This window comes from Cupressus sempervirens, chromosome 7 (assembly GCF_028749045.1).
Source record: "Cupressus sempervirens isolate cs-2001-9-10 chromosome 7, ASM2874904v1, whole genome shotgun sequence".
In the NCBI taxonomy this organism is placed as follows: Eukaryota; Viridiplantae; Streptophyta; class Pinopsida; order Cupressales; family Cupressaceae; genus Cupressus; species Cupressus sempervirens.
The window spans coordinates 358,984,293-359,056,381 of NC_143124.1; the positions used below are offsets into that span (position 1 = coordinate 358,984,293).

Here is a 72,089-nt window from a genome sequence, read left to right on the forward strand (position 1 = left end):
AACTTGGAAGACTACACCCAAAATAGGAACAAAAAGAAAGATGTCCATATGGTATGTGTTCTATCTCACCAAAATGCATAGGTACCTAGCCACTACATCCACCTAGATAGGTACCTAGCCACTACATCCACCTAGTATATAGGAACAACAACTAAATACATGGTTCACTCCAACAAACCAAGGAATCATAAGAAATCAACAATGAAATTCCCCCCAATGCTAACAAGGATGAGGTGACAAGCAACAGAGAAAGTGGGCCAATATCTCTTGCAAAAAAAGAGATAATCAAGAACATCAAGAGTGAGGAAGGAGTACATAAACCTATAAAGGCATGTGTCATTCATTGATAGATCATGCACCTATAAAGGTATGTGTCATTGACACATCATGGGGCTAATGCAAGGAATACTCTCTTGACAAAGGAATGTGGATACATGCCCACATTAAAACCCCTCCAAGGCACTTTATAAATTAGTGTGAGTACAATAAGTCACAATGATGAGAAAGACCCCAAAAAGAAAGAGTGGCACTTTATCTTAGTGTGATGTGCAAAAAAGCTTATAAAAGATGTCATCAAAGATCATGATATGCCTACTAGAGTAGAAAATAGAAATCTAGTCTTTGACTACCAAAACTAGCAATCAAACTACAGAAAAATCCCAAGATTCATACACCAATGGATAGCTCTCAGAACCATCTTTTTGATGATATTTTATTTTCCAAAAAAGGAGTTTATATGCTCAAGTTATGGTGAAAAAACTAATAGTAGGTTGAAAATAGACCTGAAGGCTTGCAAGGGGTGATTCATTGGGTGATGTCATGATGATACTAGTATGCCATGATGAGAAATTTGATGGTCATATGGTTGTCATGGAAAAGAAAGGTTGCTACGTGACATCTCATGTTGTAGTGATTTGTCAGCTAATTTGATGTTGATTGGATGTTGACGATGCATCCATGCAGTAGTGGGCCCCACTGTGATCATGTCATGGTGACATCAACAAATAATAAGAAAAATATCCATCCTCTAGAAACGAATCCGATCAACTAGAAAGTAACCACTCCACAAAAACAAATCTGGTTGCATACACAAACTTCAATACCCCTTGCCAAAAACAAATTTGGTTGCTGAAAAACAAAATTTTGGTGGACAAGAAGCACACCTTGGTGGCTCGGGGGAAGTTAAGGGTGGATGGGCCTCTTGGGTGACAGAAATGTAGAGGGCCACAAGAGAACCACTCCAGTGGTGGGTGTTGTTGGCACTAAGGCCACGTGGAGGCAGGCGCGACAAAGAGAGGGTCAGATGGGTGTCTCTGTAAAGGGCCATGGGGGAAGCTCTGAAGGAGGCTATAATAGGTGGTGACAAAGGGCTACAGTGGATGGAAGGCCATGTGGGTAGTACTAGAAATGATTGCAGTCATTGCTGTGTCCATGAGCAGTGCTATGGTGGCAGCTATGCAAAAAAACAAAATATTTTCGAGGCCATAATCCATGTAGGTAATTTTTACATTTTTTGATTTTTTTGCTTAAAACATGTGTGTGTGTGTGTGTACAAAATTTACATTAAAAAAGTGTCAATAAAATGCATTTTTTTAGTCTAAAAAATATTAAATATATATATTTTTAAATGAATAAAAAACTTACACATGCATATGGTGCAATAAAAAAATTCAACAAAACAATGGTGAAATATATGTTTTTTTATATATTAAAAAAAATAATTTCAGCTCCTCAACTTGTGTGCCAAGGTTTTTGACATGCCAGGAATTGAATTATGAGGTTTGTTTGGGCCTGAGGTCCTCCGAACAGAATCTCCTCTGCATATCCAACTGAAACCCTCTAAATCATTTTAAGTAGTCAAATGCTCCAAAGATCTTCAAATACAAGCAAGTAGCTTTCAGATACGAGGCTCCAATACCATGTTAGGATTTGTATAACAAATCCTGCATGAGCTAGGATTATAATTCGAAAGCAAAATACAAGCTACAAGAAAAATTGAAGCATGAACACAGAATAAGAATAGAATTACAATATGTGTTGGTCTAAATCTTGGTCATCTATTACATGTGAGATAGCCTATTTATATAGGCAAGAGTCAAAGTTAAGCACCTACCAAAGTTAGGCACCTACTAAAGTTGGGCAACTACCAATGTTAGGCACCTACCAAAGGTAAGTGGCATCTAAGAAATGAAGACATGTGTTTAATTCCTATGTGGAATTAAATAAATGTCTCATAATATATCTCAATAATGCCTGAATAAATGAACTAAACTCACCTAAGTAAACTTAAGTAAATAGGGAAATTGGAAAATCAAGTTTACTCTAACACTTAGTATTAGATGTCATATATTTTTTCCCTTATTAAATCTATGCACACAGAAGAATTCCTTTTCAATCACATGTCACTTTTCTCAACCCACAAACTGCTACATAGAACGTTCAATCATACCTCGTAACGCTATGTAAGTTTCATCTACTAATAGTTTGGCTCATCTTATTTTTAGTGTCCACATGGCATGTGAAATATTTCATTATTCACATCTTTATCTTTATTTCCATGTGCTATGTTGAGGGGTTTCAATTATATTATGAATCGTTGTTCAATTCAAATAAGAATAAAAATAATTAAGTTTTCCAAGTCCTTTTGATGTTCAGTGGATTTTCCTTATAGTACATAGATAACTTGTTCGATGCACTTGAAGATTGGTAGATTAATAATTCCATGATCCTCTATTACTCTTTCCTCTGTATCTTATTCTTTCCTTATTGCAAGTGTTATCTTGCAATTAGATATTACAATCCACATGTTTATCCCTTCATCATGATTATGTCACCTTTTTTATTGATTTGTGTCCATTTACTCATATTTTCCATGATACCAAAATTCAAAGGGTGGTATATTAATCCCCTCACTCCCTTCTAAGTCAATCAATTCCCCTTCTAAATAAATCACCAATGTATCAGTTCACCCAAAATCAAATAACACAAGGTCTAAAATGAGTTATGTCCATCTAAAAATTAATAATAAAATATCATATCATTATCATGCTCAAACTATGAATGAATTTTCTTATCTTTCTAAGAAATATTATTATCTTTTGGGAGCCAATAATTATTCTTATGTTTCTGGAGTAACTCCCAACACTCAATATGAGTGATCCTAAACTAAGATGGTGGATGTTGGAGGAGGAAATTTGAATTTGAGCATGGGAAAGAATTTTGTAGGGCAGGGAGAGGGTGTTTTGGGGAATTTTAGAGATCGTACTAATGGAGATTCAAGCCAGGAAAGGGAATTTTTGGTGAATGGGGACCCATAGGATTTTTTGAAAGACTTAAGGAAGGATAATTTCTAGAAGAAATATGTCATTTAGAAGATTCTCCAGAAGGCAGTTGAGACTTTCATATAAGAGGGTAATTCTCGGGACCCTCTTAGATCTTGAGATGAATGGGTCTTCTCAAAATCTTGTTCAACACTTTTCAAGGTTAAACCAATAGGTAAATCAAGCTTTCCAAAAATTAAAGATATCTCAGACAAGGAGAAACGAAAATTTTCTATAGTTGTTCTAGACTAGTCCATCATAACATTGGTCTGATGTTGACTACCCTAGTGGGTAAGTTTGTTGGCCCTAATCCTAATATTTATGTTGTTAGAATTTTCACTAAGAAGAAATGGGATCTTCAAGGCAGTGTCAAAATCATAGCAATGAAGAAAGGCTTCATGTCTTTCTCATGTGTCTGTCAAGAGGATTTCACAAAGATTTTATGTGGATGCCCCTAGGTTTTTGGTAAGGCCACCTTGGCTCTCTAGAAATGGTCTACCAACCTAGACTTGAACGACTCCTTTTTTGTTCAAGCCCCTGTCTAGGTTAGACTATCAAAAATTCCCTTGGAATTATGGTATGAAGATATTTTTAAGGCATAGCTAGCTCTTTTGGAGAATTTTTGTCTATTGATTTGGTCATAGTGTCTCGTAGAATGCTTACCTATGACAAAATCTATGTGGGAGTGGAAAAAGATAAATATATGGTGAAGGCCATTGAAATACAATTGAAATACATTCAAAGCTAGTAAAATGCATTCAAAAGCATGATTTTGAAAGTATCTCTTTGCCTTTTTTCATTGCAAGAAAGTAGGTTGTTGCAAAAGAAAAAGATAGAAAATCCCTAAAAAGGGAATGGAGAAAGAAGGAAAAGGCTTTAGGAAATTAATTTAAGAAGGAGAAACAAGTAATTTCTTCCCATGATTTTGGGGAGAGGGAGAACAAAAATATTGATCACCCCATGTAGGATGCACCTGAGCACAAAGAGGACGAAAATCAAAATTTGACCTACACCAAGGTCAATCTTGAAAAGGAAATCCATGAGTATTTAAGGAAAATAGAAAATTTGGAAGAGAGAAGTTTCTCTAATTCTTTTAAATAAGATCCATAGAACATCTTGGTTGTCCCTAACTTGGTTGGGGCCTCTCTCAGGAAGTTGGGAAGTTTTAAAATAATAGGGATTCTATGGAAAGTATCACCCCTAACGAGCCTTTTCAAGATGTTCAACCTTGAAATTTTATGGGTGGGTTAGAGAGCCAAGGTACAGGAGACAAGGACTCCATAGTCAAGAACATGGTGCCTCTATTTTCTCAATGTGCAAGAGGAGAAATGTCTAATGAAGAGATTTGGAATATGGTCTCTAAGAGAAAACCAAGAAAGAAGAACAACAGAGACATGTCTCTAGTTTCCCTGGTGACAACTAGAAGTAAAAGTAAGCCATATATAGGAGCTAAGTTGAAGACACCATGAAGAAAAGGGCTAGAATGGTCCAAGAGGAAGAATTGTCTAAGAACATTGTGGATGTGACCTAGTTGACTATCTAGGAGGCATGCTTTCACAAAAAGAAATGAAAATGATACCATGGAACATTCATGGTCTGAATGGGTCACATAAGCAGGATATTTTGAGGAATCTAATGAGAAATCATAGGCCAGACATTGTTTTGATGCAAGAAACAAAAATACTCAAGTATAGATTGGAGTCTATAAAATTTGGTGGTAGTGGGTTCTAGCTCTAAGGGGGCTTCTGGTGGTCTTGCTATATTATGGAATTCCTTCAAATTTAGAGGTGAGGTTTTTTTTGAGACAATCTTCTAGTTATCAAGTTTGTTAATTTTAGAGATGATGATATTTGGTATGTCCTTAATGTTTAAGCTCCCAATACAAAAAGAGGGAGATCTAGATATTAGGAAAAAAATTAGGAACCTTTTAGGTGGAGTCTTGAATGGAAAGTGGATCATCATAGGAGATTTTAATACTCCCTTGAAAAGATAGGGAAAAAAGGGAGAGTTGGAGATAGATCTGGATAATAAGATGGATCTCATGAATCTTATCAATGATTTGGCTCTCTTTGATGTGGACCTTTAAGGGGTTGAGTTTACATAGTCAAATAGGAGACTCAAGGAAGATTGTATGCATGTTAGATTGGATAGAGATTTGATCTCATTTGATTACATGTCTATCTTTTCCTGCAACCTATCATCTCTGGCTAGAATTGGCTTGAACCATTCTACTATATCCCTGAATCTGAACCTTATGGACAAAAAAAGAAGTTATACTTTAGATTTGAAAAATTATGGCTTGGTCATCCAAGATTTTGGGAAAAGCTACAGGAGTGGTGGTCTATTAATATTGATGGTAATTCCATGTTTAGGGTAGCCAAGATACTAAGTAATGTCAAAGAGAAAATAAAGTCTTCGAAAAAATCGGCATCCTTATAGTGATTTCTCATATTTAGGATACTACTCATAATCAAGGATATAACCAAGAGTATATCACTAAATAAAAAACCTTGATTACTTCTTATCATGATATTATTTCCAAAGAGGAAGTCTATTAGAGGAAAATATCCAAGTCTATCTAGATGCATGAGGGGGATAGAAATTCCAGGTTATTTGACCTTACAGCTCCTAAGCGTAGGGCAGAAAAAAAATCTCTAGATTGATCAAAGACAACAAAGTTATTAGGGAGTATTATTTTAGAAGTGAAGAAATTTTTTGTGGATCTTCTCTCTGTTGATCCATTCCTCTCTAAGGAGAATCAAGGTAGAATCTACGTTGTATTCCTTCATTCATTGGTGTAGATATGAACAAGACATTGAGTGTTATCCCTACTGAGAAAGAGGTGGAACAAGCTACTTTTTCCTTTCAAGTTGATAAGGCCCTAGGCCAAGATGGTTTTGCCTATTCTTCTTCTAGAACTTTTAGAAAATTGTGAAAAATGATGTGGTGAAGGTTGTTCAAGAATTGTTTGGTTCTAAGAATATCATGAAGGAGATCAATGATACATTTTAGGTTTTGATTCCAAAGGTGATTGAAGTAGAAATGATTGACTAATCTTGCCTCATTAGCCTTTGCAATTCTTTTTATAAAATTATTTCAAATGTCCTTACTCCAAGGATGTTAGAGGTTCTACCATGGATTATATGTCCTCAAAAATTGAGATTTACTCCAAGTAGGAAAATTCTTGATTCAATCATCCTAGTGCATAAGTCATTCATTCTCTTTAAGAAGATAATAAGAAAGGTTTCCTTCTTAAAATTGATCTTTCCAAAGCATATGATAGAGTGGCTTGGGATCTCCTAAATATTCTTAAAACTTTTGGATTTTAAAAGAAGGTTTTTAAACTAATCTCTCAATTGGTTTCTACTGCTTCTATCACAATTATGGTTAATGTTGCACTGTCCTCATTCTTCAAGCCATGTAAGGGCTTGAGACAAGAAGATCTCCTATATCTCCAATCCTTTTTGTATTGTTATTGAATGTTTAAGCAGACTAATTTCAGCTAGCATTATTGTAAATAAAGTGTAAGGTATCAACCTAACTTCAAGTGATGAAACTTCCCCTCATCATAAATTTGTGGATGATACAATCTATGGGGGAGTGGATACTCTTAAGGAGGTGAGAAATGAAGGAAATATTAAACTGTTATTGTCAAGCCATTGGCCAACTTATTGATTGGAATAAGAATTCTTTTTTTTTTATCAATACCCCTAAGTAGAGGCAAAGAATGATTGCGGGCATTTTGGGTTGTGATATGTGGAGTTTTCTTCCATCTATTTGGGTCTTCCTCTTGGGCTTTAACCCTCTAATTCCTTCTAGAATGGACTTGTGGATGAATTTAATAGAAAGTTGGCAGATTGGAAAGGGGTTATTCTTATTCAAGTGGGTAAGGTTCAACTACTTGAGTCTACTCCTCATAATCTCCCCATGTATGGCCTCATTTCTTTTCAGATCCTTGCCGAATTTGTTGAGGCTATTGAAATAATTCAAATAAGATTCTAATGGTCAACAATGGAAGATCACAATAGGCTTCATCTTATCTCCTAGGATAAGAGGTTCCTTCCTAAGAGATTAGGGGTTTAGGGGGGAGGAAGATCAGAGTGTTTAACCAGGATTGGCTGGAAAAATAGGTTTGGAGAGTGTTCCAAAGTAAAGGAGATTGGAGAAAAGTTTTATTCTCTAAATATTTTTATAATCACCTAGCCTTTCAAGATTTTCTGGTGTCTAGGGATATTCCTAAAGGCTCAATAATTTGGGATGGTCTTTTAAAGGCCAGACAGGTTGTTTCCATGAGAATCAAATGGAAGTTGGGAAATGGTGAATCTATTGGTTTTTTGGAAGATAATTGGTTGCAATTTGAAATCTTGGAGAGCATAGATGTGTATAGAGTTTGCAAGGATAGGTGTGTTGCTATATTTGGGACTAGAGTAGCTAACTATTGGAGGGATAAGGGATGACTTAATTTATGAGATGTCTCCCATCTCTTTGGCCCCTCATGACCTTGTTGTCTATTGTCCTCTTAAATAATAAGAGGGATTATTTGGTTTGGCAAGCCATGCATTTTAGAAATTTCTATGTTGCATCAACGTATCAGGTCATGTCAGGAGCCCAAGGTGATCCTCTGTGTTGGGAAAAGGCTTGAAACTCAATCATCATTCCCAAAGTGAATATTTTTTTTGGATTCTTCTTCAAAATGGGATTCTAACTATTGATAACTTGCATAAAAGAGGTTTCCAAATTCATAACATGTGTATTCTTTATTTCTCAGAGGCCGAGTCTGTGAATCACCTCTTTATCCATTACCCCTTTTTGAGAGATTTTTGGTCTTTTTTCTTTTGTATAATCTCAATATCTTATAGTTATTTCCTATAGACATCTCTAATTGCTTCTCCCAATGGTCCTACCCCTCCTAGTCTTCTATGGAATTTAAACTACTTTGTTCTCTTTCTTTACCTCATATCTTTTGTGGAATTTGGAAAGATATATATAATAAAAGAATTTAGGGATGAGGTGGTTCCTTCTTAGGTGGTCATTTCTAAGATTGAGTGTGTCATTGTGGAGAATCTCAATATCAAAGTTTCAAGAAGTAGTATGAAGAATATTATTGAGAATTGTATTCTAGAAATTCCATTGATAAGAGGAGACTAGAAATCAAATGGTCTTTCCCTTTAGAATTTGATAAAAAGTTAATTTTTGATGGGGAAAATAAGGGTAACCCTAGGATAGTTGGGTGTGGGGGAGTCATAAGAAATCATTATGGTCATTGTTTGGCAGCAGTGACACTCCCCTTGGGATTCTAGACTAACCACTTCCCTGAGGTCATGGTCGCTCTCCAAATGACCAAGTTGGCTACGACTCAAGGGGTTTCTAATCTTTTATTGGAGGGAGACTCAATGAATATTATTAACTACCTAAATGGTGTCTTTAGCCCTTTTGGAATATTGAAAATATTACCAAGGATACAATTAACATAGTAATTTCAATGGAGAATTACTTTATTTTTCATGTATATCGTGAATCAAACATGGTGGAAAATTCTATTGCCAATGTGGCAATGAGGCATGATGAGAGGATGACATAGTAAGGTAATAATTGCTTATCAATGGCTTTTAGATCAAGCATTGATTATAACATCATTACAAGGAAAGAGGGAGTAATTATTAACAAGTATGGATGCATTTAGAGGTGACGGATTACCGATTTTGATGCAAGAAAGAGATAAAGAAGGACAATTATATTTATAAGTTTATTATTTCGCATGCTTTCTAAGTCATCTTGAGAGATTTATTTTGTAAATTTTGTATCTGCAAATTCTTGTGAAACCTTTTTGCAATTTCTATTTGTCTACTAAGCACCATTACAAAGTTATGGGGGGGCAGCACAGATTTCATGAACCTTCTAGCTACAAAAAATGAAAATTCATGGAGAGGCTCCATGGTGGAAATTTTCATGTCACTTAGCTTTTTTTAAGAAGGTGGAATAGGGGTGCTCTGCAGGTTGGTGGCAGGAGCATTACTATTACAGAGGAGCTTATTTCAAGGGTGGCAGGAATTCTGATTGTTGACAAGAAATTCTACAGAGACCCTAAATTTTTAGATGCCACCATCAAGGATTTTCCTGACCCTATTGAGAGTGATGCTCTTGTCAAGCAGGATGGTAAGACCTGCTTTCAACATGATTGTAATAAAAAACTTTGGCACTTTGTGTTGTGTGTGATTATTTACTATATAACTTTGGATAGGAGATTTTCTAGGGTTTGTTTGCATCATTTTGTTTTATTGAATCATTTTAGGCATGGAATTAAGATCTCCATCCCAATTTACATTTACTCTTTCATGGATGCTAGCATCAATGGGATGAGGTTGAAATTTCTCACTAATCCTCCTCTTCACTATGATTTAAGGGTTTTGTTTCTACAACCCCTGTGAAAGCATCTTTGAAGACCCCAAAGAAAAACGTTAGTGCTCCTAGTAGGAAGAAAACTAAGAAAATGGTGGATTTGGATGAGGACTTCTTTGAGGAGGATTTTATGGCTGCTAACACTGAGGATGCAGGCTATAGTAAGAGAAAACAAGCAAAGTGGGTAGACAAGGGGAAGAGGAAAATGTTATTATTGAAGCTCAAAAAATCCCTTGTGTCCAAAAAATAGGCCAAAGTTTTTATCTCTTCTAATCACTATGAAGACATTGGAGATGAAATTGGAACTAGCAAAGAAGAAGAAGCTACCAATAAGACCACCAAGTCTTCTAGGAGGAACTAGAAAGAAAATAAAGGTGATGAAAAAGGAAGTAGGGACTTAGACTCCCCATTGGATCTTATCAAGGACTAGAATGGGCATGATTCTCTTATGGTGGAACTAGACCCAGATGGCTCCCTTCCAAACCATTGCTTAGACTACGGTCTCTATTGATACCCCTACCCCTTTCAAGGGGACAAAATTGGCATGGAAGAATATGAGCATGAATATGGTGAGACTGGGGATAGCTAGGAAAAATATTGACCTTGAGGTTGGTGAGTTGGAACCAAGAAAAGTTGAATTGTAGGAGTTAATCGATCCTTCTATGATTATTCTTAGTTATTACAAAAAGGACAAGAATTTGGACTTACTTCACAATGCCAAAAATAGTCTCAACTTTAGGTCCATTAAGTGGTTGCTTCGCCAAGTTATGGATTTTGAAGGAAAATGGGATCAATGGAAAATGGGATTGATGGATGGTTGATCAACTAAATACCTCAGTAACAAAGGATTGGACATCCTTTCACATTGACTCCATCATTAGACAAAATCATGTGTTTTCCTAAGAATAACATACTGACTTCATTTTATTTTGTCAACCTGGGAGCATAATCTTGAGAGGGTGGCTACAAAGTATATCATTACAACTAAAATAGAAAAGGAATGTTGAAGGAAACTAAGCTAGGAACTAAAACGACATCTTATCTTAAATAGTAAATCTATCTATGCACCTATGCTACAAGAACAATTCAATGATTCTATTATCAATGGTTGTAGGAATGGAAGAATTCTACAAAGAAACAAACAAGAAATTGAAATCTATTTTAACAAAGTAGTTTAGTCACCAAGTGGGCCCCCTTGGATGAGTCAACAGAAAAGATGATCAAGACAGAAGATGAAAACTTGAACTTTGTATTCTATTCATTCATGGTAAGGGACTACATCTGATTAAAAAAAAGATTACACACTATTGTTATGAACAAACAATATATTATATCTTTCTTCTAGCAAAAACTTCTTTCAAAGCTACAGTGGGCATTATTTAGAGGAAAATGACAACAACTTCCTACTTCTATGATCACTCCATCAACGAGGATCAATTATAGATTCATAAAGTTTACAAAAAAAATGTCATTAACTACAATTTAACTAATCCAATAATATAGCAGGTTGAGGGAGCTATATTTGTGCACTGCCATAACAAAAATCACACAATAATCTGCTTGTTGCGGTGATTCATCAATCTAGTTAGTTTTGACTTAGTGTTGAAATGTTTACTTTGAATATGTGTAGTAAGTACCTACAAAACATTAAATGCAACAACTTTCACATACATATATTTATTTATTTCATCATCAATGTTAAAAAAGGTATAGTGTTCACAATATCACTCTTCGCAAATCCTATGGCTATAGGAAGGAATCTACCCAAACATAGCATGGATGAGGAAACATTTATCAGCATGTAATATTCCTTTATTATATCATAGAAGTCCATATATTCAAGAAAATACAACATATATGAACTATCTATATTTCAATCTTCATGTATTAACATATAGATAATATATTCATAAAAACATAAGTTCCTTTGCTTAAACCATAGAGTCATAAAATGTTTCTGCAAGATAATTGTCTAAAAACAAGATAAAAGATTCTCAAACTAATGGCCTTTTAAAGGCTCATCATTCCCCCCAACTAATCTACTACTGGTCCTCAATAATCATGAAGTTCTTGATCTAGGCCCGCACTCTCCAGTCACTAGGTGTCCTTTCTCAGGGCTCATTCTTCACATAATCAAAGTAACCATAATTTTTCTTGAGCCTCTTCTAGTGCCAAACTTCAGCATTCATGTCATGATCCTTTACATTGTCATTTGTTGCTAGTAGTGGTTGCAAGAGAACTAAGGTTTGATACCTTAATGGTAACCAACATTTGTATTGATTTCTCCCCAAGTCAATATACCAAGGAATCCTAATTGTAGCAAGAATCAAGTTTTGTGGAGAGTGGAGTTCTCTTATTTTTAGATCATGTGGCATTCTAACCCATCATTACCTTGAGGAAACAATTATTGTCTCAACATTTTGAGATAAGTGTTGTTCCCAGTCTATAAAGGTCCATTCTCTAACTTTACTCACCTTACCAAGTCCTACAAGATTGCCCAAAATAGGAATCCAATCCAGATATGTTCACCTAGAATGTTGAAAATCTAGTCTCATGAACAAGGGCATTGTCATTTCATTCTCCTTGTAGGGTGCAGATTGGTGTTCCCTTCTTATTTCATTCTATATCCATGACATTACAGATCTTAACTACACATCCCCTACATATAGGACTGGGTTCCATTCAGTGTCATTAGGCACTGCCGAATTGTGAAGATACAATTCACACTCTAATTTTTTCAAAGCCATAGGAATAGATCAAAATGCATCATAAAACTCATGTGGGTTAGAGATAGAGGGATTAAGACCTTCCATAATTCTAGTCAATTTATAATTTGTAAATTTTTCTTTAAGAAATAAAGCACATACTAGCGATGACGACCTACATTCCATTAACTCAGGAATCAATCTTGTGATCTGCTCAATACTTCTCTTCAGGGCTTCATTCTAGTCTGAACTTTGTTTCAACTGGTAACTCTGCTCATTAATAACATGCTTTAATTTTTCTTTCTCCAATTTCCATTGAGCTCTCTCCCATAACAGCTTTTGAAACAAATAAATTCCTACAGACAAAAGGTGTAGACAAATTAGGTGGTGGCAATGGCTCTTGATTAAAGAGGTATATCCATTCAGGTGCCAAATGGAGAGTTTTTTTGACACTCCATGTTGTAGAGCACTCTCCTTTCTTATGACAACTTTTGTCTCCACATTTTATTTCCTACTGGATTTAGTGGTTTTTGTAGCTAGTGTGTTTAAACCTTCTTGATCCAATTTTTCTAGTACTTTCATAACAATTTTAGGTCTAAATTCTGGATAGTTCTCCAAAGGGAGTTCTGTAGAATTTTCACTAATATCTTGAATGTCAGGGTTTTCTTCAAACTCCTTAGATATTTCAAGCTCACCAAACTCCTTATCACTATCAATAAGAAAATAATCAATACTACAATCAGCTTCCAGTTGTAGATTATGGGTTTTGCTCTCACTTTCATTGGCTTCAATTTGTTGCAATTTTTCCTCTAAAGAGGACTCATTTTCACATTCAAAAACTTTAGGGGTAACTATGGGAACAGAGGCTTCAAGAACCCTACTCTCAAAGAGTCTCGCACTTTGCCTCATGGGTGGTGTTGACAAGCATGGAGGATTCTTTCGTTTCCTCTTGCTTATAGGTATTTCCACCATAGGCACTTTAGGAGGTTTTTCTAGATCTTCCTCCTCTTGAGAGTGTAGGGTTTCATTAACGTTACTCTCCTCATTTGGTTATTGTTCTAACCTTTTTTCTTTAGGTTCCAAAATTTTAATTTTGTCTTTCTCAGTGGGAGATGTATTCTTAGAAGATGATGGGGCCTCATGAGCGCTAGCAACTTCTACATTTTTGCTTCTCTTTTTGTTAACAATGGAGGGTTAAACTTTGTAAATCCTCTTCTTAGTTAGTCTTGGACAAGAGGGAGAGGTTTCAGGAGCATTTTTAGCTCTGGGAATAATTTTAAAGAAACCAGTGGATGTTCTTTCCCTTCATCCAACACCTTGGCCTCTAGGGCCAACCAACCTAGGCTCTACCTCTTTTAACTACAAGAACTCTTCCCATGACCCAATTGCTTGCTTATTCAATTACCTTTCTACAATTAATTTTATTAAGAAATGGTAAGAGATAGACTAATCTTTTCCTAATTGCACTACAGAAGCTTGCTTCTTAACAATGTTAAATAGGAAATTTGGAAAGTTTACCTATTTGTAATCATCTTGTAGGTGAGCCAACATATTGAAATGTAGGGCATGAAGGTATGTGTAATGTCCTTCACACATGAAGTACTGGATGATAAACACAACTGGTTGAATAAACTCCATTGGCAAGGATAAACTCCATTGGCAAGAATAACCTAGAAGTACCTTGTTTCTTATCAATGTCTAATGGAGGATCTTGGTGTATACTGAATTGTACCCTAGTTGTCTTTAGGTCAAACTGTTTCTCCCAATTTTTTCCTTCCTAGCGCAACCCAATGAACTCGGCTACCAACTCCTCTGAGAACTCAATTCTCAGGGCTTTATCTACTACAACTCCATCCTTTAAGGTGCTCATGAATTGAAGAGCAACCTCTTCATCAAATCCCTTTAAACCAAGACAATAATCCAACCATCCCCTTCTTCTAAACATTTCACAACTAACTGCATCACCCAAAAGAACTCGGTGATCAACTAGCTCGTTCCTCTATAGACCTCCACCCATGGTTAATTCTAGCTGAATTGTGGAAAAAATTTGATGTTTCAGAGCTTGGTGAATCAAATTTTACAATATTATGGCACTAGCCCTAGTTACTTCAGAAAAATGGTGTGTACTTGGAGAGTTTAATGCACAATATCTCATAATATCCTTCTTGCATCAAATTTCATAATTTTTGCTCATGTACAAGTTCATCACCCAAACACGTTGCAAATCATCATTAAAAGTTAACTACTTTTAATGTCTTTAATCTCATAATGACGCAATCATAGAAGGACAAGTCATCAACATGTGACATTAAGCATACAATTATTTCCAATCATCTCAATGAACTTTTGAAGTTACATTCAATTTGAAATTGATTTGAAAGCAAATATTAAATATTCCCCTCCCCCCAACTAAATAAAGGCATGGGTCCCACCAGGCTAGGATATGCAAGATTTAATAATTATAAACAATGCCAAATCCTAACAAAGCATGAATAAGATAAAATAAAATGCATGCAAAAAGTTATACGATAGGTACCTGGAAACTACTACAGGAAAGATGTTCTAGAAAAGGTCATTGAAATTGACAAAGTGATGGGATGAAATGGTGAGATGGAAGAGAGAGAAGGTGAAATGGAATGGATGTAAAGAAAGTACTTTCAAGAAGAAAGTGTTTATTATGAATTCCTTGAACAGAGTCAAGAAGTATCAGGAGTTAGGGTAGGAGACCTAGACTCTTTAGCTACAAGAACGAAAAATATCCTCATTATGCTAGAATTACTGCAGGAACTCTTCACATCTAACTGGTTTATTGTAAAGCTTGAGACAATACCCATTGACAAGTAACTTGAAGTGAACAAGATCAATGGTAGATAGTTGAACTACACCATTTGGTAATACAACAACAATCTCATACGGTTCTAACTAGCATGTTTGGAACTTCCCCTAGGTTATGTTGATACTTTAAGTCATAAAGGAGTGCACAGTCTCCTATAGCAAACATTTTTTGTTTAATAAACCTGTCATGCCACTATTTTTTCTAGTGTTGAATGAGCTCAATATTTTCCAATGCAGATTTCCTTCATTCATCAAGATTGTTTAAACTCAGGATTCGGTCTTGTTGGGCAACAGTGAGTTCTATCCCAAGCTCCAAGGCAATCCACAATGTTTCAATGTTTCATATTCAAATTCTACATGCATTACTACTAACTTGCCATAAACAAGCTCAAAGGGAGTAAAACTAGTTGTGGACTTCCACGTGGTTCTATAAGCCCATAGCGCTTCAAGAAGGCGTGTGGCCCAATCCTTCCTATGGAGTGCTACAGTTTTGGTGAGAATGGATTCCAGATCCCTATTAGTTACTTCTACTTGACCATTAGCTTGGGGATGATAAGATGATGATTTACCATGTCTGATATTATACTCCTTCATAAGAGCAGTTATCAAATTTGATGTAAATTGAGTTCCCTAATCAGATGTCTATTTCCTAGAAATGCCAAACCCTGTAAAGATGGATTCATACAAAAACTTTGCCACATTAATATCCCTTGGGTGCTTCATGGGTTTAGCCTCTACTCATTTGGTTACATAGTTTAGTGCACACTATAATGTAGGATTTACCTTGTGAAGTAGGTTTTTTGGGTTCTACAAAGTCAATCCCCCATTTGTCAAAGGGTGTGACAACTGCTTGAGGCTATAGGGGCATTTCATCTGATTTAGTGGGTCTTCTCATTCATTGACATTTGTCACATTTCATTGTATACCTAGTTGCATCCTTGATTAAGCTTGGCCAATAATACCTAGTTGTCAAGATTTTGAAGGTTGTTATTTTGGTTGTGAAGTAACATCCATAGGGCTCATCATGACATGTCTTTAAGACATCATATATTTTATCCTCTCTTAGACACCTATGCATGACTTGATTAGTTCTAGTATAGAACATAAATCTAGCAATTTGTGAATAATTAAAGCTCTTCTCTACTAGTAACTTCCTTTCTTGGGAAGAGAAATGAACTGGCACTTTACCTGTGGCGAGGAAGTTAGCAATATCTACATACCATGGGTTTTGTGTAAACAACAAAAAAAGGTGCTCATCTAGAAAGCTATCATCAATAGTTGTAGGATAATTAGGGATGTGTAACTAAGAGAGAAAGTTAGCTACCGCATTGGCCTTACTAGGTTTATCAACTATGGTGATGTCAAATTCTTGCATGAGAAATAGCCAATGAGCCAATCTTCCTAAAATTTCAGGTTTTTTCACCAAATATTTTGTAGTAGAATGGTCAATGTGAACAAATATTTTATATCACTAATGTAGTGCTTGAACTTATTGAGGGCATAGATGATTGCAAGTAATTCCTTTGTAGTGACTGTGTAATTAAATTTTGCACCTTACACATTCTTACTGATGAAATAAATGGCATGTTCAACTGAGTTTACTTTCTATCCTAGCACAGCACCAATGGCATAGCCTGAGGCATTTGTATGAATGTGAAAAGGCAGGCCCCAATTGGGTCCTCTTAAAATATGCATTATGGTAAGAATTTCCCTAAGTTGCAAGAAGGATGTTGCACAATCAGAGTCCCAAGCAAATTCATAATCCTTTTTGAGCAGGTTGTAGAGAGGTGTTGCAAGTTGACTAAAGTTCTTAATAAATCTTCTATAATATTTAGCATGTCCCAAAAAAACCCATATATCATTTTTCTTCTTTGGCATAGGAAAGGTACTAATGACTTCAATCTTTGTTGGATCTACTTGGATGCCCTTAGATTTATCACTATTTAGGGAAAGTTTATAGTCCTGACATCTTTTGAGCACCATTTCTAAATTTGATTTTGCTTGTTCAAAAGTAACACCATAAACAATAAAATCATCCATGTAAATCTCCATACAATCAACAGAAATGTCTAAAAAGATATTGATGACAGCTCATTGAAATGTGGTTGGGGCATTGCACAAGCCAAAAAGAAAGACTAAGTAGGAAAATGTTCCCCATGGGCAGGTGGAAGTTTTTTTTTCTTGATCTTCTAGGGCTATTTGAATCTAATTGGAACCACTGCAACCATCTAGAAAAGAAAAATATTGTTTGGTAGCTAGGTTGTCAAGGAATTGGTCTATAGATGGCAAGGGAAAATGGTTCTTCTTAGTGGCTGAATTGAGCTCCCTATAATCTACACAAACTCATCATTTTCCTTCCTTCTTGGGTACTATAATCAGGAGTGAGACTCATTGGCTATCAGAGATGGGATATATAAAACCAATACTTAATAGTTTATGCAATTCATTCTTAACTATATCTTTTAAGAGAGGGTTAACTCTTCTCTAAGGTTTTCGAACAGGTTTGAAGTCAAGGCTGATGCAAATCTGATGAGTGCAAAGCATAGGGTCTAGTCCTTTCATGTCCATGTAATCCCAAGAAAATGTATTTTGATTCTCCTACAGTAACTGCAACATAGCTTTATGTTGAGAGGGTGATAAGGCATTGTTTACATTCAGTTATTTTCTTGGACCAAGTTCCATCATAATAACCTTGTATGTCATGAATAATTGGGCAACAAGAGAAGAATCCATCTCATGAGTGAATAATGAATGGATAAACTGTGAAGCTTCTAAATGATGTGGTGAATTCAAGGATGGTAAAATGGTTTCTTAGATACATTCATCTTCAGGACACATTGGAGATTTTGTTCCATATTCATTCAGAATAATGGATGAAATTATTTCATCTTCTTCTTGGACAACTATAAATGATTCTCTACCTATCATCATCAACTGATGGATGGAAATGACTTATGGATCATCATCGCCCAAGTCTAGCCAGATTACTTGATCATCTAGTAACAATGGTTGAGTAGGGGAGTATAAAGTTAGGTTCTTGGTATGAATACCATTAGATATTGTCATCTTCCCATATTGACATGCTATATAGGCATCTAGAGTGGCCAATTATGGTCTTCCTAAAATTAAAGAATATCCTCCCATATTAGTCTTTGGGGAGAGAACAAAAAAATCAACTGGATACTCCTAGGAATTTAAGGTGACTATAACATCTTCTATCATCCCATCTGGTTTAATGCTAGAGCTATCAGCAAGTTGAAGTATGGTGGGTGTCTCTCTAAGGCCAATGATATGCAACTGAGACAATACCTCCTTTGTCATGAAATTAATAGATGCTCCTAGGTCAACCAAAGCATTTTGAACTTGGATCCCATGAATAGTGACTATAACTACAAAACTCTCAAGGTCAGAGTATTTAGGTATAGTTAATTTCTCCAACATTAAGTTAGATAACTTTACTAGGACATAAATGGTTTTTGAATCTTTCTTCTTCCTTCTTGGCTGCTTGATGCATGCTTTCCTAATAGCTTTAGTATAGGCAAGAACCTCCTTAATAGCATCTAGCAATGTTGTTTTTATTGTCATTTGCTTCAGCTGATTAAGTTCTCTGCAGGCTGGCTTTGTTCTATCAAACTATGGGGAAATGGAGGTTCTTTGGCTACAAGAGAGGTTTGCTAATTTGACTCATCTGTATGCTCAGTCGGAGGATCTTCAACTTTAGTTATTATAGGCTTTTGGGGTACAGGAAGAGTGATGTCTGACCTTAAGTGAATATCATTTGATGAGATGGCATAGATTTGTTGTTGAGCTTGTTGTTTAATATTGTTTGGATTATGATTAGGTTGAACTAGTAGTTGAGTTTGCATGGGAGGAGTATTAGTGGCTATAGGAGGAGGCATTAAAGCTTATTGCAATAGGGTATTCCAATTCTAAGGTTGCTGCCAACCCTACTGAGGTTGCTTCCAACCTTGCTGAGATTGTTGCCAACTATTATTTCCACTAAAAATAGTATTTTGAAATTTTTCCATTGATTATTGTTATTATTACTTTGAAGATAAGATAAGATAAGATGATTTTATTAATGTCCAACAAAAGACCACAATGTGGGTCTAGGGGACTGGAAACTTACACCAAGAAGAAAGCAGACAAACGGAGCACCAAACGGTGTCCAAAAATGAACAAGTACAACAAAAGAAGAAGAAAATAGGAGACATCATGGAAAAAAATATTTATCTTTCCTCACAGGGAAAAATTCCAAAAATGACTGATCTGTGCGGCTACCAAAGGCCTTGTGATGAAGCTGAGTGTTGCGAGAGGAGTGTCACCGATGAGGAGATCCCCTGTGGAGTCTCACAGATCTAGAATGGCTCATGTTAGGGAAATTGTATGGTTGCTTCACACCCTGAGCCAGAGCTAAGGGCGAGAAGAAGGTCATAATAAGATGTGCCTGGGTATGACTCTTGGGAAATGATAGTTGTAAAGTATGGCCACGAAGCTATAAGGACTCACGGAGATAGAGCAATGCAACACTTATCTGTATACCTAAAAAAATCCAAGAGGGATCTACAATCTCTAAAAAAACAATAAAATATCCCTCTAATCTCGTAGTATATGGGGTATCTAAAAAGGAAATGGATCTCAGATTCTGCCTCTACTAAGGTACAAAGTCTACATACCCGATCCTCTCTAGCAATATGGTGATCGACCTAGATCTAGAGTCTGTGAGAGCCCACCCTGAAGGAACCAAGGGAGACACACATGGTGTGTGTCCACTATCTGTGTAGGCACGTAGGGTGTACAATAATCCTATCTCGAATATATACGAAGAGGATCTCGTGAAAAACCTTGTCTTTGAGCCCATCACCTTCTTTGAGTGAGATAAAGTACCTCTCCATTTTCATCAATGGCTTTCAACTCGGTTGGCATTGGTTGTGTCTCCACACTTGCAACAAACTTACATCTACAGTGCCTTTTCTTTTCTCTACAATGTGGATAGTATTCAATCAACATGGCATCAGCTTCATCTTCTTTCTTTTGACTTGCATGGTGCCTAGCTAAGTGGCTACATCATTAATGATGTCTTGCTTTAAGTCTAATAGAAAATTAGATAATTCCATCTTGGATACTAATGAACTGTCATTGGAATTATGTGGTAGATCTCCAAGTCCCCTACCTTTCTTCATAGTTGCTCTAGAATAATTCAGGCATATACTTTGTATATTAGTCCAAGTCTTTTTAGTGATATCTCCTCCTTCCACAAGGTCCAGAGCTTCAATGCTTCCATCATTTACACCTATCAGAAAAAAAAAATTTCTTTGACTTCTCATTCAATTGATATTGTGTATTATGGTGTAGGTTGAACATGAACCCAAAAACATAATCTTCCAAGGTTTCATCATCCTTTTGGGACATTTTGAAAATGTCATCCCCTTTCAAATCTTGTCCCCTGCAGTATTCCTTATACTTTGTGAGAAACAAATTGCTCATTGCAGGCCAATCTACTACAGCATTAGCACCCAGCCCCATTAACCATCTCAGAGCAACTTCTTTGAGGGTAGAAGGAAACAACTTCAGTTTGTGGGCATCAGTTTTATAGTCATAACTTCTACATAGTATGTCAAACTCAAAGAGAAAGGTTTCATCAATTGACTAGAAGTTTAAACCCAAACATAATTATATCTGCCAAAGTAAAATGGCATTTTGATGTCATATTAATCAATTGGTAAATATAATTCAAGCTTCCTTATACTAGTGTTGCAATATAATGACCATGTGATATATTGTGGGGTGTGAGGGTATTATATTATCATATCCTAGTTGAATATATCATTGTAATACCACCAAGCTAAGCAAATATATAAATCTGATAGTCTATTGTTTTTTATTAAGGAAAACAGGTTTTAAAGGGTGCCTGAAACCCTTTACAAATCTAAATATTTTCAATGAACTCTGCACAAAAAATACAACAACCCAAGCATGAAACAGGTCATCAACCAAAATAAAGTGACCAAGGTGGCCTCACAGATAACACAGTACACTTCTACCACCAAAACAGGTTTTGAACGGGTGCTTGAAACCCCATGGTTAGAAAATAAATAGACAATTAGTTCTAAACCATGTCAAACTACAAAGAGAAATAGGCCAAAAAGGCCAAGAGAACCAAACAAAAAGGGGCAGCCTCAAAAAGAATAGGTGAGCAGTAGGTAAAGAAAACCAAGCCTCAAGATTTACATTTTGGCCCCATCTTTTGAGAACGTAAAGACATATCAAAAGGAGTGAAGGACTTGACCTTTTTTTCCTTTTATCGTTGTCCATCCATCCTCCACCTTCCCAGTAGCCTTTTTCCATGCAAGGTTAGCAACACTACAACCAACCTCGCAATAGGAGAAGAAACACCACCATCACTCGGTAATGATACCATAGCTGTAGAACGGACACTAACACTATCCTGAGACAGAGCTGCAAGAGGAGGAACAATCTGATCAACAGCAATAGCAACCAAAGGAGGGACAACTATATTGGTCACAGTCGTAGGGGCATCATTTGAATCATTAGAGACAGCAACAAAATCTGCCACCAAAGAATCCTGAGAGGAACCAACCAACCCATCCCCATCAGAGGATACTTTCTGAACCATGTAATGATCATCTGAAACCCCCTTCCACCAAGAAGGTGACTTCTTTGATCTAACCTTTTTAGAGGAGCATCGCGTTGCGAGGTGGCCAGTCTTATGACATTTCCTGCATCTGAAGGGAATACCCTCATAGTCAAGAAGTTGAATCCAAGAGCCATTAGAAGAGACCAACTTAATCATTTTAGGGAGCCCCGGAGACATCAATCTCCACAAGAATACAAGCATATATCATCCAATAAACATTGGAAGACGTAGAATCAACTAGCAAGAAATCCTCGAGGGCCTCCCCCACAGCCTCTAGGACAAAATCCAGCCATAAGTGAAGGGGAAGATTTGGCAACCTAACCCAAAAAGGAATCCTATTGAAGGATTTAGTCGACGGGTCAAAATCCTTACACCAAACTTTAGCCATTAGGGGGAACCTCTCCTCCCAAGAGAAACCACGTCGCAGGATGGCATTTCTATCTTCAATAGTAGCAAATTTTATAATAAAATCATAAAATTGTGTCATTCATCCACTTAACTACCCTTTATAAAATCATAAAATTGTGTCATTCGTCCACTTTACTACCCTTTATAAAATCATAAAATTCTGTCATTCATAAATATTCATAGTCCATGCATCCATTATGTATCATACATCTAATAAGCTTGAAATTCAATATCAAAGTTCAAGATAAATTCTTAAAAGCATATAAAGTATCTCGTAAAAGATTGTATAGAATACGTAAAAGAGTATTAACTCTTGAGAAACCATTCCCCCAACAACATAGTTCTTGTATTAAAGAAAAATAAAGGCATGAGATAATATTTTAATGCAATAATCCTATAGTCTAGTGATGCACTAACACCTATACCCTGCTTCAAAATAAAATCCCTCGTGATTTGCTATCTTGGTCCACCATTTTTTTGTAGTTGTGTCCATCAACATTTAACTACAACATTGAGGTATTGGAAATGCAAGGAATGTTGATGAGATGCTAGTTGGAAAGTGATGTTGGTCTCTCTTGAGGCTATGTTGCACCTATTTTTCTATGAGATTAATGCAATGTAGTTATAAATTGGATGGGGTTCCTTTCTTTTTATTTCAAGGTTGATCTCATTCTATCTATTCTAATAGAATTTTGATACATTTTTTCTTGGTCTTCTTACTAGTGCTTTGAATCTTCTATAGTCATCTTCCCTAGATTTAAGAGATTTTTCAATCAATCATGGTTTATTAATTCTACCCATTCATCAAAAATCTTGTTAGGCTATGTTATTTTTGCTCTTCTTTGAAGAGGAATTAATATTTTCTCTTTCTTGGCAACGTTGTGTTTTGTTCTTCTTGTCTTTAAAATTGAAGGATATGTAAAATTGCATTCTATTGCTCTTGACCATGTAAATTATTGCATTTTCCTTTTACCATTTGATTTTAATAGAGTCTCATGTATATCTCTTTATAGTAAATATTTTGTTGTGTAATCAATTTTTGTTGCTTCTTCATAAAATACAATATATTAGCCTATAATTCCAACTACTCTCAATTTTGGTGTTTTAAGAGCAACCTTCAAAATTGGTCATTACTTTAGGTAAGTAAATAGAGAAATCAACTTTTTTGGCTAGAAAGCAATTAAAGATTTGATGATCTCTGTTGACCGCAGAGCTAATTGATGGATATGGCTCTTTTTGACAATTTAGGAATTTTGAAAAATAAAAATAAAATTTAATGATTTTGAATGTCATTAATTTTTTGTATGAATTGATTAATTTTTTGAAAATCAAAAGTAGGTTTTGTAACAAACTTTCATTGGTCTCTCAAGCATAAAGATGTTTTTACCCATTGTATTTGTCAAGATAGTGAAATAGTCAAACATACAATAAGAACAATAGATTTAAAATTGAAGGATATGTAAAATTGATTCTATTGCTCTTGACCATGTAAAGTATTGCATTTTCCTTTTATCATTTGATTTTCTTGTCTAGACTATTTAAAATATCTCATCATCCTTTTATCATTTGGTTCTAATAGAGTCTCATGTATATCTCTTTATAGTAAATATTTTGTTGTGTAATCAAATTTTGCTGCTTCTTCATAAAATACAATATATTAGCCTATAATTCCAACTACTCTCAATTTTGGTGTTTCAAGAGCAACCTTCAAAATTGGTCATTACTTTAGGGAAGTAAATAGAGAAATCAACTTTTTTGGCTAGAAAGCAATTAAAGATTTGATGATCTCTGTTGACCACAAAGCTAATTGATGGATATGGCTCTTTTTGACAATTTAGGAATTTTGAAGAAACAAAATAAAATTTAATGATTTTGAATGTCATTAATTTTTTGTATGAATTGATTAATTTTCTGAAAATCAAAAGTAGGTTTTCTAACAAACTTTCATTGGTCTCTCAAGCATAAAGATGTTTTTACCCATTCTATTTGTCAAGATAGTGAAAAAGTCAAATATACAATAAGAACAATAGATTTAACAAGGCTAAAGTTCTAGTTTTTTGTCTATTCTATAAATCAAGATAACGAAAGTCATGAATCAGCTAGGTCAATATAAATATCTTTTTGAAGTGATGCTAATTGCAACAAGAGCTAGGTACAAACAAACAAGTGGTGGTTGTATGATGTCTTCTTCCTAGAAAACTCTAGATGATATGAAAGTTGATGGAAATATTGGCAAATTATGTAATGAGATTAATTTCTCTATGAATTTTATTTTTTATGACTAAAGCTTGTTAAGATTGGCTTTATATGTAAAGTTAATTTATAGTTTTCATTTTTTTTAAATCGTTTACAATGACAAATTAGAAAAATCAATGATATAAGAATTAGAGACCTTTAACTCTTTTGAACTTATCCTATAAGATATTGGTGAAGACCTTAGTTCGTAGACTCATTGATGTATTGGAATATATCAATAATACAAACTAATTTCATATATGTTACATTCATTTTGGAAAACTTGATTACAAGTTGGGAAGTTATGAAATGGGCAAAACAAGTTGGCCAAAATATGGCCATGATCCAATTGGAGTTTGAAAAATCCTATGATAGGTCATTCATAAAGGGAATGTTGAGGGCGTGGGGATTCCCTCCCAACTTTTGCAAGTAGGCTAGCATCTTATTCAACAACACAATTATTTACATGAATGGTGAACTATTAAAACCAATTAAACTTCAAAGGTTCGTTAGACAAGGATGCCCTATTGCCCTTTCTCACTTTTAATTGCAATGGATGCCCTTTTCTACATGTCTCCCGAAAAAGACATGCTTCTAAATGCACAATTTGTGGATGGTACTTTTTTATGAACTTTTTGAAGAGAAATTTGATAATGTGGTGGAGAGGTTGCAAATAGCATGTGATATGTCTAGCTCAAAAATTGATCCACATAAATCTACAATCATTGAGTGATCAAAACACCTTTGGTTTGGCCATTCCAAGATTGTGAGATGTCTTTGAACTCCCTTTGCAAACTCACCCTCCCTGAATTTTGTGCAGGGAATGGATTTACAACAAAATGCAAAAGAAACATGAGACAAGACTCAAATCCTCTTCCTAGTGGGGACGATATAAGTGTTGTAGAAACTTATATCATCTCCTGCTATTTATCAATCCTCATCTTAGCTATTTGTTAATGTGCATTTTAACAAATTGAAAGGATCATAAGAGACTCCCTTTCATTTGATGGTAAGGGTCTGGAAAAAGGCATTTTATCTCATGGAATTAGTGTTGCACCCCCAAAACTCAGGGGAGTTGGAATTAAAGATTTAAAACCCCAAGGTATAGCATTGGCTTCTAAATGGATCTTATAAATGCCTAAGGTAGTGGGCCCTAGGAAAGTCTTAGAAATAATCATGCTCTATCAAAACCAATTAAGGTTGAATTTTGGTCCCACATAATCATGACATTCTCTTTGGCTTGTTCGAGGTTAAAGTGTATGGCTTGATAATCATCTCCTCACTCTAGAATACTTGGAGTCATTTGATAGAATTGATTTGTAATGGAACAGTCATGGGAAGATCCCCTTTACCCCACCATACAATGTGAATGATAGATCTATTTGATGGTTTTTAACTATTAATAATAAATCTTTGAACTTACTCAAGGTGCTTAGCTAAAGGCCAAGTATATGATGGATATCATTTCCCTAAAGGACTTCTTGTAATAAAAAAACATGTTGTGATTGCAAATTCATTGAGTGTTTGGTTTCTTGGAAAGCTTATATTCTCGTGGCTTAATGCAATTTGGAAAAGTGACTAAAAGGACTCCAAATGCCTGAAAACTTTAAACTATTGTCGTGTTACTAATTTTAACCCAAAAAAGTCTATTTTTGTTGGATTTTACTTTCTTAAAGAATCTTGATATTGGTGGGCTCCTGAATGTGATTGGCTTGTCCACTAGAACTTCTGAATTGTATCGAAGGCCTGAAACTTTTGAGCATGTTTTCTTTAATGTATGTATGTTATTGTCACTTTGGGCTCTGTTTTTTGCCTTGTTGCTAGTTAGGAATGACAAGGAAGACTATCATCGGATGGGATTTTTGTTGGCTGTGTTGAGAATTTTGTTGCTAACTTGAACTGATTGTGGTTTGTTTCTTATGATGTGCTTTTGTTTCATGGAGGAGGAAGGAAGAGATCTTTCAATCCTCAATAAGATATCTCTTAATTTCCCGAGAAAGCTCACCTATCTTTTGATAATGTTTTTAAGTATTATATACCAATATGGATATCTCAAAGGAGACGTTTATATTGGTGTTACTAAAGAGGGTGTAATGGTACTCTATAATAATGGCATCTAATCTATGCATTTCTTCCCCCAAGGGAAGAATGTGTTGAATCAAGATAAATTAAATTTGCTCAATGCATATTAGAAAGAAAAAGGTATAGCCAAGAAGGAACTGGAAGAAGTGTATGAGAGGCCCAGTACTAAGAAAGAATTTAGATAGGACGAGGTTGTCAAGCATGATATGAGTCCTCCCCTGGTTGCATTTGACTGTGATATTGCAGAATGTAGCAATCATATATTCATGGGACTGAAAGTGACCCATCAGTCTTAGTACCTGATAGGCATTTTGTCTCGTGGAAGTGGTGTCTCACCCCTAAACTCAAGGGGATTAGAATTAAAAGACTTGAAAATCCAATGTATAGCATTGTCTTCTAGTTGGATCTTCTAAGATGCCCAAAGTAGTTAGTTTGGAAAACCATTGGCACAACTCCAAATGGCTGAAAAAACTATTTTATAACACGTTTGAGCCTAAGAAAGTTTATTTTTGTTGAAGGTTGATATTGATGAGATCCTTAATGTGATTGGCTTGTCCACTAGATCTTATGATATGTAATCAGCCTTCTTCCTTGATTACATTAACCATTGAACATGAAACATAGAGTAGTTGAATTGACCGTCCATGTCCTAATTTGATCCTCAAGAAAGTTCATCCAAACATCTTGTACAGGTTCAATCCTATTGAATACCATGAAAGAACAAGTAGTCCATATAGAGAAACTGTTTGCCGTTTACAGGATCATAGCTTCCTAGATCTCCTTGATTCCTTGCTACTTTCATAAAGATAGATGTTTTATCATGCTGAAATCACATTTCCCTTCTTTCATGAATGTTAGTTAATAAATAGCATTCAATTTGCTTTATTTATTTGTTGACCATGAAATATGGGACAATTGAATCGATCGGTTATCCCTTTCATAAAATTTCCCATGTAGAGTCCTAATTTGATCCTTGGCCTAATGTCTGAAAGGTGAGTGAGGCAAGCATGTTAATTCAAACAATTCAGAGAACCTATTGTTAAAGTTGAATTCCTTTTAACTGTCATAAAGCAGCAATAAGACCATGAACTGAAGTGTATATCTGCAATTTAGACAATTCCTAATTATAACTATTCAGACAAAATCACCATAGATATAAGAATGCAAGTCCACTTATCTTCAAAAATGAATATGGCAACAATGCTTTTCATAGCTGATCTTCAGGTCAAAAAGACAAGGACAAAAAAAGTTAAAACCAACACAAATCACCTGGAATTAAAATACTGAATCAGTTTTTCCTTCAACCAAACATAAGTCAAGGAATGCAATAGTATGCTAAAGATTGCAGTCCATGTGTGGAGATGAACAACCCAGTGATAAGTGAAGCAAAGAAAATTTCATATAAGAACCAAAAATATTCAAGAAACCCACAGGGACAACTCAATGAAATTAAAGAATTAGTGTGGATTGTCCTCGCTTTCCAGTTTGCAAGATTTTCATTTGATATAACACTTCTTACGCAACAGCCTGAACAGACCTATCAAAATTCTCTTCTGCGCTAGAGGAACGCTTGATAAGTAAATGCTCTGGATGGTATGATTTCAACTGACTGCATAAAACAAAAACAAAATGAACAATAAGGGAGTCTGAAAATGTACATAGTCAAAACAGCAATACAAATTAAAGGAATTTGCAAATTTGTTTACCTAAGATAACGAGTAACTGGTTTTCCCAAATGAAGATTGCAAACTACTAGATTTGCAAGAGTATCAGCATCTTTGGCATCCTGTAGATAAACAAACATATTAGATGCAGACTAACTAAAATACAAAGCATTGAATAGCCGCCATAAATTAATTTTTTTCACAAAGATGATGATTCAGAAAATAATGACAAAGCAAGACATTTACTAATCAAAAATGAGGCAGTCTGCTGATAGCAAGCAGGGCAGTTTGCCAATGCTAGTGTGTAATATTTAGTATTTTTAATTTTAACTGTATAAGTAGAAATATTTGCCAACTATAGCTTCAATAACTAAACACTTAATTTAGCTAGTAGAGGAAAAAAAGGGTTAAGATAACAAACTAAAGAAGCATGCCTTATTCAAAGCCTCTAGCAGAACTGTATCAGCTTCATCGAACTTTCCCATATGCATACAACAGATAGCTTTCCCATTTAGAATAGTAACAGTTTGTTGGTACTTGTCACAAAAGTCTTGGAAAATTAAATACGCTTCTTGGACCTTTGAACCTCCCTGCCACACCAGCAAATCAAATACCTCAGCCTACTACACTAGAGATCAATTATAGAACAATGTGCATAGAGGGGCCATAGATCATAAAAAAGTTACCACTGCCAAATTTAGCCATGCATTTGCAAGCTGTGTCAGAGTATGATCCTCGTCAATTTGCTGCATTATTTTAAGTTGTTTCTCTGCATGATCAGATCTGTGCATCTTAAGATATATTTGAACATTCAAAGCATTTCTGCAAAGCAAATGGAGAACATGATTAGTAAAAGAAAAATGCTTCTTCTAGAAAGAATAGATATCAGTTTTTCCATGCTAAATATTTACTATTGAGAGATAAGTCTTTATACATGATCTCAGCACTCTAATAAGCAAAAATATACTTGAATAAGCAAAACCAATATGATCTGGATTAGGCATGGATTTTTTTTACATAGTTGATTTTTATTTTTTGCAGGTTATTAACATCCAACTAGCAGTAGACTTTAAAATGATAAGACCTTGACATAAAGAATATAAGGAATTACAGCATGCAATTGGACATTACACGGAATCTTCAAAGAGTATGGTCATGATGCAGTGAAATTTTACTGAAAAACGACATTCTAACCTAAAATTGGGCTTTTTAGTTGCTATACAAAAAAGTTTAAGCGGCTATTTAAGATGAAGTGAAATTTTAGAGCTAAACATAACTAAATGATAGCCACGTCATCAAGAAATATCCATCCATCAAAAGAAATCTCATACAATGATCATCAGAAAATCATAAAACATCTGCTGATAGAGATATCTGCACAAGGTGTAGATGCAACATCCATATTCTCCTAAAACAAGGTGTTGCCAATGGAAGCTGCTAAAGCCCTACCAAATCAGGAATGGTATCATCACCAGGAGCATCTATCCACTCCACCTAGAGTATTTATTTATATATAAAAAATTTATACTAATAGTAATTTGACATTTTTAAATATAATTTCACTAGTTGTCCCTCTGCCTTACCCAAAATCAGGAAAAGTCTTGTCATCCCCAAGATTCTTATCAACCCATTCTAGAAGCTAAATAACATTGATTTTTATATTCTAGAAACTTAAAAACTTGGGAGTTGATAAAATTGTGAAAAAATGAGTTTTAACTTCTGCTGTCTCTTGTATCAGGGCCGCCTTATATAGTTCATCCAAAAATTTAATTGCTGCATTGCCATGTTGACTTTTGCTGGAATAAGTATTTTCAGACAACACTGGTGCTTTCTAAATCCTCTAGAAGGAATCAAGCATATCATTATTTTATATTTAATCGCATGTGCTCTAGATATCTAGAAGTTAGAAATACCCTTGCAGGTCAACAGCATTTAAATATTCAATTTTGATTGAGCTTGACAAATGAAACACGTCTGAGAAGATATCTCCTGTCTAACACATCCTTTCACATAGTAAGAGTTTCTAGAAGTGATTGTGTTGGATTTTTAAATTTTTTGCATCGACATTTCAGATCACACTCTGTCATCCAATGTCAGGACAAAAGATAGCTGAAGGATAAATTAGTACAGAGGTTGCAGACCAGGGTAGGGGTAAAGCGGTTTAAAATAATAATAATTTAAAATTTTGTTATTTTGTAGCTCACTCTGACATTGAGCGTTGTAATATTATTATTTTGTCAAAATTCCATCCAATCTCAAGCAACTACAGATTAACATGGCAAAATGTAGAGATGCTAAAATACTGGCAATTATCAAAAGATGCAAAAGGTAAAATATTTTATTGAAAACAATGCAGTGCAAGGCAGGTGGCCACAGCCAGTGCATCATCATGGAATGGAAAAACTCTGCCTCTGAACTAAGAGACAATATAATAGAGATGATAGGGAGGCAGTTGCAAATACTCCAAATATATAATGCATATATAACCTAGAGAAAATGAGCAAAATTTACTAATGGAAGCAAAGAAGGCAAAAATAGTGGGTAATATCAAGGGAAGAAGTATCTTAAATTGATTAAATAGACATATTGTATGATGCATTCCAAAACATTGATTATTAAATATCTAAAGAACAGATGCATTCCAAAACTTGCACCTTCAAAACATTAGATAACAATCTTAGACAAATACTGTAAATATCAAAGCCAGTGGTGATAGAAGGATTTAGAAATGACATTGAAAACAGAAATAGACCAAAAAAGGAGAGATAAATTTTTGTAACACGTCCATGAATGTCAAAAAATAAACAGAATATACTCACAACTCTAATGTTCCTCCTGAGTGAGTATGTTTCAGTGCCTCATTATAGTCTTGTTCGTGCATATAGATGGTTCCAGCAACCAACTTTAAAACAGGATTGTTACTTATGACTGAATCACTTAGCCATTCCTTGAGGCTGGAGATAGCATTTTCCTGCAATCATCTTGAGAAAGGAAATGTAAGCAGCCATGAATAAAATTTGATTATTGATTTTATTCGAAAAAGAAAAAAAAATTCTTGTAAACTAATAACTTATGCATGGCCTATTCTTACCAATCTACCTGTAAAAACCCGTCATTTAAGAAGAACATTCAAAAGCTAGAATTTGTAATTCAGTCTGCTGGGCTCTTCTATATGATTTCTAACCTAATCTTTATATGCTATATAATATATGGTATACATGCCATTCTAACATGCTCCTATTCCTGTTTATCTCCAGATTATAAAAATGTTAGCCCACCATCATTTGAAATCACCATAAGCAATTTGCATTGGCCAAAAGAAAAAGTATCAGTTTCCACCTCAAACTAGAATCTTAAAACTGCACAGTTGCTTTTTGTTTACAATTTTAAATTTTAACAGAAAGTATTTAAATGTGTAAATATCAATAGATACCTTTTTTTTCTTATTCTTTTCAGTGTCTCTCCATATTCAAATGATGGCATTATGCAAGGACATGTTTGAGGGACAACAAATTTTTCACTTAAATTTAAGTCAGGTAAAAAAACCAATATTAAGCATATTTAATTTAAATTTTTACATTAATTTAACTGACAATAAGATATTCAATAATTGCTGATGGCTTTTTAAGCAAAACATAAAATATTGGGTGTGTACCCAAAGCTAGGACCCACCAACAATCAAGCAGCCACATGTCCATCAGAGGACTGGCATGTGCTGCCAATCAAATGGGACAGACTTCACACTCTTAACACCAAAAGGCGCCAATCGCCATTAGTCCAAGCATTTGACATGGTGGTTGCCTTGCTTGATGGTATAGTCAAGGCCTCAAGGTTGAGCCCCACATAGATGGCAATGTCACGGCCTAAATGTTATGGTGGAGTGAATTACTGCTAGGTATGTACCGAGGGCTGGGAGCCATCCACAATCAAGCAGCCACATGTCCAAGGGAGTTGCCATGCATTGGGAGCCATTCATAATCAATCTGCACTTGTGGTATGTTGAGGCCCAACCACAACACTAAAAGAGTGACCTGTTAGTGAATGTGACACCCCCGAGCATTAAATGTGACTCCAAATGTATTTACTCGTGCATACATCCTCATGCAAAACACATCATATGCTCACCACATTCTCTGCATCTCAATATCGACGCCTCCACTTTGATAGCACTAAAGCTATCATTACACCAAAATACTGCCTCGTAATGGGGGTGCCACCCAGACATTGTGGGTGGCCCCACAAGCATTCACCCAAGCATGCAAGGATTAGCAACATCAAATGTCAAAGTTCCCAAAAAAAAGTTCGAGTTCAAGAAAACATCCCAAATATTGGGTAAAAGTCCTTATTTCAAATATTGGATCTTGGACATCATGGATACTATTTATTTAAGAAATGTATCTGATATGGATTGAAGAGCTACATCATATGTAGTGTCACCAATATCTCCTACTTATCAACTGATGAGCTTAAGGGGCTTTCTAATGAATGGTTCATAAGGCACAACACTTGGTGAAGGTAAATGGGGTTGCAAGCTTTGGGTTTAACTAGGGAGGAAACTCCGTAGTTAAGGGCGCTCAGGCTGGAGTAGTACTGGGATGGGTGACCTCCCCAGAAGTCCCAGTGCTTTTCACCCTTGTGAGCATCACCTAGATCCAATGAGTGCTAAGTGTTCCATTTATTCTCGTGAGAGATGGATTCATGTTGAATCACTACTCATGAAACATGGGTCAATGAGTTTGACTCAAAAATCACACAGTTAAATCCTGATAGCAATATCACAATAACAGTAAAAGTCGTGGCCATTGAAGTTTTCACTCCTATCTCTGGGTATCATTCATTAATAGAATGAAAAGGCTTCAAAACAGCTCATTCCCGTATGGTTGAGTGACTTAAGACTGTGATGAGCTTTCTTGCTGATCAGTTCATCAATGAAGAATCCTGCTGTCATTGAAGAGTCATTGGTTCAATTCTTTTATGTATTCAAGCAATTGAGGAATATGTAAGAGTCTAGATTGCCCGCAAATGAAAGGTCACATCTTGCATAACTGTCGTCAGCATGTGTGCCATGGCAGTCATGTTGATGGAGAGTCTTCATTGCCTGTGAATGAAAGGTCACACCCTTTGTAACTGCCGTCAGTATGTGAGCCATGGCAGTCATGTGTTCATGGATCCTTCTTTCATTCATGTTGACAATGAGGAGCATTACTATTACAGTGTTTGAATTACCAAGCATCTCATGCTGTGTAACGGTCAATCAGAGTGGAGAAACATGTTCATGTATGATTTGCACAAGGTAAGTAGTTTCACCACTATATAATAAACGGCATCCTGAAAATGGTGAACGGCATCCAGTCAATCAGTTAGAGTGTATCTCGGCAAGATGTTAACCCCAAAAAAATCCTACAATCTGTTGAAGATTGTAGCTGTGATTGAGATCTTTATCTCTAATTTTACTAAGAGACCTGTTTTTAAAAATTGAAGAGACATTCAGTTGTGATATGAAGTGTCTCTCAATTCATTATATATATGTGATTGTGATTGTGTCAATAGCTAGAGAGGATAATTCTGATGATATCTTAAGTTAACACAATGTGGCATTCAATGTGTCCCACTCTAAATATTTGACATTTTATTATATGAAGAGACATGCGACATGTGAAGAGTCGTGGATTTGAAAATATGAAGAGACTTGTTTTTTGAAATCGTGAAGACTTTCAATTGTGATATCAAATGCCTCTAAATTCTATCTGTGTGTGTGTGTGTGTCTGTGTGTGTGTGTGTGTGCACGTGCATCAACAGCTGGAGAGGATAATTCTAATGATATCTTAAGTGAACACGATGTGGCATTCAATGTGTACTAGGTGTCACACTCAAAATATTTGACATTTTATTATATGAAGAAACATGCAACATGCGAAGAATTGTGCATTTGGAAATATGAAAAGACTTGTTTTTTGAAATTGAAGAGACCTTTGGCTGTGATATGAAGTTTCTCTTAATTCTGTGTGTGTGTGTGTGTGTGTGTATAATGTCACCATTTTTGTCAACATCAGAGTTTTAGAGATTAACCTTTTATTAATAAATTCGTAGGCTAATTATTGTGGATAGAGGGTCTTTTGAGGCAGTGGCTTGGCTTGGGAGGGTCTTGTCTTCTTCACAATTCTCCACAATTCATTACGGATTGGTTTTCGTGTCACTCGGATTGGACTTTGTAAGCCATGATTGAGATAGACCCTTTCTATTTTTGGAATGTGTATTTGGTCACATGGAGAAATAATAGGTGTGACTCCTACTTCAGACAGCATATTTGAATGAGTATTTTGAGAATTATTATATTTTTAGTGGCCAAATTATTATTGAATCATTAAATGGCTTATTATAAAGTTATAATTTAACTTTGTAATATCACTTAAGTTGAGGGTTGAGTCATCATTGGAAGGGGCCATTTATTTAATTAGTTATAAGCCAAGTCAAGTATTAAATACAAAAAGGCAAGAAATTGTTATCATTAAAAGAATCTAATGGAAACTTTTAATTAATGTTGTGCTGGTGAAGCTTCTTGAATGGAGTTTCGTTTGGGAAACAAGTGGTTTTTGAAGATTATAAATATGGGCTCATAGTGAAAGGAAAGGCATCCGATTATCTAATTTTTTTGTTGATTTGGTGAGTTTTCTTGAGGATGATGATTTCTTTTGTGCCCTTGCTGAAGTATAAGGATTTGGTGCTGGGTTCTACATTTAATACATAGTTGAAGTATTGTGGATTAAATAAATCTGAGATTCATTATTGTCTTCTTCTTCTATTTCCTACTGTGATTGAAAAAAGGTTGTTTGCAGGATATCTTCTCATACTATTTGGCTGTAGCTGAGAAGAGTTCTTTGGCAGAGAGTTGTGAAAGGGAATTCTGGAATTTTATATTTGCATATTCTGGGAATTGTTGAGTCTTCCGATTCTGTGACTCCTGTAACTAGGAAGACATTCAGTTTTGCTGGAAATACAGATAATATTGTATTGCAGTGTTTCATGTTTACCTCATTGGTGTCAAGTGTCTTCTGTAGCATGGGATCCTTTCCAGCGAATTGGTGACATTTTCATCGGTATTTCATACACCATGTAATCTGCTCTTAGGCACAGTCATTACTGTTCAATCTGGATGATCTGGAAGCCAAGAAATTGGAGATTTTGGGCCTGCTATCACACCCAAGGCTGTGGTTGTTGAGTTACAAGAGCGGTGAACAGACTTAGTGAACCTATGATCAAGTTTAAGGGGTCTGCGTTGAGACGTCAAGAGCCTGTGTTTAGTCTTTGGAGGCCACCTTCCATGACTTGAGAGCCGACTCTGCTCTTACTGGGAGCTGCGATCATTGGAAGGCAGCACATGTATGAATTCTTCCCTACGTGTTGCTGGAGGAAAGAATCAGGGACAGATGTGTGTTGTGGAAATCTGGAGTTGCAACTGGTACATTCTAGCATCATTAGAGATGCACGCTTGCATTTTAAACAGGTTCCATTTGTGAATAATTGCTTAAAGTTCAATAGATGTTATGAGTATTGGCAATGTTGGCTATGGAAACTGTCCATTTCACAGCTTATTGATTTTTCAGTACTGTAGTTGCAGTATTAATAACAATTTGGTATTTACTCCATTACTGTAAAACTAATTCTTGGCATAGTATTTGAATTGTGAAAGAAATTGATGTTTAATTTAGCTATCTCCTATTGAGGGATATTACAATGTGATTGTGTCAACAGCTAGAGAGAATTATTGAGATGATATCTTAAGTGAACACAATGTGGCATTCAATGTGTGCAAGTGTCACGGTCTAAATATTTGACATTTTGTTATATGAAGAGACATGCGATTTGCAAACAGTCATGCATTTTGAGATATGAGGAGACTTGTTTTTTTTTAAATTGAATATAACATTGTGTGTGATATGAAGTGCCTCTCAATTCTTTGTGTGCATGTGTGTGTGTGAGAGAGAGAGAGAGAGACAGATCGTGTCAACAGCTAGATAGGATAATTTTGATGATATCTTAAGTGAACACAATTTGGCATTCAATGTGTGCTAGTTGACACACTCTAAATATTTGACATTTTATTATATGAAGAGACACAAGACATACAAAGAATCGTGTGTTTGGAAATATGAAGAGACTTGTTTTTTGAAATTGAAGAGATCTTCAGTTGTGATATTAAGTCTCTCTCAATTCTATATGATATGAGATTGCTTTGTGTGTACTGCAATCGTATCAAGTGAAAGATTTGTACTTATAACATTCATTATTAATAAAAGAGATATTTTCTTGTGTGGCTGGGGTTTTCCTTTCAAAATGAAGGGTTTTCCTACGATAAGTTGTGCCTTGTACTTATTTTGTTCTTATTTGTTTGTTTTTGGGCAAAATATTAGCATGGTTAGATAACAACAACAAAAAAGGAGTCTCTTTTGTCCATTAGCCCATTTTTATGTCTTAGATTGCTATTTCTTACGTGATCCAGAATAGCTGCAAGATAAATTATTCATAACTGTGACGATTTGCTTTGAGCTATTTCAGGAATTGAGATGCCTCTTCGATTTCTTTTTAGTGTGCTCCATGGGATATCAATGCTATGCATACTCCTGTTTATGATAATAGTGCTCCTCATATATTTCAATTCATGTGGCTTTGTTCATGCAACATCATGTGCTGAGGCATCATGCTTATTTGTCATCAAGCCATGACTATTGTAAATGATGTTTTGGCATTTTAGAGAGCCCAGTTGTGCCAGCAGGTATGCTGATCTTTTATCTTTTGTTCAGTAAGAGTGTTAACTTCAGCTGTCATGTTATTACATGGCATCATTTCATATTCTATGTTCGTCTGTTTTCTTTTAGGTCCCCTTAAATTCATTTATCTTGCCTTGTTATTCTCTTTGTATCTGTAGTCACTTGAGGAAGAGGGTGACTCTACATTTTTGTATAGCTATCAATTTCTCTTCTATAAATAAGAGTATCTTTATTGCATGTGGTTTATCATTGTTGCAGTTACAGGGATTGTCAGCCTTTTACTTTATGCTGACTAAGTGACCTAGCTGCTTGGTGATCGGGAGCTGAGTGCTTCTGTGCATGCTCTCTCAGGAGCTGCCTGACTGCTTGCTGTTGTGAATAGCTTGAGAGTTTATTCATACTGTCAAGTGTCGTTTTATTGTTTGTGACTCAACCCTGATGGCAGTATCCCACTATTCCATGGATGTCTTATAGAAATCATCAGTTTCATTCACGATTCTATGAAAATTCAATTTTCCTATTGCATGAATTTTTTTTTTTGGCAGAGCTTCAGACTTTAAATGAGTAAAAGAAATATTATGGTTGTCAGTCCTCTTATTGGTTGAGTTGAGTCACATTTTAATGATGCTCCCTTACTAAACTCTTTGAATAGATATCATTTCTATTTCTGGGTTTATTTACCTATCCCTGTGCAAATGGAATGAGGGTTTTGTTTTGTACTCTGGGACTGCAGCATTTATTTTTCCATTCACTGCTGGCCACGGGCTTCCGATTTCGTTCATTGTTGATCATTCTACTCCCTTTATTCCTCTGCTGTCGGCTTTCTGTGGCTAATATCTATTCATTGCTATTATGATACACTTAAGGTTTTCTTTTTTCTTTAAAATCTGCAGCTGTATCTGAGTATGGGCTTATTTAAAACTGCCTCTATATGTCCATTCTGAATTTGTATTCCATTTTGAACTTTAAAACACATCTGACAGAATTTTGAGATCCAGCACATAAGAATAATATTCAGAACCCAAACTCAATTCATTCTTCATCTTGCACTTAAAAAATTATGTAACCCTCTTTCTCCAGTTGTAAGGGTTTGGAACTTGAAGTCGTTACTGTAGAACTCTCTGATTCCTCAGATTTCAGTGTTTCTGTTCTAATATATTTATGCCTTCCTGAATTTCACGTCAATGATATTTTGACGTCATCTCTGCTGGCCTGCATAGAAGTCTATATATAAGGCAGCAATTTCCTTTCATAGATCTCACCTAAGTCACAAGGTTCGAATTCGAATCCGAGTTCGCCGATCATAAAATTCAAATGAAATCTGGCAAGGGTAAAAGTTCGGAAATAAAATTCGACATTAAATTTTAGTTATATATATTTATATATCTTAAAATATTAATAATATATCCACAAAATTGTTAAAATAGTCATTCATTGTTAAATAGTTTAACTAAATAACTCAATATCAGTTTAAAATTAAATAATATTATATTAAATTAAAGTATTATATTAAAATTCATAAAATTCGGATGACATTCGGAAAGAGTTAAAATTCACTGAAATTCGAATCAAAAGGATGAAATTCGGTGAATCCTATGACTTAGGATCTCACTACAGAGAGATAAGTATTCTATCACAATAAACTTTTGTTATATAACTAAAAATAGTGTATACTTTTGCATTAAGATAGGTTGACTTTATGTGGTATTATTAATCTCTCTTGGTTGCAGGACAGATTGAGAAGCAATGAGATGCAGACTGTATGGGGGCATTGTTTGTAGTCTTGGACGTAATTGATGATGCATTTTTTCATTAAAAGAGAAAGATAATATAAAGGAAATTATATTCAGAGGGAGACTATTCGGATTCAGAGGGAGGTTGTGTCTGATTCTTTGCATGCTTATGTGGCAATTTGATCAAACTGGAATCAGCTATCCTATTGTGGTGATCAAAGCTATCCCTGCTGAGAGGGACTCTTTGTAGAGAGAGAATCTCAGTCGTTCTTATACATGTCGTTAATCAGTTCTTCTCTATGATAGAGAAGTTTGAGGTGAAATCCCTTGTTAATGAGTTTTGTTCTGTGTCAAAGAAGTTCAACGTGAAATCACTTGTAAATAAGTTCTTCTCTGTGTCGAAGAAGTTCAAGGTGAAATTCCTTGTTAATGAGTTATTTGCGAGAGAAATTCAAGGTGAAACCCATTGTTCCAACCCATGCAAGTAGGTATAGGTGGATTCACCCTATGCAAGTAGGCAAGGTGGAAATGCATTCTTTGGTGTAAATGCATTCTTTGGTGGGAGAAGTTTGAGGAGAAAGACCTTATTCCACCCTCTACAAGTAGGCATGGTGAAAGCCATGTGTGTGACTCCATGACTTTAACGTTGTGCTCTTATGAAGTAACTATGGTGAATTATGTTTTGTTGAGATAACATGTTTTAATGAGAATCTATGTGATGAAAACTTATCATTGACATCTTTAGGTTGCAGCTATGTTTGCCTGCCATATCTTGCTAAGAGGGAATGTTGAAGATTGTAGCTGCAATAGAGATCTTTATCTCTGATTTTACTATTTGTTGAAATTGTGTCAACAGCTAGAGAAGAAAATCCTGACGAAATCTTAAGTGAACATAATTTGGTATTCAATGTGTGCTAGGTGTCAAACTCTAAATATTTGACATTTTATTATATGAAGAAACATGCAACATGTGAAGAGTCTTGTGTTTGGAAATATGAAGAGATTTGTTTTAGGAAAAGGAAAAGACCTTTGGTTGTGATATGAAGTGTCTCTAAATTCTATATGTGTTTGTGTGTGTGATTGCTTTGTTTGTAATAGAATTGTATCAAGCGAAAGCATTGTAATTGAACATTATTATTAATAAAAGAGATATTTTCTGGTGTTCTAGAGTTTTCCCTTCAAGTTGAAGGGTTTTCCCAGAATAAGTTGTGTCTATCATACTTTTTTTGTTCTTATTTTGTTTATTGCATAGTTCCAAGAATCACGGCGATTCATGCGATTCACGCGATTCGGCGATTCGATTCAAGCCAAACAATTTTTTGTGAATCGGTGAATCGAATCAGCGATAAAGGGTTTATGAAATAAGTTACTCACTAAATTTCAAGGGTTTTTTTAATTTTCCGATTCATGGCCGATTCGATTCCGATTCATGGCCGATTCACGATTTGATTCAGCCTTGCCGATTCCGATTCTTGTTACTTTGGTTTATTGCTATTTATCATTATTGTTGGGAAAACTATTAACACAATCTACACCATAATCAAAACTGGATTAACTCCAGATCAAGCCAGGAATATCCCCTGCCACATTCTTACATTATGTAGGTATCTAATAAGCCCACAAAGGTGTTGATTTCTAGGATCACCAGATTGATTATTTAAAACTGATGTAGATACCAAGCGATTGTTTTCGTATCATAATGTTTCCCATCTCAAACATAACCTATCTACAAGTTGAAATAGAGACATAACTTTTGTTGGAGGTATTGACCCACAATGGGCTTTCATATAAACTATACCATAGTAACAGAAATCTCAAAAAAAACCCCCCTAAAATCTATACCATAGTCAAAACTGGATAATCAAGCCAGGGACAAAATATAGGTAATTAAAAAAACACATTTTAAAATTGTTATTCAAGAAATCACCAGTCTTTTCAGTCAGCTCATCAGTCTTTGCCTTTTACAGCTCATTAAACAAGGAATGCTGCCTCCTCATCTCCACATAGTCAGACTGCTGAGACTCACCAAGGCATGGTGACTCTAGTTGGATCACTTGGAAATCCTATTGACCTCATCAGAGGGTAAATGCATAGGTGTGAGAAAAAAAATTGCGCAGTTTCTCTAAGATATTAACAAGAAAATCTGCAACAAGGCCTTTTACGATTATCTACCGCAAGACATATATATAAGCCAAAAAAGGCCTATTTGTTGCAACCCAACTGCTTACTATGTATATTGGTGTATAATGTCCATAATTTTAAAAGTTTATACAAAACTTTTTGAATTCAATACAGCTCATTAACATATGTACTTATATCTCTATTAGGATAAAATTTGCTAAAAAAGAAAACACATCAATTTTTCAATATCAACAGTTTTCTGTATGTTTTGTAATCTGTATACGTAGGTTATTTAGGCTATGTTTAGTCCCATGAGATCAAGATCATAGTCTACAAAATTTGAAGAGTGTGTCAAAACAAAAGATTCTATCTGTTCCCACAAAGAAATCAAAAAAGATTTTATGAAAGGAAGATCAGTTGGTAAATATGGTTGAATACATTAGTTTTTCTACTACTTGCTGGGAAAACAATAGTGTCCCTGTTTACCATTAATTACACAGATTGCAGCAAATCTGATATATTTGAAATGTTTTCAAATGAATAATAAACAATTTTTTCCCAAATGTAGTAAGTTTTGGTATAAATTATATCAAACAAATACATTTCTTGGCCAAATCTGATCATTTAGATAATATTTCGAACCAACAACATTCCTATCCATCATCCAATCAAATCTAATAACTTTGTCTAACAAACTAAAAGAAAAATGTACGATTTGGCAAATCTAGTATCTACATTTATATGTAATATGAGAAATACACACATTTTTCTAGGTTTAATAATTTACATCCTTCTGGTGAATCTGGTGATTTTGTCTATTTAATAAGAATATCGATAAGATGTTTTTTATTTGAAGTTCGATATTTGACGAAATCTATTATTTATTTATTTTTAACGAATTTAACCTATAGGCAGAAGATAGGGATATCACGTATGCCGTTGATGTATCTGAGAAGCCAAAATAGCATGCCAGGATGTCAACAACAATTAATTTGCCCTTTACTACATCAGTACCAAACAAAATGGACTTAAATGGGCAGTGCAGTAAGCTAAAGTGGTCAACCGAGGCACATAGTTGAAATCCCATGATATGTAATACAATATTATATCCAGTTAATTGGTTGGCATGTACCCCACAAATGAGCCCAGATGCAAGTGAATTTGACAGAGATAAATCTAGATCCTAGCACCTAAGCCCACTGTTATACACCAAGGATTAAAAGGCAATTGAAGATTTGTGCGCTTCACAAGTTTAGGATTTCGCAGATCTAAGAAAATATGAAGTTTAAAATGGTAATGCGAAAACTGACCTTGTATTGAGGGCCCGCCAGGTACATTGCCAAGATCTTCACAGCCTGCAGAGGCGTCGGTGCCGAGTCGTTTATCTCATCGATCACAAGCTTCATAGCCACACAAAAATATCAGATCCGTGCACATATCCTTGGTGAAAAACAAATAACTTAAATAAATGAAACCCTAACTCACAGAAATCTAATTGACTGCAACTTGAAACAAAAATCTATTAAACAAAAAGATCATACTTAGTGTAATTAGAAGGAATACCTGGTAGCTGCGGAGGCCAATGTAAGATCTGTAAACGAAGCAGTCTCTCTCGATAGATTCATCTTCGGACAGGCCCTGGACGTCGCTGTCATTAATGGCGGCCTGATATGCGCCCACGTAAAAATTGTTCCGCAGAGAAAACAGAGCATCTGGGCCGCTCATATTTGCGCTTGAAGTATGGATTGATTAAAAAATACAGCCAAAAAAGCTTCACTCCCCTCTGAATTAAATCTGCTTCAGATCAAACAATTTGAATTGCCGATAATCGAAACCTATGACCGTGAATTTATTTGGCTAGTACACACGTAACTCCTCTTGGCAATTGTCGATTTTAATTTTTTCTGTTTTTAAGATTAAGTGTTTTTAACCTTTTAAATGTAAATGTCGTCTCTTTAGAATATGGGCTTTTTTCACGGTATTGAAATTTTTATTATTAGTTCCTGCTTATGGCAGGAATACTTATGCATTCATGTCACTCTAATATGACATTAACATTGGTCAATCAAATCAAAGAATTTAAAATATTATATGAAATTTCAAATGTTTATATCATTTTCTAATTTTTCATTATTTTATAAATCAAATTTTTCATCCATTCTATTGGTCCATACTATTTTTGGTGGGGGAGAAAATTAATTTTTTTCCACAAAAATACAAATATTTTCTAACTTCATTTGCATTAATGCATAAATTACAACTTTATTTTTTTCCAATCATTTTATCTTCCACCTCACACAACATGTCTAATCAATATTAATTCTCACTAACAATATAATTTCAATATGTTATATCTTTGTATTTGAATTTCTAATTTTTTTAAAACTTGATTTTTTAATAAATGTAGTTAAATTATTACTATTATTTTACTTTTTAAAAATAAATTAAGCAATATTATTTTTTAATTATATTTTATAATAGTGTTTGTAATATGTATAATTGATAAGTGTTACAATTTGTAAATTATATCATTTATTATTATTAATATTTTATATTTAAACAATTTATCATTTAGTTTAAATATATTTAAAACTTAAATATATATTTTAATATTAAATTAATAATTATATTTTACATCAAAAAACCATACTAAAAGAAATAATCACAAAAACGAAATAATTCAATTCCAAAAGATATGTAAATTATTATTAAGTTTTTATAAACTATATATTAAAATTAAATAGTTATATTCTATTTCTTATTTATTACATCATATTTATTCATCAACATCAAATTTATATGTATTAATCATTGAGGGAGTTTTTCCAACTACTTATGGTTCTCTAGTAGCATGCATAACATGCTTAAACATATAATGTGATACTCCAAATGCTTCATCACTTCTTCAAGTTCTATAATTCAGATATTGGTATGAATAACTTTCCTCATTGCACATATTTTAAGTTGTCAATGTAGAAGGTGCAAATTTGTCTAAAGCATATGTATTGATCGTAGTATGATATTAGGTAGTTAGTGCCATATTGGGTACTTTGGCCTCTTATTCTTGGGCTTAAATACCCAAATATATAATAATATAACACAAGAACTTAATAACAAAATATGAGTCATTCTATCATATCACAAGTGCATTTCTAGGCAAAAATTAATGCATTCACAATGTTAATTTAGAACTATTTAACCTTATTCTCACTCATCTACACCTCTACAACCATTATGTGTTAGGCAGGAACTATGACGCATCGCGTCTCTTGTTCTATTTGCTTTGGGCTAAACTATTGCAATAGTTGTACTTATGTACTTAAGTAGTGATTAATATTTTTCATTTCAACAAATTAGATGCAAGTATTTTTATTTCTCATTGCCACTTTTCATTTTTCTAAATTATATATGTGAATTTTTTAGTTTCTAAATTTATTAAAATTATTTTAATACAATTTGATTGGCTGATATGTTTTTGGTGTTATATAATATTCTAGGAGGTTCAATATATTAATATATCTAAACTTTAATTCTTTTAAATTAATTATCTCTCTTATAGTTCTAATTTCATCTTAATTTATATTTTTATATTAAGTGTTTTACCCTATTTACACTCTAAATGTATTTTTTCTACAAACTATATTCCACACACTAATTCATCCATTTTTCATATATATATATATATATATATATATATATATATATATATATATATATATATATATATATATATATATATATATATATATATATATATATATAATACGTAAGTATTTTGAATACTATTATATATCACTTCTATACTAATTTAACTATTTTATTTTTTTTATTTTAATATTGTATAATCATTTTATCTAAATAAATTCTTGAAATCAAACTTTTATTACCCATACTCTATTTCTATTGATTACAACTTACAGCAAATACAAGTCACTATGTGGCATTTGTTATTATTTGGTGAAAATTTGTGTTGAATAAAATATTAAAAAATAAATAAATAAATAAATAATTTTAAACCAATGAGACATTCTAATGATGGAATATATAATAAGAAAAGTTTAAAAGATCTTAAGTGGGAAATGTTCTTTTATTGATAGGTTGGCATAAATGATTCTTACTAAAAATGCTTGGAGGTCAAATGGATACCATGGGGGTATGAATTAAAATTTGAATGAGTGTCTAAGGAAAATAATAGGAAATCAAGGATTGAATGAGTGGTCTAGACTAGAAGGGGGAGGTAATTTGTTTGGTATTTAAAAGGTTCAAAACAAGAACTAATAAGGATGTAAAGTGTTAAGCTCTATTCTTGAGTTTACAATATTGTACAAAATGGAATTGGATAAGATAGCAATAGAAGGGGACTCATTTATAGTTATCAATGTTATTAGAACTATCACTTAGTTTGATCTTTCTTCTTAGCGTGGCTCTCTCCTGACTTGAGAAATCGGAAGTCTACACCATAAATCATGTTTATGGGGAAGCCAATGTGGAGGCTAGATAGGCTTGCTAACTTCAGAAAGGGTTGATTACAAACATGTTTTATGTCCCAAGAAAGATGAAGCATTCATAGTTTAGTGGTAAGGATGCCACAACTAATCATTGATCCAACTAGGGAAGGTTTTGTGATCGATGAACATGATAGTTTGAATGGTGGTAAATTAAAAATATTTCATGTTGCATGCTTCTTACCTTCAACATTTAATTGACACAATTAAGCCTCAATTATTTCTTGGGGATTGATATTTCATCATAAACAAGTGGTTTCACATTTTATCATCTCTATACTTGCATCATGGATGCTCATATTTGGACGGTAAATTCTCTATAGCAAGAAATTTGAGGGATACAGACCAAAGTTTTATTCCCAAAACATCTGTTTTATTAAAATCATTAAAATTGGACTTGGTTCTATTACAGTAGTATAGAAAGAATTTTTAATTCAAAATCAACTTTTAAAGTAGAATGAAGAGATCAGGCAACTTGGTCCCAAAATTAGTTGTATTTGTATTCATATATCTCCTTTTACAATTATTCCTCTATATAATCTTTAACTTTCACCCTTATCAAGATGGTGAATGGGCCTATATCCTATGCTTATATCTTTTAAAGGGGATGTAGCCCTTAGTAAGCCTAAAATATGTGATTTCTTATAAGTTACGTGTTCCAAAATTTGAATATTAGTATGTAGTCACTTTTTTTCTAAAATGGTCTTGATACACTATTTTCTAGCCAGCATCATCCTACACTAAAACTTTGACTTTTCCTAAACCATGGTGGAAGTATTTTGAACTTGTTGCATTAATATCGCATTGTATGATCTATTCTCTAAAGTCTCCAACTTGACTATTTCTTGAGTCAAATTTTTCATTGATTTTAAAAGGTCCTAACTGGTTGACTTTGGGTTTTCCTTGATTCTTTAACATCTTGTTGTAGAAAAAGACAATATCTCCAATTTGCAATTTCTTTTTCCTTAGGTTTTGATCATGTCATACTTTGTTCCTTTGATGTCCATAGGTGGGATGTAGAAAGTTGTTTTTCTTCATTTAACTTGTCTAATGCTTGCAATTGGCCATAGAGTGAGGGTGGTGTGTACATTATTCACTATAAATTAGTTTTCTAGTAAGATAGCTTCCATGTTGTAGACATAATAGAAGGGTGTATGGGAGGTGGTTCTTTTAAAAATGGTCCAATAGGCCAAAAGTATTGTTGGTGTCTTAATACCCCAATTAATTTTTCTAACATTACACATCTTGGTTGAAGTGATTTTAGGGATCATATTCAATGTTGTACTTGTCCCATTTACTTGTGGATGGTAGGGAGTTCTCTAGTGATGAGGGCACAACTCAAGACACAAATCACCACAACAATAAGGAAGTTTATATTATCTAAAATGAGAAGCTATTACATTCATTACAATCTAAACAAATCTAGTTGTATGCCTTGTGGGCTACAATGTTATCAGATTCTAGAGAAAAACCTTCTCACATGACCTTCTCCCAAAACTAACTCTTCACCGCCAAGATGGGTCATAAATAGCCTATTTTATGTTTTGATCCAAGAATGAAATTTATATTTTGAACTTTTGGCAGTTAGGCACTAAAATAGAGGATCTAAAGTTCAAATTAGAAGTAAGTGCAAATATAGGCAATTCCTGAAAAAGTAATATGACTGGATATATGGGGATCTTTGTTATTTTTTGTACCATCTTAAAATGGGAGCATCCATCATTTAAGACCTTTAACCTCTCATTATTTAATACCTTTAAGCTCTCATCATTTAGTGACCTTATGGACCATGATGATTTGTGCTCAATTAGTTGGATCTCTAATTCTATCATGCATCTTCCATTTTCACCAATGTAGAATCTGAGGCCTTAGGGTTAGCTCCTTGTGGACCAACCCTAGAATAGATTGACCCAGGTTGCCTTGTTCTAGAATAGGTCAACCCAACTTAATCTATTATATACTAGGTTGACACAGGTCAACATGTTCCTTAAGAATTTTGAATCTTAGGGCCAATTTTATCTCGAGGTTTCAAATTAGACAATCGAGAGTCCGTGTTGGCTTGCTTTTTTTTTTTGCCCAAAAACTTGTATAAAAGGAAGCTTGGGCACCTCATTTTCACATCCATCATTCATTATAGCAATCCACTAGAAAGCCATAAATCACAAGAAATTCTCAAGCATTCAAGAAAACAAATTTTCATCATGCATTGAGGGCATTCAAAAATTCAAGGATCCTTTGTGAGCATTTCCTCTTCAAAATCTAACATTTTGTTTGTCATCAAGGGAGGAGATCTACATTGAGGCATTCATCGACTTCTTAATTAGTGCACATTTACATACATAGCTCCATGATGTATTTTTGGTAGATCCATTGCATTTTTGGGGATTTCCTACATCCTTCGCAGATTCAACATTGACAACACACAAGCATTTCAAAACCTTATTAACAAGGGTTTTCTCCAAACAAGATGAATATTTACATTTTTCTTGCTTTTTGTACATGTTTTGAATTTTAATTTTAATATTGATTCCTCACTTTAGGGCTTGACCAAGGAAACCCCTCATCCAACCAAAACAAAAACCAAGTTTTATTGTGTGCAGAAGTAGGATAGTTGAATTACAACCATAGATTTGGAACTACTTGCCAAAGTATTTCTAAAGAAGTTGCATCAACTTTTCTATTATGTCTTGAGAACATAACCATCTTCCTATAAAGTGCTCGAACACTTTATTACCAAGTTGACATCATCCTAGAGTCTTGCGAAAAACAACATTTTTTGGGTTTTATGTTGTGCTCGTGAGTTTGCAATTGAAAGTTCCATCAAAGGTTCAAATATATAATTTGTAGAGCAAAAATGCATACCCCCTTGCATATTTCAAGGTGACTACTTTATCATTCATTTCACTCTTATTCTAGACCTCCTTTTCATATCTTAATTAGGTGAGATATACAATGCAATATAGAGATATACAACTATTGAACTTTCCATTCCTATTCTCACCTCTATTTATAGTATTCTCATGTACTTACCCCCTCTCATGATGACTTCTACACAATTATCTAATCCCCTAGGTGTTGGTCTTCCAAACCCTTGACTTCCACTAAGTATTCCTCCTACCTTCATACCTTCTTTTTTAACAAGTATTATAACATTGTTCCTTTCACATATAGAGATACTTTTTGGTTCCTTCCCCACTAATAACTTTACATATTTATTCTGCTCCTACAACAATGTTGTTAATGTATCTAATATGTGGCTCAATTCATTCAATTTAAGTACAACATGCCCACATGCCCACATCTAACATTGTTAATCATCTTTCCTTATACATCCTCCATGTTGTTATCCCACAACATGTTGAGATACCTCATCTTGATACTTATAATGCTACTTAGGTGATCTTGTGATTCATGTTAGGAGTTTCCAAACTATATGCAATGATTTTTTTCATGACTATTGACTTGTGGCTAAGTTGTTCACACGTAGTTTTAGGGAGAAATCATTGCAATGGTATTTATCTTTACCCCCTTATTCTATTGATTCCTTTCAAACTCTTTCCAACACTTTCATTCAACAATTTCAAAATAACATTGGTCCTCAAATTTCTTTGACTAGTTTGATTCATTATAAGAAAAACGTTAAATAAAAAAGTTAGGGACTTTATAGGTAGATTAAAACACTTGTATGCTCAAATATCTTAACATGTGTATGATCAAGATATTCAACACATCTTTATTTCTAATTTGAAAAAATACATTAGAGATAAGATTCTTCGTACTTAGTATACTTCATTTTCACATCTTTGTGCAATGTTTCATCATTATCAGTTACAAGAGATCCAACTTGAGAGAACCACTCCAGTGGATCTTGTTACTATTAATAAGAGTGACATTGTTTTTCATCAAAACAAGTTCCCTAATCTTAACACCTACATCAAGATCAAAAGATCAACAAATATTGGTGATGACTAAGTGGATATGCCATCTAAACATATCATTATTTTTCCCTCTATGCATCATCCTAATCTCAAATACACTACTTTATCTAAACCTTTTCCTATGGTGATGAAAAATTTGATTCATGCTAACATTATTAAATTCCTTTGTATTCGTCCTATTGACACTAGAAACCCAGTGCCTAAGTCGTTTGATCAAAGTGCTTTTTGTCAGTACCATCATCAACCCAATAATGATACTCAATACTCAAAATTGTTATGCTTTGAAAATTGTTATTCAAGATCTTATTGATTCCAATTATATATAAATTGATGTTGAGGTTGATAGTATGAATAAATCTTAGCACCTCCTAATCATAATTTGCTAATTTACACCATCCCTTTTCCTTTAGATTCAACAAATGTGATCAATCAACCTCCTTCTTCTATTAGTAATATGAGTTACAATAAAAAGATAGAAGAAGCTAATCATGTGGTTAATCATGTTGATTCTCAACCTCAACCTTTAGTTTTTCTTTGCCTGAACCTAAAAGTTCACTTCCTACAACCTTTGATCATTCTAATTTAATTAAAGCATCCAATGATCCTCTTTATATTACTACTAGGGTTGAACATATCCCTTCGTATGGCATTTTGATTAATCCATCTTCCCTCATGAATGATGTCACTGAAGAACATTTTTTAATAAAGGTTTGCATATGGATGCCTTGTTGAACTTATGGTGAAATCATTTGTCTATTAGTGACTTAACACTTAATTAGTTGGTTAGAATACTACCAAGCTCTACAATTTCTACTGAGCTTATCATACTGGTAGCAGTATTAACCAAGTGTTTCAGTTGCTACCAAGCTAATCAGTCATATTACAGGTCATTTTGAGCTTCATAGTGCCTACCGAGCATCTGAAACAAGATACAATATTTGGCGAGCCTTATAATGTCTACTAAGCTTTTGAGGACAAATTTAGTATTACCCAAGCATAGTAGAATCTATCGAGCTTGTAGTGCTTGAAGACAATGTTGACCAAGCCATGCAGTGTCAACCAAGTAATTATGTATCCATCAAGTTGTTTAGTATTAACTAAGTCATCTAGTGTTGACCGAGTTCCTACTACTCTGCGTGATCAGTATGGACTAAGTTTCATTTTCAACCAAGTGTTAGAGTCTGTCAAGTGTTGATAGTGTTTACCGAGTATCAAAACATCACCAAAGTTGTCTTTAGAACCCAGGTTCCAATAGTGAGCTAACTTAGTGAAGACTATTGAATTTGGTATTGTAGCCAACTCTAGAAGGAAATGAAGCGGATTGGTATATATGTAATACATTATATCATTTCCAAAGACAAGTAATGTGAACAAGAAGTAGAAGCATGAGTGTGAGTTAAAGAAGGCTACAAGTAGTATAAGGAAAATTAGAGACTTATCTATCACAGCAAGGTGATCATTGTTATTCAAAGGAATCTTATACAACAAACCAAGTTGTAGAGTAGAGATCAACTATTGATTCATCCTAATAGGTGTAATCAGTCAAATCCTTTAACAGGGTAGACCTAATTGTCTATTAATAAATCTCCTAATAGAGTGCATACTTCATTGTATGTTTTAAATCCTTTTACAAGGTGGATCTAATAGTCCCTATTGCTCCTAACAGGACATATCACCATAAGTGATCAATTGTAACTTTAACAAGATAACTTTATACTAGCGGTAATAAAGCTTGTGGGTACCATCCCCACCCCAGTTTTACTTTCTATTTGAAAGGTTTATGGGTTACCAAATATTGCGTCAAGTGTTATGATTTTTTTATTGCTTTCAGTCTTTCATACATGCAATTAGATCAAACTAATAGATGGTGGATTAATTGGTGAATTAAGTATAAAAGTTTTATTGGTTCCTGATTCACCCCCTCCCCCTCTTAGTAACCTAGCCTACCTTATATTTCCAACAATTAGTATTAGAGCTTTGGTTCTCACATCAAAAGTTCTAACAAGCTTGAGAAGAGATCAGAGGAAATGGAGGTATACAAGATAGACAGAGCTATTGAGAATGAGAAGTTGGATTTGCAATTGGCCATGGGACAACTCAAGAAAGCTAAGGAGCAACTCTTTCGATCCTTGCAAAGAATGAAGGAACTTGCAGCACATCTGAATGACAATCTCTATAAAGAAGAAAGAATTGAAGACATTTTCCAAGACAAAAGTTTAGATGAAGCTGATGTAGTAATCAACGACCTACTTGAAAAGAATCTCACTCTTCATGAAGAAGTCAGAAAATTGAAAATTGAGCAAGAAATTCAGTCAGTTAGAATTTGTGAAAAACATGGAACAAAAGGACAAAGCCATTGAAGATAAAAATATTGCTTACTGAAAGGATAGAAGAAAAGGACAATAAAATTCATCAACTACCCCTTCAACAAACTGATTTGATTGATCAACTCAATGATGCAAATCAAGAACTTATCAACTTAAGGATAGAAAATGAAAGGTTACAAAATGATCTTAGCATAGAAAATCAAACCAACAAAAGGATGTTGAAATCTCAAGAAAGCATCAATGAATTGGATAAGAAAATTCAATCAAGGCACAAAGGCAAAGATGGATTAGGTTATCTAGATGAAGGTAAGTAATCTAAGAAAGGAGCTTAAAAGATCAAAAGGCCTACTTGCAATCATTGTGGAAAAATAAGACATACATCAAACAAATGTTGGAGCAATGAAAAACCTAAATTCAATGGAAAGTGCTACAGTTCTAGCAAGCATGGACATACAGCAAGTGAGTGCAAAGAAAAAGCTAAGTTTGAAGGAAAATGTTTCAATTGCAACAAACAAGGGCAAAAATCCTCAGAATGAAAAACCAAGAAGTGGAACCCAATAGAGCAAATTGTGAAAGCAATATTTGGTTGGGATTACAACACATGGTGTAGATGTCACTATTATGGTGAGTATGGGCACATTGGAGCAAAATGCATAAAACATCACATGAGGAAGAGAGACACTACAAAGAGATGTTTTGTATGTACAAAACTTGGACATCTTGCCAAGAAGTGTATGAATCGAGGAAGATTTGAAGATGAAAAGAAAGAAGAGGCTGACATTGTCAAAAAAAAAGAGAGGTAGCAACAGTTGCAAAATCTCTAGAGAATGCAAGCCAAAGTCCTAAAAATGTTGACACCCAAGTCAATGATTTGGGTGACTCAACCATTTTAACCTAGTCATCCATGAAGATTACTGGAATTGTGATTCAAAGGAGACATCTCATATCAGTTCTAGCCAGCAAGCAAGAAGATCTATATCAACATTCAAGATGCACAAGGATCATCGAGTGAAAATGAGATTTGGAGAAAGCTTGGCTCACAAGACCTTACTGAGAAAGGTTGGGTCTCGAGATCTTACCAAGAAAGGTTAGGTCTCAAGACCTTACCAAGCAAGGTCAAGTCACATGATCTAACCAAGCTTAGGTGTAGATGGTAAGACCTTACCGAGTGAAAGACTCTATCGAGTTTGAAGTTCTTACCAAGTTGAACACTCTATTGAGTTGATGACTCTGTCGAGTTAGAGACTTTTGCTAAGCAATGGAAACCTAACCGAGTGGTGGACAACCCATTATTGATAAAACTATAGTATGAAGCATTAATAATGACTGGAAGATAGAATTTTGTTAAAAAGGAGCAATCAAAGTCTTTTTCTTGATTGTAATTTCCAGAGCATAGAGCGAGGAGCGCTCCAAAGCCCCCAAGCAAATTGAAGCTACCATTGTTGGAGATCACTCACATGTTTGAAGCATTATTGAGCAAGAATGACATCTTCCAGTAGCAAGTCAAAGAAGGGTTCAGAAATGTTGGTTCAAGGAGTTGATTGTAAGGCACGTCCATTCAAATTGAGTTTGACTATTGTAGAAGCAGTCAACCCAATTGGAGCACAATCACATATTCCTCCCAAGGTACTGTTAATTCATGACATCTTTAATCTTTTTATAATTGCTCAATTCAAGAGTTAGGAACCCTAGAGATGAACCAAGCATTCAATAAGCTTTGTGTGGATGAGAGCTTGAAACCTAAGTGCAAGAATTTGGGGACTAAGGGTTTAACACATAGCATGCATATGACAAGGGATTTCCAAGGGAAATGGATTAGGTTTATCTTAAGCTGAGTCCATGATATGCATTTGTGATTAGATCATCCTATTCAAATCACCAAGAAGATGATACATAGGATCACAGGGTTGTCAATGCTAAATAAGAAAAAGACCACAAAAACCCTAGGTCAGGTTGAGCTAGCAAAGAGAACTCTTGTCAAGTGGGATGACAAAGAAATGAAACTAAATAGGGTTATAAACATGGAGATAAAGTTTGGCATCCATGTAATTGCTCACAAAATCTATAACTTGAATAGATTGAATAGTGTTCCATGTGAAGTTGTTGACCTAGCATACAAGGTGGCAAAGAATAACCTATTTTTGACCTTGTTGAGTAGCAACTCAACCAACTCAGCAAAAACATGGAGAGCATCCAAGTTTCAAAGAATAATCCATGTAAGTTTGGTTCTCTATTGACTTGTCTATTCTATTATGTGCAATTTTTTTTCCCTTCAAAAGGCATTATGGTGTGGAAGAAGGATACACCAATTTTGTATCAAATCAATGAATTCATAGTAGAAATGGGTGACAATTTTGAGAGTATTATGGATGCCTGTTTTGAGTCATTTAAGGAAAAGATGCAAAGTAGATATAGGATCCCCAAGAAATTGGTGGAGGACTATGAACAAGACATTTGTTTTCTAGTTGACTGTGGTAAAGTTCATATCCAAGCAGTTAGGCCAAGAGTGGCATGGGTTAAACCTCTAGGATATGAGGTTAACATTAATGAAACAAAATACATAATTAAAGCCCTCATCAATGAACTAGTGAATCCCAAGGCACCGTATTTTGGCACCTGTGAGGAAGCTAAGGCCATAATCAAACTTGAATTCAAACTTCCTCAATCAATGAAAAGAGGAAGGAAGAAAGTTATAAAAAAAATCTTAAGGGCACAAATTCATCTAGTTCCCCTCTTTTTCTAATTGAAGGAAAAGGAGATGACCTTGAAGAGAAATAAGGTGATGATGATAATGCAAGGGATAAGGAACCTGAAGAGAAGGAGCCTCCTAAGAAGAAGGGGAAGGTTATCATTAATAAACTTGCAAAATCACCCCCTGTTGTATTCACAAGATGAACCATTACATCAAGGAGGGAGCTCAAACTTCAAGGAGATGAAGATGATGAAGGTGAGAAAATTGTATTTTAGAATAATGTTCCTATCTTTGAGCAAAAATTGAAGAGATTACATGATGGTATGGGCATGTCCGAGTTCAAATCCCTCAAGTATGAAACCAAGACCAAAGATGAGCAAAGGCAAATTGAAGAAGCCTTAGTGAACAAAATGGAAATATGGAAATATTCTCTAGAGGAACTAACCAATCAAGTTACTGAGGTTCTACTCAAGGCTATTACCCCAAAATGGTCAAATACAATAAATGTTGTCAGAGACCTTAGTGAACAAACATTGAGACAACTTATGTCGAGTGTTTTTGATAAGGAAGTGAAGGAAACATTGAAGAAAAATGAGCACAAGCTAGCATATAAGTTCAATACATTCCTATTAAATCCTATTAAATAATATTGAATTTGTTGTGAGTCTACCACAACAATGTGGAAGAATATACATGAGTTGCACAAGCGTAGTGATCATATTGGGCAAATTGACGATGAAGTAAAACATGTAGAAAAAGATGATGAGGAAATAGATGATGACGAAGTAGAAAATGTTGAAGAAGATGATGTTGAATATGAAGAGACCCAAGAAGCTATAGGAGGAGATCTTCCTGAAATACAAAGTATTGCAAACTCAAATGCATAAAATATAGCAGCAAAGGTAATGGCCTCTCTTTCCAACTCTTGAAGGAAAGCCTTAGTGTCATCTAGCTCAGAGAAGGCTTCTAGCAATTTATTGGAGGTAAAAAATGTGTCATCAAGCACCCAAATAACTATTGGATCAATAATACCAAGTGCAAAGATGAGTGAAGTTTCCATTAATTCATATACCGAGCAACAGGCTACAATCATTCCAACATCAAGCCCAACTGAGCCACAACAAGGTATATCAAGTATTCCTACCATTAATGTTGTTTCTTCCACATTTGCTACTATTTCTACTATTGTTACCACCATGGCAAGTGCAATGATAGTTGGGGTTAAGCCTCAACTGAGCACTAATGTGTTAAGCAAAGGAAAGGAAATTGTTTCTTTTGCTAAAGAAAAGGGTAAAGAGGTAGAAGCCTCTAATGAGGATATAGACCTGGATGAGGATATTTTTGTTCCAAACTGGGATACCTCTAACCTCACTTCTAAAGAAATAGATACCCTTGGTGAGTTATGGAAGAAAAGGGAAAGACAACAGAAGCATAGAGCTAAAAGAAAACAAAGGAACTAGGGGCTTGAAGATATCAAAGGTATATTTATTGATACACTAAAAATTGAGGTTGATGAGAAAAAATCAATTTTGGATCAACTTATTGAAGTAGTTCACAAGTATAATGAGGACATAAATGGGCAAGAAAAACTTCTATAGAGGGCAGAAAGAAAAATTGAGAATAAAGTCTTGGAGAAAGTAGCTCAGAAGATAGTCATTGATCAAGTAGAATTATCTACTATTCTTGCTACATTTGAAGCATATGTGAATGATGTTGTTACTTTTTTTGTTTGATTGAGTGACACTTCAAACTTTACAAAAGAGATTAAAGATAAGCTATCAAAGATAGATGTTGATTTGAAGGCAAGTGCACATCAATTGTCATTTGATCCTAGTTGCAGTTTTGCACATATTGTGAAAATCAGATATTTGATAGATCTTCAAGTAAAATTGTTGAGGGAATAAGCCAAGATAAGGGCTACATTAGCAGAGATACAAGGCATGTTATTTCCTAACATGGATGCAATGCAAAAACATTGATCCATGACAATAATTTCACCATAGCTAATCACATGATGGAGCTACTAGCTAAGGTGCAAATTGCATTGCACAGTTCAAGTATTGCAAGAGAACTAGGATAAGACATTTTCCATACTTTTAAAGGTACATAGTGGTTTTCTTTCACATTTTGGTGTTACCTTGTAATTTTGCATTTTTGGCATTTGTGTCAAAAAGGGGGAGTTGTATTATCATACACTAGATATATGTATACAAGGGAAATAAGGAAATAAATATATGTACAATATGATAGCATAAAATATGTTTACAAAAACAAATTTGAAAAAGCAAAAAAAAAGTTAGTGGTTACCGAGTTTTAGAAGTCAAAATTGAGTTGAAGACCCAGATTGTTGATTGGGAGAGTTTTAACTTGTATTTTGAATATTCAAATTTTTAGGTATGATAAGTGTTTTTTTCACTAATGTCAAAGGGGGAGAATATTTACCTTATGGTCAAATAATTTTTTTATTAGTGACTTAACACTTAGTCCGTTGGTTAGAATGCTACCGAGCTCTATAGTTGCTACTAAGCTTATCATACTGCCAACAATGTTAACCAAGTGTTTCATTTACTACTGAGCTAATAAGTCATATTATAGTTCATACCAAGCTTCATAGTGCCTACCAAACATCTGAGATAGGATACAATGTTTGTCGAACCTTACAATATCTATCAAGCTTTTGAGGAAAAGTTAGTGTTACCTTAGCGTAGTAGAATCTATTGAGCTTGCAGTGCTTGAAGATAGTGTTGACCAAGCAATGTAGTGTTAACCAAGTAAATTTGTATCCACCAAGTTCTTCATTATTCATTGAGTCATCCAATTTTGACCAAGTTCTTGCTACTCCATGTGATCAGTATGGACCAAGCTTCAATGTCAATCGAGTTCTAGAGTCCCCTGAGTGTTAACAGTGTTTGCCAAGTATCTAAACATCACCAAAGTTGTCTTTAGAACCTGAGTTGCAGTAGTGAGCCGACTTAGTAAAGAATATTAAATTTGGTATTGTATCTAACTCTAGAAGGAAATGAAGTGGATTGGTATATATGTAATACATTATATCACTTCCAAAAATAAGGAATGTGAACAAGAAGAATAAGCATGAGTGTGAATTAAAGAAGGCTACAAGAAGTATAAGGAAAAGCAGAGACTTATCGATCACAACAAGGTGATCATTGTTATTCAAAGGAATCTCATATAATAAACCGAGTCACAGAGCAAATATCAACTACATATTCATCCTAATAGGTGCATTCAGTCAAATCCTTTAATAGGGTGGACCTAACAGTCTATTGAAGAATCTCCTAATAGAGTGCATACTTCATTGTATGTTATAAATCCTTTTACAAGGTGGATATAATAGTCCCTATTGCTCCTAACAAGATAGATCACCAAAAGTGATCAATTGTAAGCTTCAATAGGCTAACTTATATTACAGTAATAAAGCTTGTGGGTATCATCCCCACCCTAGTTTTTTTTATTTGGAAGGTTTATGGGTTACCAAACATTGTGTCAAGTGTTATGAATGTTTTATTTCTTTCAGTCTTTCATACATGCAATTAGATCAAAATAATAGATGATGGATTAATTGGTGAATTAAGTATAAAAGTTTTATTGGTTCCTAATTCACCCCCTCCCTTTCTCAGTAACCTAGCCTACCTTATATTTCCAACATACCTATGACACATTTGATATTTTGATTCAAACTTTTAATTTTTTTCTTTGTCACCCTCATGATTATATCAACATTATTGTGACCCTTTTTGGTAAGGTTGCACATACTACCTTAATTGTCATTCCTACTCTTTATTAGTTTCAAGTTAATCTTGGTATAATTTTATGGCTCTTTTCCATGCAAGTTTTAGCTTCTCTTATTCATAAGTGCATCAAATTTCCCCTTAATGGAGAAGTTACCATGATCAATCATTCTCTTTATAAAACTTTGCATCCTTGAGATTATGCTGAGATTGATTTTTACTGGCCATGTCTCCCTCAAAAGCCACTTGCCTATCTTGATCATCTTAATTGATCCTATCAACAATGTAAGGTAGAAAATAGTGTTAAGCTTAGCCTTCCTAATGTTGATCCTCTTATAGTTATCTTTCCTACCCCACCTATTCCTTCTCCTCTAATTCCTTAACTTGTATGTGTTTCCTCTTTGGAACCTATGATCATTGATCTTAATCTTTTAAGTTTATCTTGTAAAACCATTCAAAATCAACATGCTTGTAAGCATTACAAAAACCATTAATCTTACGTTGATGACCATGCTCTTTACTCTCAACCTTTTCCTTCCTCCAATTAACCCATACTTTATCCTCTAGGGGAACTTCATCATAGTAATATCATGAAAATGGATAAACATGATATTTTTCTTTGTATTTACATTATATTAATCTTGATATGGAAGATACTCTTGATGATGATTCTAATATGTATGTTACTGATGATGAATATGAAAATATTGATATGGATTATGATATTCCTAACATGCTTTCTCAATATTTAACATTTACTCCTAGTTTCTGAGCACTTTGACTCCAACCAGAGTCATTTCTTGGATCTAGTTGTGGTTCCTATTGCATTAGATTTTTCTCCTCTTGAGAGTCACCCATTTTTTCTCTAATGTTATAGATTGAGATGGTGGGAGCAACATACTTGAAGTGGACTTCTCTAGCATAGTATTATTTTTGTGTTTGTATTGGTTTTTCCCTTATATTGTGTTCTTTTTTATATGTTTTATCTTAATTGATTTATATGATTCTCATTGCTTTATTGGTGCAAGATGATAAAGTAATCAAACAATTGTGCACATTATTCTATTTGTACCTCTCTTCTTTTATATGTCATTACATGATATATTGTATGTGTGTTATTATTTGCGCATGTGCCCTTATGTAGTCTCCTTGGATGCTTGTGACATGGTAGCACCAATTCTTTTTGGTTTATGTGTTGCTGGCCCAAAAATACTCCTCTTAATATTTTTTATGTTCTTTTTCCTACATTTTGTTGTAGCTCTACATATTATCATATGATCATACTAACCACAAAGTTAGAAGATCCGTCTGTGCTCTCTCTTTTTTGTGCGTTTAATTCCCTTGAAGTGTTCTCTCTTATGGGAATTTCATACTGGAACACTTCTAGTGGATGCATGTACGCTTCTATTAAAGCAATTCCTCTCATTAAGAACTTTGCAATCTCTTTGAAATATGGGGGAATATACTCTACTCACTTGTGCACACACAAACACACTTTGACAGTTTGGTTTCCTCTATTGAACTAGTAGGGGCTTGGTTTTTATTTTATTTTTTGGATATATCTTTAGGACTACTTACTGTAGACGCTCAAAAATAGTTTTATGCCTACACTATTAGTAATTTTACATCCTAACTTGTCTCATTTTCTCATTTCATTAACTTTGATCTTTTGGCCAACTTGATCATCATTCAATCAAAATTCATATAATCTTATTATCAATTTAAAACCATTTCAATGTCATTGTCTTATCATCATTGATTCTTTAGGCATTATTACATCCTTCAGTCCCTTATCAACATTCATTAATACATGTCATGTTTCCTTGGCATATCATCATTTCTTCATTCAATCCTTGGTATTGTTACATCCTTTAGTGCCTTATCAACATTCATTAATACATTTCATGTGTCCTTGCCATATCATCAATTCGATCCTCAACATTGTTAAGTCCTGCAATGTCTAATCATGTCCTTATTCAATCAATTTAATAATATTGACTATGTGTGTTGATGTTATTTCAGTAAACCCCATTAATCAATTTCAATAAATCTTATATTATTTATAATGTTCATTAAATTTCTTATGTCATTAACCCTTATCATGTGTCCTTGACAAGTTATCATTTAATGTCATTCATCTAGCACCATTTATTTCATTTGATCATTGCTTTAGTCTAATCCAATATCATCCCATTCGATCTACATTTTCATCATAATCATTCAATAGGGTTATCTTGCATTTATTTTATCATTTGGCCAATCATTTTATTAATTTTCTCTATAGGAATAAATGACCCATGCTTTATTGCTTTATTCCTATCTCTTTAATCATTTAATCCATTTTATTTTATTAATCCATCCTCTTTTATTAATAATTCCCAATTAAATAATATTTATTAATTAATTGTTCCATTTTTATGAATTTTGGGAATTTCCAATTTCCTAAATTCTAACTTCCACTTTTGAGGGAATTATGAGTTTTTTAAATTTAAATATCCTAACTCTTACATATTCCCCGCTAATTGTGCCCCCACTTCCTATTTTCTAGCTTCCACTCTTACACCTTATTTTTCCCAACTCTTACACTTTCCATTCCTTTTTCTCACACCTTCCCTTTAATTTTCCACTTCACCTACCAAATTTTTTCATATTTCTATGCACATATCACAATTTGTCATAATGTGCCATTTTATGATTTAAATCTCTTAATCATGGAAATTTTATAATTTGTACAATTTAACTATGACAGTTCCAATTGCACAGTTTTCCTTCCAATTCTTGCATTTGGCTTCAAAATCCTATACATTGAGCCTCTTTGCATTTGTTCTAGCTAACCACACTCCTAGTATTCTCATTATCATCTTCCCATTTTGCTACCATTTATATCATATCATCCTTGTCATTTGGCTTTCTATTGTAGGTACATCTTGTCAAGATCAAGAGCTACATCAATTTAATATTTATGGAGAAGAAAGGAGAGCATAGGACTAAACTTGAGGGAGTTTTTTAGCTTTAAATTCTTTTATATTTCAAGTGGCTTTTATATTTAGGCTAGGATAGTTTGCATAGTTTTATGAGATTTTTGGTTCTCTCATTTATGAAAATTCACTCTTTTTCTAGTCCTACACTTACAGGCATGAAGATCCTATCATTTATTTTGATCCCTCTTTGGATTAATAATAGTCTGAGAGACTTGATTATTGTTTGATCCTTATTTGGACTATTGACAGTCTAGGAAGCTTGATCTTGTTTCTAATTGAGCAAGGACACACACATCCTTATGCCTTGGTCATTTTTTTATTCTTCTTCTTGGACATGAAGTTTCCTTGAGAATGGATCTTTTTGATGAATTAACTAGAATGCCACACACGCCTTCTAGACTATTCAACATTATCTTTTGTTGTTGTACACCTTTCTTTTTTCATGTAATTTAGAATAAGGAATAAAAGCCTTATTAAGCAAGTTGACTATACTTTTTTTCTTGTTAGCGACATATCTCTTGTTGTGATTTTGGATATGATAAAGACTTAAGTTTATTAGGAGCTTGATGGTTTAGTCATCTCCTTGGTCATGATGGTATTGACTTTTTATTTTGAACTACTTTATTTTGAGCTTGAGGAAACTCATACTACCACTAAAGTGGGGGCTAAATCTACCATCTTAAAATGAATCACCCATCAATTAAGACCTTTTATCCCCTATGCTTTAGTGATCTTATTGTTGGATTCCTGCTCAATCAAATCTTTCTCTTATTATGTCCCACGTCTTCTATTTTCACCAATGTGGTATATGAGATCACAAGGTTATCTCCTTGTGGGCCAACCCTAGAATACATCAACCTATTTTGGACTAGGTCAACTTAGGTTGACCAATTCCTTGTGGATTTTGAATCCCAAGGCCAATTTTGTCTTAGAGTTGAATATTAGAAAATTGGTGATCTCATCTACTTGCTTTTTTTTTTACACCAAAAAACTAGTATAGATGGAATCCTAATCACCTCATTTTCATATCCATAATTCATTATAAAGATCCACTAGCAATCCATCAATCACGAGACATTCTTAAGCATTTAGCCATTCGTGAAAATAGACTTTTGTCAAGCATCAAGGTATTCAAGATTCAAGGATCCTTTGTGAGCATTTTCTCTTCAAGATCTAGCATTTTGTTGGTCATCAAGGGAAGAGATCTATATTGAGGCATTTGTCTTCTTATTCATTGATGCAAGATTATGTTAGAGTAAGTTATTTATTACTCTAGGTGCTTTAGCTCTCTTAGGTGCATATAATTAATATTTTATATTAATTATAATGCGCAAACCTAGCTTTCTTTCCTTTAGGGTTTTGTTCACCTTAAAAGGTTGAACTTTTGTATTTTGTTTTCATAACTTAGAATACATTTTTTGCTCTCACATTTTTGAGAACTTCTAAGCTCTGCTTTTTTAATTTTCTGGCTTCTCTTCGTTGTAGGATATTTGCATGCAGGTGTTCTTGAGGATCTGTGAAGTTGGATTTCTCAACTTCTACATGGTATCAGAGCGAACCTGCTGCTTCCTCGTCTGAAGATTCTTGAAGCTACAATTCGTAGTCAGAAACCCCAACTTTTCTAGGCTTTTTTTCTTCAAAAGGGTGAAGGGAAATTTTTTTGGGTACTTTAGGCTTAAACGAACACTGCCATTGGATCCAGAAGGCCGTTTACAGTCAAAATACATAAAAAAAACTTGTTGTTTTTGGCCTCCGGGCATCTAGGAAAATTTTTTAGCCCCTCGGGAGGCCGTACGAACACGTTTTTGGGACCTCCGCTAGCAGCACCATTGCAACTACTATTGCCGGCTGACATCAACATTCCATCAGCTGATGTCAGAAACTAGCCATGTCAATTACAGATATCTTCAACAGATGAGCACACAGGCACTTGTTCTTCAACTTCCCCAGATTTCCTGTACAAATAGTGTTTGTCAAGGTTGTGCTCTTGGAAAACAACATAGGGATCCTTTTCCACATGGATGAGCCACTCATGCTTTGGCACCACTGGAGTTGATTCATAGTGACCTCATGTCATTTCCCACTCCTTTTTTAGGTTCCAGATATGTGCTGACTTTCATTGATGACTTCTCTAGACATGCATGGGTGTACTTTTTAAAGTACAAGTCTAATGTCTTTGATTCATTTCAAGTCTTCAAGACATTTTTTGAGAAGCAATATGGTCTTTCTATTCGGTGGATATGCACAAATAATGGGGGGGAGTATGTGAACCAAGCTTTCAGGGATTTTTGCTCTGAACATGGTCTTTAGCATCGATTTTCAGTGCCCTACACCCCTCAGTAGAATGGTGTGGCCGAGAGGAAGAACAAAACCCTTCGGGAGATGGCTAATTGTATGATTTAGTTTAGGTCCATGGATTCGTGTTTTTGGGCAGAGGCTGTCAATTGTGCCAACTACATTCAGAATCAAATGTCTCACAAGGTAGTTCAAAATATGACTCCTAAGGAGGCTTGGTCTCATGTCAAGCCCGATGTATCTTCAATTTGAGTGTTTGGTAGTGAAGCATGGGCGTTTATACCCGATGCTCAAAGGAGAGCAATGGAGCGGAAGAGCCGATACCTCATTTTTGTTGGCTACTGTGAGGATGTTAAGGCCTACAGATTGTTTGATCTTGATTCTCGCAAGGTCCTATTTCGATGGGATGTCCAATTTGATGAGCGCCTTCCTGTAGTAGATACCCCACATCCAGAGTCTACTTCACTTACCACCACTCCCTCATCCCTTCCAGTCTCTTTTTCAGATGATGAGGATGATGATCATGTTGATCCCCATTTACCTCCGCCACAGGATCCTCCCTAGATGCCTAAATGGGCTCAAGCTACAGTTGAGGCTGCAGGATCGCTAGCTGGTGACCCTACCACTTCTCGTCGCACCCGTTCACATATTGCGGGTTCTAGTCTTCTTAGTCATGCTATTTGTGATGATCCTCAGACTTTTGTAGCAGCAACAAGACATCTTGAGTGGGACAGTGCAATGGAGGAGGAGTATTCTTCTTTGATGAAGAATCATACTTGGGATCTCTGTTCTCTTCCTAAGGGAAGAAAGGTTGTGCGATGCAAATGGTTGTATCGTACTAAGTTTGATGTTGATGGTTCCATTGATAAGCGCAAGGCATGTCTTGTTGCGAAGGGTTTTTCATAGGTTGAGGGTATTGATTACACTAAGACATTTGCCCCTATCGCCAAGATGAACTCTATTCGCCTTGTCTTACCCTTGCAGCTTCACAGGGATGGCCCATTTTTCAGATGGATGTGAAGAGTGCTTGCTAGTTAGGAGATTTTATGGCTTCAATAGTTGATGACTAAGTTTTTTTTCCTCCTGATCGTCCCACTTTTTTGTGGTGCGATAATTAGAGTGCTATTCATATTTCCCATAACCTAGTGGAGCGTCAACGCACTAAAAACATTGAACTTCATATGTATTTCATTCGTCATTTGATCCAAGATGGCGTTCTCTCTTTGGAGTACATTTCCACTGATGCACAAGTTGTTGACATCTTCACCAAGTCATTTGCATCGCCTCGCTATCTTCAGCTACGGTTTATGCTTGGGATTACGAAAGTTGTCCTTGGGGGGTCTTCTTGAGGCCTTCCTTCCTTTGTTTTTTTTTCAGCATGTTTGCTCTATCTCTTTTTGGAGAGGGGTTTTTCCCACTGGGTTTTCTCCTTTATCTTCGGTTTACAGAGATTTCCTTGTTTTGGGTACCTGATCAGGCCTTGTTGTCAGGACCCATTTTCCTACTTTCATAGCTTTGCTAGGTTAGCTTCCTCCTAAGCTTCGCTTAAGGGGGGGTGTTTGAGTAAGTTATTTATTAGTCTAGGTGCTTTAGCTCTCTTAGGTGCATATAATTAATATTTTACATTAATTATAATGCGCAAACTTAGCTTTCTTTCCTTTAGGGTTTTCATAACTTAGAATACATTTTTTGCTCTCACATTTTTGAGAACTTCTAAGCTCTGCTTTTCCTATTTTCTGGCTTCTCTTCATTGTAGGATATTTGCATACAGGTGTTCTTGAGGATCTGTGAAGTTGGATTTCTCAACTTCTTCAGATTACATTCATGGATTCATGATGTGGTTTTGGGAGATCCACTGCATTTGTGGAGATTTAATTCATCCTTCATTGCAAATTCAACTTTGACAACACACAGGCATTGAAAATCCTTATTGACAAGGGTATTCTCCAAGAAAGATGAATATTTACACTTTTATTACTTTCCTTACATGTTTCACATTTCAGTTTTAAGGTCGATTCCTCAATATAGGGCTTGACCAAGGTAAGCTCTCATCCAACCAAAATAAAAACAAACTTTTACTGTGTGCAAGAGAAGGATGACCAAATTGTAACCATGTATATGGAAACTACTCACTCAAACAATTATAGAGAATTTGGGTCAACTTTGCTACTATGTCCTAGGAACATGCCATCTTATTGTAAAGTATCTAGACACTTTACCACCAAGTCAACATCTTCCTAGAGCCTTGAGAAAAGTAACATTTTCTAGGTTTTTTTTTATGATCATGAATTCATAGTTAGAGGTTTGGTCACATGTTCAAATATGCAATTTTCAAAGTAAAAAGGCATATTTCCTTGCACTTTTTGAGGTGAGTACTTTATCATTCTTTTCACTTTTTTGTCTAGATCTATTTTCATGGCTTAATTGGGTTGATTGCATATATTTAGCAACTAGATCTATCTTACATTTCTTATTTAATCAATTAGTTCAATTTCACATTTATATTTACATAAGAACAAACCTTTGTTACCCTTTCCTAAAGGAAAAGGACATCATAACACAAATTGGTCAACTTTAATGATATAAAAGTGGCACTTGTGTTTAGAATCTAAAGATGATGTAAAATCGATGAAATGTGTAAAATTAGATGAAGTTTATGCATATATTTATTTAAATTTTGTTTGAGCAAGAATTTATTTAACATTTGAAGTCTTTTTTTTCAAACTATGAAAAATATATATTGTAGTTTCCGTCAAACAAGTACATGCAAATGATATTTTTTTCTTTGACTTGAAAATATGTTATAGATGGCATGCATAACTATTGCAAAAAATAAATAAAACAAAATCAATTTTTGATGTATATTTTCTCTATAACAAGTATTCAAAATCAAACTAATTAGAAATTAGTGGGTTTTTTCTCCCATCAAAACTTTCCTATTAGATCTACACATTTTTGAAAAATAATTACATTTTTTTAAGAGGACTCTCTCCTCCAGTGCTATATGTAAATTTTGAATTTTTTAAATATGATTTACTATTTTTTTTCCTTTTTTTGGAGTAACATCTTCTCAAATATTAAAATACCTACTTGTAATATTTTGAAATTATAACATATTATAACTAATCAAAACACTATGAAATTTATATGATGATGATCTTAAATGTGAGATCTATAAAGTTTTTTCTTTTTTTAAGAGAGATGAGTTTTGATACAGTAGTGGGATTTGACCAAACTAAGTTTAGATGTCTTAATTGGGTTGATTATGTATATTTAGCACCTGGATCTATCTTAGACTTCTTATTTAATCAACTAGCTCAATTTCACATTTACATTAATATATTTTAATTAAATTATGCATTGGATAAAAGTTGATTTCTTGTGCACTTCCTTGATATGATTTCGGTTTACCATTGGCATCCCTTTGTCCGTTGGTAGGCCCCTCTTTCTTTTATATTTTGAATGTTAGTGTAGATGTGGTTAGTTAATGAATTCACCTCACATAGTTTATATTGTTAAATTCATTAGCCTCCATTTCATACCTAAACACTTTATATTTATGAATATTTTAAAATGGTATGGATAACTAAATTGGAATTATGTAAATATATTTATTGATACTTAGACTATTTCTATTTTGATAAAGAATGGAAGGTGGTGATGTTTCAAGGAGGGGACTATATAAATCCAATCAACTATATCTTTGTCCCAGGATAGGGTATGGGTTAACGATCCATAAGCCTTTGGTATGCAGGCTTGGACTTGTAAACTTTCAGGGAATCCATTGCAAATTTAGTGCCTAAACTTATATAATATCAAATCCCTCCATCCTTTTGAGGTTGACATGAGTTCTAAGGATGGGAAACTAGTCCTATTAGGGAACCTTACAATTAATATTAATTCTAAAGAAAGAAAATAGATGTAATTAGGAAAAGGCTAGTGTAAAAGGATAGGGAAAGGGTGAATGATTCATAAGCCTTTGAGATGTGGACTTAGACCTATAAAATTTGAGGGAGTTTTTGATTTTGATGCCTAAAAAATCTATTTTCATCCTATTTTTTATTGTTGACTAGAATAATAATAAGAGAAAAAATAAAACGAGAATTCCACTAAGCCAGCCACCTTGAGTGGATGATTAACACCTACCATTGAGACCAGGGGGGCCAAAGGTTATGCTCTTGAGCTTAGTATGGGATTGTCTTGGAGTACAATTTATCATGACTCACATTTCCTTATAGATACATGTATATGCACTAATAATCACTTGTTGTTGAATGATTCAATTGAATATCTAAAATCAATTTCTTGACTCTAATTCATTACAAATTCTAAATTAAAAGGCATTAATAAAGACTACATGTATTATGTGTTTGTATCATGTATAGTTTGTGTCTTCATGCATTCATGTGTCTACTTCATGTATTCATATGTATACTTTGTGTCTGCTTTGTGTCTTAATACATTCATGTGTTTGCTTTGTGTCTTTATGCACATCAATATGTGTACTTTGTATATTCTTACACTTTTTTTTTTTACTCTCCATGAAAAAATTTGTATGAATTATCATTGCTTGAGGACAAACAATTTTGGGAAGGGAGGATTGTAATGTCTCCACTGAGAACCCTAATTATAATGTTATCTTCCTAAGAGAAGGTTTAATAAACAATAAAGATAAATAGAGAATATTGAACAATCTCAATATACATTATTAAATATATTATTTTTGACTACTGATATAATAATAAATGAATATAATAAAGTACAATATAATATAACATAATATACATATCATTATATTGGTATAAGAATAATATTATATATTAATATAATTATATATAGTAAACAATAATATGTCAAATATATCAATTGACATAGACATACACATAGATATATATATATAATGATAATATTAAAATATTAAAATAAATTATAAATAATATTATATTGGAAACGATATAATATTAATTAACTCTATAAAAAACAAATATAATAGTTTTAAATATTAGTGAATCATGAAATTAAAATTAAATTAATGAAATTGGTAGAGTCACACCCCTTTAGGCATGATAATTATATAAGGGATATCAAAGGCATTCACTTAGATCATCAAACATTAAAACAAAATATATATTACAATTTGAAGAAGACCGAGTGGGGATATTACACAATGGCAATGGTCTCATCTCAACAAAAGTGTCCTACCTTTCATCCACTATGTTTCTATTTGATCAAATTATCCCTCATGGATCTCCTCACAATGCACAACTGACTACCTTTGAATAATATACCATCTTGGATCATCTATTCTAGCTTCACCTTGTAATATCTAGCATAACACTTCAATTGTAAGCCTTCCAAGCCTCTCTAAAATCAGGATCCTTAGGATGCAAAGTCTTGAGTTCATTAAACCCAACCATCTCAATCTACATTTCCATCTGCAATATTTACCTCCTACTTAAGGCATCTACAAGCCTATTAGATTGTCCACTTCTATACTTCAAAACAAATGTTTATCTCTACAAAAAAACTACCCTTTTCAAGCACACCTGATTCAATTTACCCTAGCTATTAGGTGTTGTAATTCTTGATGATCCATATACAAAAAAAATTCCTTTAGCAATAGATAATGCCTCCATTTATTTAACACCTAAACTATTGCATAAAATTCCTAGTCATGAAAAAAAAACTTATCCTTTGTATTATTTAATTTATCACTTAAATATGCAATGGGCTTACCTCTTTAGCTCAAAATAACTCTAATGGAACTACCAAAGGAATTACAATCCACTTATAACACATTATTTAAATTAGGGAGTGCCAATATAGGTTTCTCTATCACCTTCTTCTTTAGAGATTCAAAACTCCTTACAACTCCTACAGTCCATTTGAACTCATTTATATCCCCCCTCATTATATCATTTAGGGGTGCATAGGTACTACTAAATTTTGTAATGAACTTCTTATAAAAATTAGTTAAACCATACAAAGACCTTATTCAATAGAAGAACTTAGAAATTTTTTAATGAATTTCTTCATCACCTCACTAATGACCCTCATGAAGATGCTTGGCATATTGGTTAGCCCAAAAGGCATGACTAACCACTCATAAAAACCTTCCTTTGTCTTAAATGTAGTCTTTCATTCATCACCCTCTATGATCCAAAACTAGTCATACCCACTCTTAAGGTATATAGTCATGAAGTTTTGAGCTCTACTAAGGTAGTCCATAAGTTCATCCATCCTTGGTAAGGGAAATCTATATTTGATTATGCTAGTTTTTATGACCCTAGAATCTATATATATTCTCCACTCTCCGTCCTTCTTTGGTTCTATTACTATAGGTACTACACATGGACTTGGACTCTCTCGAATTAGACCTTTCCTTAGTAGTTCTTGAACTTATTTTTTCAACTCCTTAGTCTCAATAAGAGTCATCTTATGCAACCTTATTAGGTAGACTAACTCCAAGGACTAAGTCTATTTGACAACTAATTTTCCTTACTAATCGTAACCCCTAAGGGACAATATCATATACGATGTCTTAAAACTCATTCAACAGACCCAAAATAGATAACAAGACTTCTCTACTAGCTTCTTTATCCACCAATTTTATCATAACATAGGTGTTGATGTTTCATGCTATCCAAACAAATTCTCCTATCAACAAGACATACTCTAGCACTACCGCATACCTTTGCTTCTTCCTTCATTAGGGGTTCCAACTTATGATGAATTCAATCCTTTATTAGTGAATAGGTGTTCACATGACCATCATGTATAGCATGCCTATGAAATTTCCATGGCCTGCCCAATAAATTACAACATACATCCATAGGTATGATGTCACATAGGACCTCATCATGGTAGCTCCCAATATTGAACTCCACCAAGAATTATTCATTGACCATGACCATGTGTTCATCTTGTAACCAAATAATATGACATAAATGTGGGTGTCTCTCTCTTAAGCTTTAACCTTTTGACCTTCTCCTGTGATACTAAATTTATATCACTCTCATTATCGATAATCACATCACAACACTTATCTTCATACTTGCAACTAGTACAAATTAGACTCTTCCTCACATCTAACTCCTTCTCTTCATTTATTAAGGCTCTCTTCATATGGAGGGTTTCTCTCCTTTATACATCATCTAAGTGCTCAAACTAGGCTTTGTCATCTATATTTATAACTCTTGAATAGCCTATATCTCTCATCTTTATCATTACATGGAATTGATTACATTTATAGGCTTGATTCCCTTCTTCCCTATAATTGAAACAAGTTCCTCTAAGACCATCAATCCCTAGTCCTTGTACATGCCTTCATATTCCTCTTCGTTTGTGGCCACCATGGTTTTGATCACAGTAGTAGTTGAAACCTTCATTCCCTTGATTTTAGGTGGCAACTGCATCTTTATTTTTCTTTTAATCCTCATTTTTAATTCCTAAGGACCTATCGTTGTCCCTTCCTCCTTGATCTTTCTCTCTTTACTTTCCTTCAAACTGATTTTTTAGCTTCTCCTCAACCCTCAAGGAAAATTGGTATGCCTCTTCAATACTAGTCACTCTAACTAGATTTAGCTCCTCCTAAATGCTTGGTCTATAGTGCTTGCCCTAGTTTACATTTTTCTAGTTACATTGTTGCTATCATTGCCGAACTCTATTAGGCCAGTTTTATGTTGATGGTTAGTAGCATTGTTTTGAGACTATTATATATTGTGTTACAAATTTAGTTGATATATGATGTGATTACTTAGACTCTACATTTCATGTATGCATGATGATTATTACATTATTCTCAGTTATTGATGATGTTTAGCTAGATGGATTATTATATGTGTGTGTTGTCTTATGGATACTTACCCCATACTGCATGTGTATGGTGTGCATGTTTGTTTTCCTTTATGTATGGTGTTTCTGATGTGGTTAAGGAAGGGAGTCATAGTCACCTGCTAAGTCAAAATCTACACGATGCACCACTTCTTGCCATTGCTTGTTTAGTTTAGCATATATATATATATATATATATATATATATATATATATATATATATATATATAGTATGTAAATGGTATGTAAATGCATGGATTTTATGTAGGTTGCAGGTACCGAGTATCGACTTCCCTGAATTGTCAGGATGAGTGTACCCTATTGCACTATCTCAATGGTAAGAGAGGGGAGATAAAGTCTCAAGTCCAAATCCTAAACCCTTAAACCATTTGTCCTAAAAAGGTAGGACAAGTATCTGAGATGTTTTACCTTTCGATTGCGTCGAATGACATAATTCGTGATTTTGACCCCTTAGACTAACTTTGTATGGATTGTTCTATGATGGGTTTTCATATTTTATTTTGGAGGTCTGGTGAATTTTCTATTAATTAAGTCTAAAATTAAAAGATTTTTTTTTTTTGAAAAAAATATTTTAATATAATATTATGATATTTTGATTTTAATTAATTAAATGGAAAATTCACCAAAGACCTCCAAAATAAAATCTAAAAACCCATCATAGAACAATCCATACAAAATCAGTCTAAGAGGTAAAAATCACAAATTACATCATCCAATGCAATTGGAAGGTAAAACATCTCAAATTCTTGTCCTACCTTTCTAGTACAAATGGTTTAAGGGTTTAGGATTTAGACTTGAGAATTTATCTCCCCTCTCTTAC

At 34.3% G+C, this 72,089-nt stretch overlaps 1 protein-coding gene across 1 annotated transcript; it reads right to left on the bottom strand.

The window, feature by feature from the left end:
• Positions 1–27,891: 27,891 nt before the first annotated feature.
• LOC149546955 (coatomer subunit epsilon-1-like) lies at positions 27,892–42,748 on the bottom strand. The gene is made up of 7 exons (XM_089791448.1): positions 42,492–42,748; positions 42,239–42,328; positions 31,126–31,277; positions 28,993–29,128; positions 28,741–28,896; positions 28,349–28,428; positions 27,892–28,251 (listed from the first exon to the last, which is right to left on the bottom strand). The coding sequence occupies exons 1-7, from the start codon at positions 42,651–42,653 to the stop codon at positions 28,158–28,160; spliced, it is 870 nt and encodes a 289-aa protein (XP_089647574.1). The 5' UTR covers positions 42,654–42,748; the 3' UTR covers positions 27,892–28,157.
• Positions 42,749–72,089: the final 29,341 nt, after the last annotated feature.

What these genes read in the sequence shown, in the direction of transcription:
- LOC149546955 (XM_089791448.1), bottom strand. Translation starts at nt 42,653, where the DNA reads ATGAGCGGCCCAGATGCTCTGTTTTCTCTGCGGAACAATTTTTACGTG. An exon ending in CATGGCTAAATTTGGCAGTG is followed by an intron (nt 28,897 to 28,992) that starts GTAACTTTTTTA and finishes CTGGTGTGGCAG; the next exon opens with GGAGGTTCAAAGGTCCAAGA. An exon ending in TGCTAGAGGCTTTGAATAAG is followed by an intron (nt 28,429 to 28,740) that starts GCATGCTTCTTT and finishes GTTTATCTACAG; the next exon opens with GATGCCAAAGATGCTGATAC.